This window comes from Ranitomeya imitator, chromosome 1 (assembly GCF_032444005.1).
Source record: "Ranitomeya imitator isolate aRanImi1 chromosome 1, aRanImi1.pri, whole genome shotgun sequence".
In the NCBI taxonomy this organism is placed as follows: Eukaryota; Metazoa; Chordata; class Amphibia; order Anura; family Dendrobatidae; genus Ranitomeya; species Ranitomeya imitator.
Window position 1 is genome coordinate 227,625,677 of NC_091282.1, and position 72,089 is coordinate 227,697,765.

A 72,089-nucleotide genomic window follows, 5' to 3' on the forward strand; every position below is an offset into this window, starting at 1 on the left:
TAATTCTGTCATATGTCCAGATGATGGAGAGCAACCTGAATGATGATAAGGTGAGGGGCTCTAAGGACTGTTGCTCGTCTCTCCTCTTTAAGAACCGACCCGGTTCTCATTATTACATGTGGATGTTTTATATAACTGTGATTGCTGCTATGTACATAAGGCTATATAATGTCTTAATTGTTCCTGTGTTATACCTGGCAATCTGCTAACCGTATATATTTCTAATGTGCCATTTATTGTATATGGTTATTTAGGGAAAGTGTAGTATTGTAGTTTGCCCACTAGATGGGTTACCTTAAAATGTCTGCATAGTCTCCTAATAGGAGGAGTCTGCTGTGGGTAAGCCAGGAACATTTCTTGATGTTAGTTAGTGAAGACAGGGAGCTGGTACAGCTGAGAGGGACCAGGGAGCCCCAGGCGTCCCGTGGGGCTTAAGAGGCCGAGACAGCACAGCAGATACCCAGCATCCTATGAAGAGTCCAGTGCCAGTGGGTCAGAGAGTTACAGAAAAAGAAGTGCAGCAGGATAAAGATGCAGGTCGCTCCAAAAATGTGGCAGCTATCTAAATGGATTGAAGCCCTTCTGTCTGAAGCAAAACAGACGAGGGAACACCTAAGAGTAGTCATGCTGGACAGAGAGGCCGATGCAGTACCGAACGGTTCGATATTACCCGGGGAAGCCCTGGAAGGAATAAGAGAAGACACAGGGAAAGTAAAAGATGTGAACAATGCTTGTGTTGATGCTGTAACTGATGTGGATGTGCTGCGATTGAAACCAAGTAAAGTTCTTCATTTACAGTTTGAATTAGACTCTGTCTTTTTGTGCTCAACAACACCAGCAGCCGAACTTCAGCAGCCCCGATGGGACCCTGATGGTGCAGAGGGTGTAGCAGAAGGTGTGCAAGAAAAGGGACATTGTTTATATGTGATGGGAGGCCAGGGCACGTTTATCCAGATATACTCAGCCACAACTACGGCCCTGGCTCTGCCCCTCACAATATCCCTCCAAAACAAATATTCATGCTGCTTCAGTGATGTTACTGTAGCTACAGAGGTTAGTTGAGATCAAAAATCAAATCTGTAAATATCCTGTGCCACCTCCAAGTGACAGTCCTACTATTAAATGGTTGTGCCACAATTACATCTTATCACCTATGCACAGGAATGCCAATAAGATGCTGACCACCCTGGGGCCCCTGCTACTGAGACTGCCATCAATTACATCAAGAATGGGAGGCCTAAGTATCTCAATAGAATGAAGCGTTTGTAGCATTTAAAGTGTAAATGCTGTGTTTTTTTCTGTTGCTTTTTATGTGAATGTTTTCTGCAGGTGTCCACACCAAAAAACACAATAAGGGCAGTCCCACACATCCAGATAATTCCGGTACCGGAAAAATCGATACCAGAATTATCCGTGTCCGTGTGCCCATGCGTTTCTGTGGCACATCAGTGTGGCACACGTGCGGCAAACGTGTGCTGCCCGTGGGCCGACTAGGTACCATAAGCACCGTGCAGGGGACAGCGCTAGAGATAAGCGCTGTCCCCTGCATCTGGTGCTGAAGCTGCCATTCATATCTTCTCTGCAGCAGCGTTTGCTGTAGAGAAGATATGAATAATCCTTTTTTTGTTTCTCGTGTTTAAAATAAAGATCCATGTCCCCACCCCCCTCCCAACCCCTGTGCGCCCGCCCGCTGTTATTAAAATACTCACCCGGCTCCCTCGCTGGCGCTGCTTCCTGTCCTGGCCGCACCTTCTACTGTATGAGCGGTCACGTGGGGCCGCCCAATACAGAAATGAAGATGCGGCTCCACCCCTACGGGAGGTGGAGCCGCATATTCATGACTGTAATGGGCGGCCCCACGTGACCGCTCATACAGTAGAAGGTGCGGCCAGGACAGGAAGCAGCGCCAGCCAGCGAGGGAGCCGGGTGAGTATTTTAATAACAGCGGGCAGGCACACAGGGGTTGGGAGGGGGGTGGGGACATGGATCTTTATTTTAAACACGAGAAACAAAAAAAAAGGATTATTCATATCTTCTCTACAGCAAACGCTGCTGCAGAGAAGATATGAATGGCGGCTTCAGCACCACGTGGGGGGGACAGCGCTTACTGTAGCGCTGTCTCCTGCACAGCACACGGACTGCACACGGACAACATCCGTGTGCTGTACGTGTTTTACACGGACCCATTGACTTTAATGGGTCCGTGTAATCTGTGCGCTCCCATGAACACTGACATGTCTCCATGTTTTCCAAACGGACACACGGTCCATGAAAACACGCTGACATGTGCAGAGACACATCGATTTCAATGTGTCTACGTGAGTCAGTGTCTCCGGTACGTGAGGAAACTGTCACCTCACGTACCGGAGCCACTGACGTGTGAAACCGGCCTCACAATGTTCTCTGATTATTGCGCTGTTGCTTTGTTTTTGATTTCTTGCTGTGTTTTCCCCTTTATTTGATGTTTTTGGAAAAGATTTCAAGTAATGTTTTTTAATGTATTTTTTCAGTAGAAACTTTAGTGCTGCACTTAAAATTGTAACCATTTTTACATGAGGTTTTTTTTACAAGACCAATAGAATCCTGAAGTGAAAAAATGTAACAAAAAAAACCCACACAATTCAACTGTGTCTTTAATCGCACAATGGGCATGAGTAATCATGAAATCAGCAGCACATTTTCTGCGCAAAAAAAAAATACTTTCAGATGTCAGTGTGTCAGGTATGTTACATAGTTACATAGTTATTAAGGTTGAAGGAAGACTTTAAGTCCATCTAGTTCAACCCATAACCTAGCATAACATGCCCTAACATGTTGATCCAGAGGAAGGCAAAAAAAACCATGTGGAAAAGAGTAAGCTCCACATTAGGGAAAAAAATTCCTTCCCGACTCCACATACGGCAATCAGACTAATTCTCTGGAGCAATGCCCTTTCAAGGAATCTAGTGTATATACCCTGTAACATTATACTTTTCCAGAAAGGTATCCAGTCCCCTCTTAAATTTAAGTAACGAATAGTGTTGAGCGATACCGTCCGATACTTGAAAGTATCGGTATCGGATAGTATCGGCCGATACCCGAAAAATATCGGATATCGCCGATACCGATATCCGATACCGATACAAGTCAATGGGACATCAAGTATCGGAAGGTATTCTCATGGTTTCCAGGGTCTGAAGGAGAGGAAACTCTCCTTCAGGCACTGGGATCCATAGGGATGTGTAAAATAAAGAATTAAAATAAAAAATATTGATATGCTCACCTCTCCGGCGGCCCCTGGACTTCACGCTGGTAACCGGCCGGCTTCTTTGTTAAAATGAGCGCCTTCAGGACCTGCGAATGACGTCCCGGCTTCTGATTGGTCGCGTGCCGCCCATGTGACCGGCACGCGACCAATCAGAAGCCGCAACGTCATTCGCAGGTCCTTAATTCCTAGAATTAGGAGTTTTGTGAATGAGAATGACATCCCGGCTTCTGATTGGTCGCGTGCCGGTCACATGGGCGGCACGCGACCAATCAGAAGCCGCGACGTCATTCGCAGGTCCTGAAGGAGCTCATTTTAAACAAGGAAGCCGGCCGGTTACCAGCGTGACGTCCAGGGGCCGCCGGAGAGGTGAGCATATCAATATTTTTTATTTTAATTCTTTATTTTACACATCCCTATTGATCCGATACCGATACCCGATACCACAAAAGTATCGGATCTCGGTATCGGAATTCCGATACCGCAAGTATCGGCCGATACCCGATACTTGCGGTATCGGAATGCTCAACACTAGTAACGAATCACTCATTACAACATCATACGGCAGAGAGTTCCTTAGTCTCACTGCTCTTACAGTAAAGAATCCGCGTCTGTTATTATGCCTAAACCTTCTTTCCCCCAGATGTAGAGGATGCCCCCTTGTCCCTGTCTCAGGTCTATGATTAAAAAGATCATCAGATAGGTCTTTGTACTGTCCCCTCATATACTTATACATTAAAATAAGATCACCCCTTAGTCTTCGTTTTTCCAAACTAAATAGCCCCAAGTGTAATAACCTATCTTGGTATTGCAGACCCCCCAGTCACCTAATAATGTGTTGTGAAAGTTTTCACACGTACCAGAGAAACTTACACACATAGACTCATTTAAGTAAATGAGTCTGTGCACCTGTAAGCGTGTTCCACATACCATGTGTCCATGGGCAAAACATGCTGACATGTCCATTTTTTAACAGGAGCATGGGCCACAAAACATCCTGCACACTTGTGCACTGATGACAAAGAATTGTTCCTTGTCTGGGCAGCTGCAAGCTGCTTTTTTTAGGCTGGTGGGGCCAATATCTATGGCCTCTTACCAGCCTGAGAATACCAGCCCCCAGCTGTCTGCTTTAACAAGGCAGGTTGTCAAAAATGGAGGGACCCCTGTTATGATACGGTGGTTTAGGAGCAAGATGGAGCGAGCTCTTGAAGGAAGTGGTAACTGTACTGACCGCAGTCCCTAAGCTCAACACAACACTAGAAGTAGCCGTGGGATGCTCCTAACCATCCCTAGGCACCCTGTCACTGCCTAAGAGCTAACTACCCCTAAAGATAGAAGCAGGAAAACTATCTTGCCTCAGAGAAAATCCCCAAAGGATAGATTAGCCCCCCACAAATAATGACTGTGAGTGGAGAGGGAAAAGACATACACAGAATGAAACCAGGATGAGCACAGGAGGCCAGTCTAGCTTGATAGATAGGACAGGATGGAATACTGTGCGGTCAGTATAAAACACTACAAAAATCCACGCAGAGTTTACCAAAAATCTCCACACCTGACTAAAGGTGTGGAGGGTAAATCTGCTTCCCAGAGCTTCCAGCAAGACAGAATTAATTCATACTGATAACGCTGGAGAAACATAGAAAGCACAGAACGGATAAGTCCACAATCTGTGAACAGAAAAGAGCAAGCAAGAACTTAGCTTTGCTGAACTGGTCAGGATAACAGGGAAATCCAAAGAGATGTGAATCCAACCAGGAACCATTTACTAGAGCCAGGCATAAATAGCCAAGCAGAAAAGACGATCAGTGGAAGCAGCTGCTGACAGCTAACTCCAAGGAGCAGCCATACCACTTGAAACCACAGGAGGGAGCCCAAGAGCAGAACTCACAAAAGTGCCACTTACAACCACCGGAGGGAGCCCAAGAGTGGAATTCACAACAGTACTCCCACCTTGAGGAGGGGGCACCGAACCCTCACCAGAGCCCCGAGGATGATCAGGACGAGCCAAGTGAAAAGCACGAACCAAATCGGTGGCATGGACATCGGAGGCAACAACCAAAGAATTATCCTCCTGGCCATAACCCTTCCACTTGAAAGATACTGAAGCCTCCGCCTCGAAAAACGAGAATCCAAAATCTTCTCAACCTCATATTCCAACTCTCCCTCAACCAACACCGGGGCAGGAGGGTCAACCGAGGGAACAACGGGCACCACATATCTCCGCAACAAAGATCTATGGAAAACATTATGAATGGCAAAAGAGGCTGGAAGAGCCAAACGAAAAGACACCGGATTAATAATTTCAGAAATTTTATAAGGACCAATAAACCGGGGCTTAAACTTAGGGGACAAAACCTTCATAGCAACATGACGAGAAGACAACCAAACCAAATCCCCCACACGAAGCCGGGGACCAACACACCGACGGCGGTTAGCAAAACCTTGAGCCCTTTCCTGAGACAACGTCAAATTGTCCACCACATGAGTCCAAATCTGCTGCAGCCTGTCCACCACAGAATCAACACCAGGACAATCAGAAGGCTCAACCTGCCCATAAGAAAAGCGAGGATGAAAATCAAAATTACAAAAGAAAGGTGAAACCAAAGTAGCCGAACTAGCCCGATTATTAAGGGCAAACTCGGCCAACGGCAAGAAAGACACCCAATCATCCTGATCAGCAGACACAAAGCATCTCAAATAGGTCTCCAAGGTCTGATTAGTTCGCTCAGTTTGGCTATTAGTCTGAGGATGAAATGCCGAAGAAAAAGACAAATCAATGCCCATCCTAGCACAAAAGGCCCGCCAAAATCTAGAGACAAACTGAGAACCTCTGTCAGACACAATATTCTCCGGAATGCCATGCAAACGAACCACATGCTGAAAAAACAATGGAACCAGATCTGAGGAGGAAGGCAACTTAGGCAAAGGTACCAGATTGACCATTTTAGAGAACCGGTCACAAACAACCCAGATAACAGACATCTTCTGGGATACAGGAAGATCTGAAATAAAATCCATGGAAATATGCGTCCAGGGCCTCTCAGGGACCGGCAAAGGCAAAAGCAACCCACTAGCGCGGGAACAGCAAGGCTTGGCTCGGGCGCAAGTCCCACTGGACTGCACAAAGGCACGGACATCGAGCGACAAGGAAGGCCACCAAAAGGACCTAGCAACCAAATCTCTGGTACCAAAAATCCCAGGATGACCAGCCAACACAGAACAACGAACCTCAGAAATCACCTTACTTGTCCATCTATCAGGAACAAACAGCTTCCCCACAGGACAGCGGTCAGGCCTATCAGCCTGAAATTCCCGAAGCACCTGCCGCAAATTAGGGGAGATGGCAGAAAGAATCACCCCTTCCTTCAGAATGCCAACCGGCTCAAGGACTCCAGGAGAATCAGGCGATAAACTCCTAGAGAGGGCATCAGCCTTAACATTCTTAGATCCCGGAAGATACGAGACCACAAAATCAAAACGGGAGAAAAACAGGGACCATCGAGTCTGTCTAGGATTCAGCTGCTTGGCCGACTTGAGGTAAATCAGATTCTTATGATCGGTCAGGACCACAACACGGTGCTTAGCTGTTATGATAAGGTAATTCAGTACCGCAATGGACATAGAGGTTAGAGCACATACAGTGACCTGACAATAACCCAAAAACATAGAACGAGCTCTGAGACGTGGGAACTCTGCTGACCGCAATCCCTAATCCTCTCCAACCACACTAGAGGCAGCCGTGGATTGCGCCTAACGCTCCCTATGCAACTCGGCACAGCCTGAGAAACTAGCTAGCCTGAAGATAGAAAATAAGCCTACCTTGCCTCAGAGAAATACCCCAAAGGAAAAGGCAGCCCCCACATATAATGACTGTGAGTTAAGATGAAAAGACAAACGTAGAGATGAAATAGATTTAGCAAAGTGAGGCCCGACTTTCTGAACAGAGCGAGGATAGGAAAGGTAACTTTGCGGTCAACACAAAACCCTACAAAAACCACGCAAAGGGGGCAAAAAGACCCTCCGTACCGAACTAACGGCACGGAGGTACACCCTCTGCGTCCCAGAGCTTCCAGCAAGCAGGAAAAAACAAATAGACAAGCTGGACAGAAAAAACAGCAAACAAAATAGCAAAGCGGAACTTAGCTATGCAGAGCAGCAGGCCACAGGAACGATCCAGGAGGAAACAGGTCCAATACTAGAACATTGACTGAAGGCCAGGATCAAAGCACTAGGTGGAGTTAAATAGAGCAGCACCTAACGACTTCACCACATCACCTGAGGAAGGAAACTCAGAAGCCGCAGTACCACTTTCCTCCACCAACGGAAGCTCACAGAGAGAATCAGCCAAAGTACCACTTGTGACCACAGGAGGGAGCTCTGCCACAGAATTCACAACAGTACCCCCCCTTGAGGAGGGGTCACCGAACCCTCACCAGAGCCCCCAGGACGACCAGGATGAGCCATATGAAAGGCACGAACAAGATCGGGAGCATGGACATCAGAGGCAAAGACCCAGGAATTATCTTCCTGAGCATAACCCTTCCACTTAACCAGATACTGGAGTTTCCGTCTTGAAACACGAGAATCCAAAATCTTCTCCACAATATACTCCAACTCCCCCTCCACCAAAACCGGGGCAGGAGGATCAACAGATGGAACCATAGGTGCCACGTATCTCCGCAACAATGACCTATGGAATGCGTTATGTATGGAAAAAGAATCTGGAAGGCTCAGACGAAAAGACACAGGATTAAGAACCTCAGAAATCCTATACGGACCAATGAAACGCGGTTTAAACTTAGGAGAGGAAACCTTCATAGGAATATGACGAGAAGATAACCAAACCAAATCCACAGCGTCTGCGATTAGCGAAACGTTGAGCCTTCTCCTGGGACAAGGTCAAATTGTCCACTACATGAGTCTAAATCTGCTGCAACCTGTCCACCACAGTATCCACACCAGGACAGTCCGAAGACTCAACCTGCCCTGAAGAGAAACGAGGATGGAACCCAGAGTTGCAGAAAAACGGTGAAACCAAGGTAGCCGAGCTGGCCCGATTATTAAGGGCGAACTCAGCCAAAGGCAAAAAGGACACCCAGTCATCCTGATCAGCAGAAACAAAGCATCTCAGATATGTTTCCAAGGTCTGATTGGTTCGTTCGGTCTGGCCATTAGTCTGAGGATGGAAAGCCGAGGAAAAAGACAAGTCAATGCCCATCCTACCACAAAAGGCTCACCAAAACCTCGAAACAAACTGGGAACCTCTGTCAGAAACGATATTCTCTGGAATGCCATGTAAACGAACCACATGCTGGAAGAACAATGGCACCAAATCAGAGGAGGAAGGTAATTTAGACAAGGGTACCAAATGGACCATCTTAGAGAAGCGATCACAGACCACCCAAATGACTGACATCTTTTGAGAGACGGGAAGATCTGAAATAAAATCCATAGAGATATGTGTCCAAGGCCTCTTCGGGACCGGCAAGGGCAAAAGCAATCCACTGGCACGAGAACAGCAGGGCTTAGCCCGAGCACAAATCCCACAGGACTGCACAAAAGTACGCACATCCCGCGACAGAGATGGCCACCAAAAGGATCTAGCCACTAACTCCCTGGTACCAAAGATTCCAGGATGACCAGCCAACACCGAACAATGAACCTCAGAGATAACTTTATTCGTCCACCTATCAGGAACAAACAGTTTCTCCGCTGGGCAACGATCAGGTTTATTAGCCTGAAATTTTTGCAGCACCTGCCGCAAATCAGGGGAGATGGCAGACACAATTACTCCCTCTTTGAGGATACCCGCCGGCTCAGATAAACCCGGAGAGTCGGGCACAAAACTCCTAGACAGAGCATCCGCCTTCACATTTTTAGAGCCCGGAAGGTACGAAATCACAAAGTCAAAACGGGCAAAAAACAGCGACCAACGAGCCTGTCTAGGATTCAACCGCTTGGCGGACTCGAGATAAGTCAAGTTCTTATGATCAGTCAAGACCACCACGCGATGCTTAGCTCCTTCAAGCCAATGACGCCACTCCTCGAATGCCCACTTCATGGCCAGCAACTCTCGATTGCCCACATCATAATTTCGCTCAGCAGGCGAAAACTTCCTGGAAAAGAAGGCGCATGGTTTCATCACCGAGCAATCAGAACTTCTCTGCGACAAAACAGCCCCTGCTCCAATCTCAGAAGCATCAACCTCGACCTGGAACGGAAGCGAAACATCTGGTTGACACAACACAGGGGCAGAAGAAAAACGACGCTTCAACTCTTGAAAAGCTTCCACAGCAGCAGAAGACCAATTGACCACATCAGCACCCTTCTTGGTCAAATCGGTCAATGGTTTAGCAATACTAGAAAAATTGCAGATGAAGCGACGATAAAAATTAGCAAAGCCCAGGAACTTTTGCAGACTTATCAGAGATGTCGGCTGAGTCCAATCATGGATGGCTTGGACCTTAACAGGGTCCATCTCGATAGTAGAAGGGGAAAAGATGAACCCCAAAAATGAAACCTTCTAAACACCAAAGAGACACTTTGATCCCTTCACAAACAAAGAATTAGCACGCAGGACCTGAAACACCGTTCTGACCTGCTTCACATGAGACTCCCAATCATCCGAGAAGATCAAAATGTCATCCAAGTACACAATCAGGAATTTATCCAGGTACTCTCGGAAGATGTCATGCATAAAGGACTGAAACACTGATGGAGCATTGGCAAGTCCGAATGGCATTACTAGATACTCAAAATGGCCCTTGGGCATATTAAATGCAGTTTTCCATTCATCGCCTCGCTTAATACGCACAAGATTATACGCACCACGAAGATCTATCTTGGTGAACCAACTAGCCCCCTTAATCCGAGCAAACAAATCAGATAACAACGGCAAGGGGTACTGAAATTTAACCGTGATCTTATTTAGAAGGCGGTAATCTATACAAGGTCTCAGTGAATCATCCTTCTTGGCTACAAAAAAGAACCCTGCTCCTAATGGCGACGATGACGGGCGAATATGCCCCTTCTCCAAGGACTCCTTCACATAACTCCGCATAGCGGCATGCTCAGGCACAGATAAATTAAACAGGCGACCTTTTGGGAATTTACTACCAGGAATCAAATCGATAGCACAATCACAATCCCTATGCGGAGGTAGGGTATCGGACTTGGGCTCATCAAATACATCCCGGTAATCAGACAAGAACTCTGGAACCTCAGAAGGGGTGGATGACGAAATAGTCAGAAATGGGACATCACCATGTACCCCCTGACAACCCCAGCTGGACACAGACATGGATTTCCAATCTAATACTGGATTATGGACTTGTAGCCATGGCAACCCCAACACGACCACATCATGCAGATTATGCAACACCAGAAAGCGAATAACCTCCTGATGTGCAGGAGCCATGCACATGGTCAGCTGGGTCCAGTATTGAGGCTTATTCTTGGCCAAAGGCGTAGCATCAATTCCTCTCAATGGAATAGGACACTGCAAGGGCTCCAAGAAAAACCCACAACGCCTAGCATGCTCCAAGTCCATCAAATTCAGGGCAGCGCCTGAATCCACAAAAGCCATGACAGAATACGATGACAAAGAGCAGATCAAGGTAACGGACAGAAGAAATTTTGACTATACCGTACCAATGGTGGCAGACCTAGCGAACGGCTTAGTGCGCTTAGGACAATCAGAGATAGCATGAGTGGAATCACCACAGTAGAAACACAGCCCATTCAGACGTCTGTGTTCTTGCCGTTCAACTCTGGTCAAAGTCCTATCGCACTGCATAGGCTCAGGTTTGAGCTCAGGTAATACCGCCAAATGGTGCACAGATTTACGCTCACGCAAGCGTCGACCGATCTGAATGGCCAAAGACATAGACTCATTCAGACCAGCAGGCATAGGAAATCCCACCATGACATCCTTAAGGGCTTCAGAGAGACCTTTTCTGAAAATAGCTGCGAGCGCACCTTCATTCCATTGAGTGAGTACGGACCACTTTCTAAATTTCTGACAATATACCTCTATCTCATCCTGACCCTGACACAGAGCCAGCAAATTTTTCTCTGCCTGATCCACTGAATTAGGTTCATCGTACAGCAATCCGAGCGCCAGGAAAAACGCATCGATATTACTTAATGCAGGATCTCCTGACGCAAGAGAAAATGCCCAGTCCTGAGGGTCGCCACGTAAAAAAGAAATAATGATCCTAACTTGTTGAACTGGGTCACCAGAGGAGCGAGGTTTCAAAGCCAGAAATAGTTTACAATTATTTTTGAAACTCAGAAATTTAGTTCTATCTCCAAAAAACAAATCAGGAATAGGAATTCTCGGTTCTAACATAGAATTCTGAACCACAAAGTCTTGAATATTTTGTACTCTTGCCGTGAGCTGATCCACACATGAAGACAGACCTTTAATGTCCATCGCTACACCTGTGTCCTGAACCACCCAAATGTCTAGGGGAAAAAAAAGGCAAAACACAGTGCAGAGAAAAAAAAATGGTCTCAGAACTTCTTTTTTCCCTCTATTGAGAATCATTAGTACTTTTCGCCTTCAGTACTGTTATGATAAGGTAATTCAGTACCGCAATGGACATAGAGGTCAGAGCACATACAGTGACCTGACAATAACGCAAAAACATAGAACGAGCTCTGAGACGTGGGAACTCTGCTGACCGCAATCCCTAATCCTCTCCAACCACACTAGAGGCAGCCGTGGATTGCGCCTAACGCTCCCTATGCAACTCGGCACAGCCTGAGAAACTAGCTAGCCTGAAGATAGAAAATAAGCCTACCTTGCCTCAGAGAAATACCCCAAAGGAAAAGGCAGCCCCCACATATAATGACTGTGAGTTAAGATGAAAAGACAAACGTAGAGATGAAATAGATTTAGCAAAGTGAGGCCCGACTTTCTGAACAGAGCGAGGATAGGAAAGGTAACTTTGCGGTCAACACAAAACCCTACAAAAACCACGCAAAGGGGGCAAAAAGACCCTCCGTACCGAACTAACGGCACGGAGGTACACCCTCTGCGTCCCAGAGCTTCCAGCAAGCAGGAAAAAACAAATAGACAAGCTGGACAGAAAAAACAGTAAACAAAATAGCAAAGCGGAACTTAGCTATGCAGAGCAGCAGGCCACAGGAACGATCCAGGAGGAAACAGGTCCAATACTAGAACATTGACTGAAGGCCAGGATCAAAGCACTAGGTGGATTTAAATAGAGCAGCACCTAACGACTTCACCACATCACCTGAGGAAGGAAACTCAGAAGCCGCAGTACCACTTTCCTCCACCAACGGAAGCTCACAGAGAGAATCAGCCAAAGTACCACTTGTGACCACAGGAGGGAGCTCTGCCACAGAATTCACAACACTTAGCTCCCTCAAGCCAATGTCACCACTCCTCAAACGCCCACTTCATAGCCAACAACTCCCGATTGCCGACATCATAATTGCATTCCGCAGGCGAAAACTTTCTGGAAAAAAAAGCACACGGTTTCATCAAAGAACCATCAGACTCCCTCTGAGACAAAACGGCCCCTGCCCCAATCTCAGAAGCGTCGACCTCAACCTGAAAAGGAAGAGAAACATCCGGCTGACGCAACACAGGGGCAGAAGTAAATCGGCGTTTAAGCTCCCGAAAGGCCTCAACAGCCGCAGAGGACCAATTCGTCACATCAGCGCCTTTCTTCGTCAAATCAGTAAGGGGCTTAACCACACTGGAAAAGTTGGCAATGAAACGGCGATAGAAATTAGCAAAGCCCAAAAATTTTTGAAGGCCCTTCACAGATGTGGGTTGAATCCAGTCATGAATAGCTTGGACCTTAACAGGATCCATTTCTATAGACGAGGGAGAAAAAATAAAACCCAAAAAAGAGACCTTCTGAACTCCGAATAGGCACTTAGACCCCTTCACAAACAAAGCATTATCACGAAGGATCTGGAACACCATCCTGACCTGCTTCACATGAGACTCCCAATCATCGGAAAAAATCAAAACATCATCCAAATATACGACCATGAATTTATCAAGATAATTGCGGAAAATATCATGCATGAAAGACCGGAACACAGATGGAGCATTAGAGAGCCCAAATGGCATCACAAGGTATTCAAAATGGCCTTCGGGCGTATTAAATGCAGTTTTCCATTCGTCACCCTGTTTAATACGAACAAGATTATATGCCCCTCGGAGGTCAATCTTAGTAAACCAACTAGCCCCCTTAATCTGAGCAAACAAATCAGTAAGCAAAGGCAAGGGGTATTGGAATTTGACCGAGATCTTATTAAGAAGACGATAATCAATGCAGAGTCTCAAGGAGCCATCCTTCTTAGCAACAAAAAAGAAACCCGCTCCCAATGGTGACGAAGAGGGCCGAATATGCCCCTTCTCCAAAGACTCCTTAACATAACTCCGCATGGCGGCATGCTCTGGCACAGACAGATTGAAAAGTCGGCCCTTAGGGAACTTGCAACCAGGAATCAAGTTAATAGCACAATCACAGTCCCTGTGCGGTGGAAGGGAACTGGACTTGGGCTCATCAAATACATCCTGGAAATCCGACAAAAACTCAGGGACCTCAGAAGAGGGGGAAGAGGAAATTGACATCAAAGGAACGTCACTATGTACCCCTTGACAACCCCAACTAGTCACAGACATAGTTTTTCAATCCAGCACCGGATTATGTTCCTGTAACCATGGAAAACCCAGTACAATAACATCATGCAGGTTTTGCAACACCAGAAAACGGCAATCTTCCTGATGTGCTGGAGCCATGTACATAGTCATCTGCGTCCAGTACTGAGGTTTATCCTTGGCCAAGGGTGTAGCATCAATACCCCTCAAAGGAATAGGGCTCTGCAAAGGCTGCAAGGAAAAACCACAGCGCCTGGCGAATTCCAAGTCCATTAAGTTCAGGGCAGCGCCTGAATCCACAAATGCCATGACAGAAAAGGACAACAATGAGCAAATCAGGGTCACAGATAAGAGAAATTTAGGCTGTATAGTACTAATGGTAACAGACCTAGCGACTCTCTTAGTACGCTTAGGGCAATCAGAGATAACATGAGCAGAATCACCACAGTAAAAACACAGCCTATTCTGACGTCTGAATTCCTGCCGTTCTGTTCTAGTAAAAATCCTATCACATTGCATAGGTTCAGGAGTCTGCTCAGAGGACACTGCCATATGGCGCACAGCTCTGCGCTCGCGCAGGCGCCGATCAATCTGAATGGCTAGAGACATAGATTCGCTCAAACCGGCAGGCATAGGAAAGCCCACCATAACATCTTTAAGGGCTTCAGAAAGACCTTTTCTGAAAATAGCAGCCAGAGCCTCCTCATTCCATTTAGTGAGCACAGACCATTTTCTAAATTTCTGGCAGTATAGTACTGCCGCCTCCTGACCTTGACACAAGGCCAACAGGGTTTTTTCTGCATGATCCACAGAATTAGGTTCGTCATACAATAATCCGAGCGCTTGAAAAAATGCGTCTACATTCAATAATGCCGGATCCCCTGTTTCAAGAGAAAAAGCCCAGTCTTGAGGGTCACCACGCAGCAAGGATATGATGATTTTTACTTGCTGAATGGGATCACCAGAAGAATGGGGTTTCAAAGCAAAAAACAATTTGCAGTTAGTTTTAAAGTTCAAAAACTTGGATCTGTCCCCAAAAAACAAATCAGGAGTAGGAATGCTAGCCTCTAAAGCCGGAGTCAGGGCAACATAATCTTGGATACTCTGTACTCTTGCAGCAAGTTGATCCACACGAGAAAACAAACCCTAAACATCCATACCAGAGCATATATCCTGAACCACCCAGATATCAAGAGGAAAAAAGAGACAAACCAGAGCACAGAAAAAAAATGGTTCAGAACTTTCTTTTCCTTCTTTTGAGATGCATTTAATTCATTTCTGGCCACTTGTACTGTTATGATACGGTGGTTTAGGAGCAACATGGAGCGAGCTCTTGAAGGAAGTGGTAACTGTACTGACCGCAGTCCCTAAGCTCAACACAACACTAGAAGTAGCTGTGAGATGCTCCTAACTCTCCCTAGGCACCTCGTCACCGCCTAAGAGCTAACTACCCCTAAAGATAGAAGCAGGAAAACTATCTTGCCTCAGAGAAAATCCCCAAAGGATAGATTAGCCCCCCACAAATAATGACTGTGAGTGGAGAGGGAAAAGACATACACAGAATGAAACCAGGATGAGCACAGGAGGCCAGTCTAGCTTGATAGATAGGACAGGATGGAATACTGTGCGGTCAGTATAAAACACTACAAAAATCCACGCAGAGTTTACTAAAAAATCTCCACACCTGACTAAAGGTGTGGAGGGTAAATCTGCTTCCTAGAGCTTCCAGCAAGACAGAATTAATTCATACTGATAATGCTGGACAAACATAGAAAGCACAGAACGGATAAGTCCACAATCTGTGAACAGAAAAGAGCAAGCAAGAACTTAGCTTTGCTGAACTGGTCAGGATAACAGGGAAATCCAAAGAGATGCGAATCCAACCAGGAACCATTTACAAGTGGCACTGGCTGAAGAAAGAGCCAGGCATAAATAGCCAAGCAGAAAAGACGATCAGTGGAAGCAGCTGCTGACAGCTAACTCCAAGGAGCAGCCATACCACTTGAAACCACAGGAGGGAGCCCAAGAGCAGAACTCACAAAAGTGCCACTTACAACCACCAGAGGGAGCCCAAGAGCGCAATTCACAACAGACCCCATGCCATTTGTCTTTAATTATTAATTTAAATAACTAAAAATACGGCATGGGGGCCCTCTATTATTGATAACTAGCCTTGCTAAAGCTGACAGTTGAGAGTTGCAGCCAGCAGCTATCAGTTTGCCCTGGCTGGTTAACAAAAATACAGGGGAACCCATGCCGTTTTTTAATTAATTAATTTATTCATAGCTGCTCTCACAGTAATTAGCGGCAGTAAGTGTAGGCTGTTGGGAGTAGTAGTCCCATCAGCCGCTGCCTGATCTCGCTGTTATCAGCTGAATACAATTGTTATCAATGTCCCCTGCTAACGCTGATCGCAGCTCCAGCAGGGGAGAATGATGAGCGCAATCTTCAGAACTCGGCACTGGGGAACAACGCGAACAGTACCATTGCTTCTCTGGCGCCCATCCATGTGGTCCTGATGTGGCACACGGGTGGCACACTGTTGCACACGTATATGCCACAAGTATAATGCACGTTGAAATCTCCAGTGCTGTTTTTTCCGATCCACGAAATATCAGGATTAGGGTAAAGAATTGTGCACTTCTGCCATTTTAATGCATTTTTAACTTTTTTTTGTGTGGCAGAAACAGCATTTTACAGTAACAGCAAAATGAATTACATTTCTAAAGCCTCATTCATGCAGCACTGTTATTTTCCATGCACTTTTTTTTAATTTTTTTTTTTACTAGTGCTGCATTTATTAAATGTCTTGTAAATTCTTTAAGCATTTTTACGGCATTTTGACCCCCATTGAAGGGTAAATGAGTCAGTAGCAAAAATAAAAAAACTGCATCAAGCACGCATCAAAAATGCGCAGAATTTACTTTGTGGTTCAAAAGAATTATAAGATTATTAAAATTAAGCCTTTTCTAAAGTATTCTTCATTTTTTTTAAGATTTATATTGCAAAATGTCGTCAATAGATTGTATAAAAATGAAGTTTTTTTGTAAATCAACCTCACATCTTGGTGTAATATATTTGCCACAGAAATGTAAACTGAGAACATGCGCAATATTAGATTTTAGTTACACTGCAATCTGTTTGCAGATGTAATTTCTCATCCATGCACAGACTGTGCTGGCAATGACTGACCCAGTTCTTACTACAGATTTTTTTACTCTGATCTAATTTGTATCTTAAATGATTATCTACTTGGAAGGCTGCTTATGACCTTAAGGTACCTTCACACTAACCAACTTTGTAACGATAACGACAGCGATCCGTGACGTTGCAGCGTCCTAAATAACGATATCGTTGTGTTTGACACGCAGCAGCGATCTGGATCCCGCTGTGATATCGTTGGTCGGGACTAGAGGTCCAGAACTTTATTTGGTCGTTAGGTCGGCTTGTATCGTCATGTTTGACATTAAAAGCAACGACGCTAGCAACGATCAAAGGGGGCGTAGCAGCGTCTCGTTCTAGCCAGGTAGGCGTTTAACATTACAAAAGGAGACACCCTCAGTCGCGATGGCAAGGGGGGTGGCAAAATTACAAATCGACCCGCCGTTACATTAGGTGACGTCATTTCTTTTCAATTTCAATTAAAAAGGAGACGCTACAACGTACATCACATAATAAAGGAGACGCCATACAATACTGACATTATAAAACGGGACGCCTTTTAATAGGATTTCATTGTAAGCAGATGCTATCGTGACATAACATAAACAAGTACATACCAAAACGAGACACCTTTTTATACATTACAAAACAGGGCTTTTCCAAAACATTTAATTAAATTAGAAAGGTGACGCTTTTCCTGACAAAAGGTGACGGCCTGGGAGGTGTCATGTACATTAAGGGGGCTCTACGATTATAAACCAATACATTACATTGATTAAAAAAGGCCTGCAAATGACTGGCTATGACACCGTCTTAATGTGAACGCTGATTGGCCACAGCGGGATCATCTGTAGCTGCGTTCCGAAATATAAACCGCGACTCTATACAGTCCTGCCTTTGGAATCACTTTTGCGTCCTCCGCTTACCTATTTTGTAATCCAGAACTTTGCAACGTCTTCGTTCTGTGTCCCTCAATAGTGCTATCCAGAACTCTGCAACGTCTTCGTTTTGAATCTTATAAGAGTATCAACTGTAAGTATAAGTTATATTTTTGTGCTGATTGTTTAATCCGCCGTGTAGCAATGTTAATTTATGGGTATTGTAGAGTGATGTATACGAGATCTCTGCAGAGATCCATTTGAGCTTGCAACTTTTTAAACAATTACGCTGTTGCGCTTGTTGGCAGCCATTTTCAGCGTTCAATTTCTTATTGCTATTTCTTTCTTTCAGATGTCTGCCAATGACAACGAATTTGTGCGGGCACTCATTGATATGTACCGCTCCCTGCCCTGCTTATGGAAAATAAAGTCTGCGGATTATAGCAACCGCAACATGAAGAGAGCTGCATACGAGAAGCTAGTGACCCTCCACAAAGAGCATCATCCCACAGAATCTGTGGATGAAACCATTGTGCGTAAGAAGATACAGGCTCTCCGCACAGTCTTCAAAAAGGAGCTGAACAAGGTTGAAAAGTCCAAGAAGTCTGGGGCCGGAGCCGACGACGTGTATGTGCCCAAGTTATGGTACTTTGACCTGCTGGCGTTCACACGGGACCAGGAAATCCCTCGCCCGGCCCAGACTGTGACAAGTCTTTGTGCGCCATCAGCTGAAGAGTCTCCTGACGAGCATGTAAGTACCCCCTAGCTTCCCTGCTTGTAGGATGCCGTGTGTCTTATATGTATGTGAGACTGCACGGTTTCCAATTATAATAATTCACATTTTTCATGTTTAATCCACCAGATAATACCAGTTTCCACTTCCTGTTCAGATGTCCAAACAGTCCTTCCCAACCTTAAAATGCTGTGTTATTTCAAAAGTCTACTATACATGTAAATTTTTTGTCTTCCGCACAATCGTGCAGTATAGCCGGCAAAAGTAGTTAAGCTCTGTAACCCCTGTGGTTTGCTACCTAGATAATAACTGTTCCTCATTGCTTCCCACGCACGGGCATAGAGGTGTTGGGGAGGTGGGGGCACTCTAGGGCTGATTTGTTTGTATGTTATTAACTTTTTATTTTTTTTCCTGTACTCGCAGGTGCCTCCTGAACAGCTCGATACACTGGAAGGGACCGATAGCGATACCCCTCATTCCTCCTCAAGCCCGTGTGTTGAGGAGCAGACGCGTCAAAAGCAGCCATCTCGCAAAACAAAGACAACTGCGGGTCAACCGGTGGATCTCCTGGCACTGGCCAACAAGATAATGAGCCAGCATGCCACAACCCGGCTCTCCGGATTTCCAACCTTCGTAGGGGAACGGTTAAGCAGTCTGGACCAGACCCAGCGAAGCAACGCGGAGAGATTGATACTTGAGGTGTTGAACGCGGCAGCCGCTGGCAAACTGAGTGACACTTCAATGATGACCATCGGCGACCGTCAGCCCAGTGGCCAGCTTTATTGGGGGCCCCAGCAGGAGCCCATGCACAGCACTCCTGTCCGCAGACCGGCCCCACCTCATTTGAGTTTCCGTACACCACCACCTTCTTTTGGTGACTATTTGCAAGGACCTTCTACGGCCACACAGCCGTACAGCGAGATGGACAACTACTATCAGCAGCTGTAGTGTTCTTGGACAGAAAGCAAAAGACTTCTGTTTCATAAGTACTTTATGCCTTCCCCTTTTTTTTTTTTTTTTTATTTGTTAACCTTTTGGTTAGTGAGCCACATTTTTCTTCACAAGTTACGGTTGTAAGATGTTAATAAACTTTACATGAAAAATTATATTTTGATTTATTGTTTACTGCGTCACATTATGTATGATTGAAAAAAAAAATATATATATATATAGCAGGGGTGTGACACATAGGGAGTGTGATGGGGAGAGGGATACACATGGAATGGCAGGGGTGAGACACATGGGGAGCGTGATGGGGAGAGGGATACACATGGAATGGCAGGGGTATATCACATGGGGAGTTTGATGGGGAGAGGGATACATAGGGAATGGCAGGGGTGAGACACATGGGGAGCGTGGTGGGGAGAGGGATACACATGGAATGGCAGGGGTATATCACATGGGGAGTTTGATGGGGAGAGGGATACATAGGGAATGGCAGGGGTGAGACACATGGGGAGCGTGGTGGGGAGAGGGATACACATATAATGGCAGGGGTATATCACATGGGGAGTTTGATGGGGAGAGGGATACATAGGGAATGGCAGGGGTGAGACACATGGGGAGCGTGGTGGGGAGAGGGATACACATGGAATGGCAGGGGTATATCACATGGGGAGTTTGATGGGGAGAGGGATACATAGGGAATGGCAGGGGTGAGACACATGGGGAGCGTGGTGGGGAGAGGGATACACATGGAATGGCAGGGGTATATCACATGGGGAGTTTGATGGGGAGAGGGATACATAGGGAATGGCAGGGGTGAGACACATGGGGAGCGTGGTGGGGAGAGGGATACACATGGAATGGCAGGGGTATATCACATGGGGAGTTTGATGGGGAGAGGGATACATAGGGAATGGCAGGGGTGAGACACATGGGGAGCGTGGTGGGGAGAGATATACATATGGAATGGCAGGGGTGTGACACATAGGGACGTGTGACGATACTGCGGACTCCCAAGATTCATATGTCTGGTACAGAACTAGAGTATGTTGTTTCGATAGATATATTTATTCTTATGTTTGATACAGAAGTTGAGTACTGTGAATAGATAGATATATCTTCATGTAGACATTGAAACAGAAAATGAATTTAATGGGTGTTCAACAAAATGGTACACGTGAGCAAAGAATGTATTGCATAATACATGATAAAAGTTATGACAAGTAATGACAACAGTTATGTTACTGTTGAAGATGCTGCCATGGGACCGCCCCAGGCCCATTGAAAAAGTTACAATACTTCTCCCTGCAGATTATCGCATCATCAGAGTTCCTTCCGGATCCCAGACTTTCCAAGTCAGAAACCCTGTGCTCGTCGAGACGCCATTCTCCCTGGGTTACATCTCCGTTTGCAGGGTCAACAGAGTCAACATAGTGTGGAGGGCTGTATGCAGTGCCATCACGGCGGTGGAGAAAGTTGTGCAGGACGCAACAGGCAAGCACCACAGAGTCAATAGACGTTAGTTTCATGTTTAGTGCACTGTGGAAAACCCGAAATCGGTTTGCCATAATTCCGAATGCATTCTCCACAACGCGGCGAGCTCTGGAAAGTCTGTAATTAAAAATGCGCCGCTCCGGTGTCAGAGTTTTCTGGGAGAATGGCTTCAGAAGGTTGGGATGCAGTGGGAACGCCTCATCTCCGACAAACACAAAGTTCAGGTTTTCAGTAGTGTCGCTGTTGGGCGGCAAGGCCAGTTTATGTTCTTTCAAGCGGTCACCAAAATCGGTGTGCTCCAAAACTCCGCCATCAGATACTCTACCATTGATCCCAACAGAAACACTTATAAATTCGTAGTTCGCATTAACGAGGGCCATGAGAATTACGCTGAAATAACCCTTGTAATTGTAAAAAAAAGATCCGGAGTGTGGTGGTTGGGTGATGCGGACATGTTTCCCATCCAAGGCCCCACCACAATTAGGGAACTGCCATTGCTGGTGAAATCCCTGGGAAATCTTTTTCCAATCATCCGTGGTCTCCGGGAAAGGCATGTAACTGCGGTGTAAAGCAGAGACAATTGCATTACATGTCTCTGGGATGATGACGGTGAGCAGGGATCGTGAAATAGCTGCACAGTAATGCAAGTCTTGCATAGACCTGCCAGTCGCAAGTGTTCTGATGCTGGGGAAGGGGTACAGTTTGTTTTAATTTGCACTTTAAGCCTAATTTATTAAGAAAAACATGACTCAGAAATACCTCCACCTATTCTTCCCCAAAGCTTACACTGTGCATTTATTCTTGTTGTGGTAATGATATAATTCCAGTAGTAACTGCACAGACGTTTCAAACTACATTTTGTGATGAGTTGGCCTTTTTTGTAGATCTCTTGTCTTACCCCCTCCCTTAGTGATTATTTTTATTATTAATGATGCGGAAATGCATGTTAAAATAAAAGCTGTTTATCTTATAACAATGCTTTAAGAAAAGATATTAATGTCACAATACTAGGATAGATTTACAATAAGTAATTAGAACACAACAATAAAAAGCTGGAGCAGAAGTAGCACAAGACATATGAATAAGAAACCGATTCCTTCAAGGTCAAATTAAGGACAGCTACGGGCAACATTGCAATGAGCCAGACAATAAAATAGGGAAATGCCAAAACTAGGGTTGAGCGACCTTGACCTTTTTAGAGTCGAGCCGTGTTTCGCGAAACCCGACTATCTTAGAAGTCGAGTCGAGTGGAATCGGCCGATTATCGCGAAAAGTCGGGTATCGCCCGAAACACGAAACCCAATGCAAGTCAATGGGGGAGCATAGTCGGCAGTGAGTGGAGGCCAGGAAAACACCTACACTGCCCATTTTAATGGCAAAAACATCCATTCTTGTTAAAGAAGCTTGTCAATCGTAATTTACCTTATAATAATTGGAAGGCATTTGAAATTGGGGGTCATTTGGCTAAAGTTGTGGGGGTAGGGCTGGTTCAAGTAATTAGTGGGCCCAGTAAATCTGGACCACGTCACGGCAGTGGAGCAGGGAGAGGTAAGTATTTCAACTTTGCAAGTGCTGTGATCCTGAGCAAGCAGGGGGGGCCCACTCGTTGGCATTGGCACTGGCACAGGGCCCCTCAAAGTACAGCGGTGTGTTTGCATGGCGGGGGCGCCTCCCACCGGCAGCAACACTTTTGCGTACTATGAGAGGCCCTGTGCCAGTGACGTCGCCAACTAGTATTCCTCCCCCCACCTGATGAAGGAACCTGCACTTTCATCTGCACCTTCCTCTTTGTCCCCGTGTAAGGTGGCATGGTATGCGGGAAGAGGAACATGACTTTCAGCAGGGTCACAATCTTGCTGTGTAGCATGCACGGGGAATTTTGCGTTATGGGTCAATGTACCAGCAGACTCATCTATCACTGGCTGGGCAATGGGCAGGATGAGGAGGAAACACAGATATAGGCCCAAAGAATAAAGTGGGCTAAATGCAGTTCAAAATTGGTAACACAGGACTAACCAGGGGGCATTGCAGTGGAGGACAACTGGAATGAGAGGCTGACACAGAGAGTAGGCCCAAATCAGTAAGTAGTCGACATGCAGTTCAAAATTGGCAACCGTAGTAAACAGGCGGCCCAGCTTTGTTCAGTTGAGGAGAACAGCAAGGAGTGGCAGACACCGATAGTAGGCCCCAACCCAATTAGTAGGCCAAATGCAGTCTAACATTAACAACTACTTAACGAGAGCCTGAAAATGGAATTTCAGAACAGGAAACCAGGAGAACAGCAAGGAGTGGCAGACACCGATAGTAGGCCCCAAACCAACTAGTACGCCAAATGCAGTTGTTCCATTTAACCACAATTTAATGAGAGCCTGAAGATAGAAGTTCAGGAAAGGCAACCTGGAGAACACCTTGGAGTGTAACACACCATCTCTCTACACCCCATACCCAATTTGTAGGCCTAATGCAGTGTAGTTTCCAACAACTACTAAACGAGAGCATGAAGATCGAAGCATTGGCGAGGAAACCTGGGGAACACCTTGGAGTGGAACACACCATCTCTCTACACCCCATACCCAATTTGTAGGCCTAATGCAGCGTAGTTTCCAAAAACTACTAAACGAGAGCCGGAAGATCGAAGCTTAGGAAAGGCAACCTGGAGAACACCTTGGAGTGGAACACACCATCTCTCTACACCCCATACCCAATTTGTAGGCCTAATGCAGTGTAGTTTCCAACAACTACTAAACGAGAGCATGAAGATCGAAGCCTTGGCGAGGAAACCTGGGGAACACCTTGGAGTGGAACACACCATCTCTCTACACCCCATACCCAATTTGTAGGCCTAATGCAGCGTAGTTTCCAACAACTACTAAACGAGAGCCGGAAGATCGAAGCTCAGGAAAGGCAACCTGGAGAACACCTTGGAGTGGAACACACCATCTCTCTACACCCCATACCCAATTTGTAGGCCTAATGCAGTGTAGTTTCCAAGAACTACTAAACGAGAGCCGGAAGATCGAAGCTCAGGAAAGGCAACCTGGAGAACACCTTGGAGTGGAACACACCATCTCTCTACACCCCATACCCAATTTGTAGGCCTAATGCAGCGTAGTTTCCAACAACTACTAAACGAGAGCCGGAAGATGGAAGCTCAGGAAAGGCAACCTGGAGAACACCTTGGAGTGGAACACACCATCTCTCTACACCCCATACCCAATTTGTAGGCCTAATGCAGTGTAGTTTCCAACAACTACTAAACGAGAGCATGAAGATCGAAGCATTGGCGAGGAAACCTGGGGAACACCTTGGAGTGGAACACACCATCTCTCTACACCCCATACCCAATTTGTAGGCCTAATGCAGCGTAGTTTCCAACAACTACTAAACGAGAGCCGGAAGATCGAAGCTCAGGAAAGGCAACCTGGAGAACACCTTGGAGTGGAACACACCATCTCTCTACACCCCATACCCAATTTGTAGGCCTAATGCAGTGTAGTTTCCAAGAACTACTAAACGAGAGTCGGAAGATCGAAGCTCAGGAAAGGCAACCTGGAGAACACCTTGGAGTGGAACACACCATCTCTCTACACCCCATACGCAATTTGTAGGCCTAATGCAGCGTAGTTTCCAACAACTACTAAACGAGAGCCGGAAGATCGAAGCTCAGGAAAGGCAACCTGGAGAACACCTTGGAGTGGAACACACCATCTCTCTACACCCCATACCCAATTTGTAGGCCTAATGCAGTGTAGTTTCCAACAACTACTAAACGAGAGCATGAAGATCGAAGCATTGGCGAGGAAACCTGGGGAACACCTTGGAGTGGAACACACCATCTCTCTACACCCCATACCCAATTTGTAGGCCTAATGCAGCGTAGTTTCCAACAACTACTAAACGAGAGCCGGAAGATCGAAGCTCAGGAAAGGCAACCTGGAGAACACCTTGGAGTGGAACACACCATCTCTCTACACCCCATACCCAATTTGTAGGCCTAATGCAGTGTAGTTTCCAAGAACTACTAAACGAGAGCCGGAAGATCGAAGCTCAGGAAAGGCAACCTGGAGAACACCTTGGAGTGGAACACACCATCTCTCTACACCCCATACCCAATTTGTAGGCCTAATGCAGTGTAGTTTCCAACAACTACTAAACGAGAGCATTAAGATCGAAGCAATGGCGAGGAAACCTGGGGCACACCTTGGAGTGGAACACACCATCTCTCTACACCCCATACCCAATTTGTAGGCCTAATGCAGTGTAGTTTCCAACAACTACTAAACGAGAGCATTAAGATCGAAGCAATGGCGAGGAAACCTGGGGCACACCTTGGGGAGGCAGACACCGTTAGTAGGCCCTACCAAAGTTGTACCCCCAATGCAGTTTTAAAATTCCTAGAGGCTGAAAACAAGACTATTGACGCTCAGCTTTTTTCAAAGGAACACAGCTGAATTGAGTGGCGCAGACAGACACAGGTAGTAGGACTTAACCCAAAAATGTGGCTCACTGCAGCTTAAAAAAGTTACAGGGGTACACAAGCAGCAGTGCTCTGGGCAGTGGAGGACAATTTAAATAGTGGACCGCAGACAGACTTTGTACGCCTACTATTAAAAAAAGGATGCTCTATGCAATTAAAAATAGGTTCCAGGGGTCCACGGGCAGCAGTGGTGTGGTCAGTGGAGGCCTAGTGGAAGGAGTGACCGCAGACAGGCATCGAAGGCCTAAAATAATAACACATGGCTGTAGGCAATTTTAAATTGGTTCCAGGGGTACACGGGCAGCAGTGGCCTGGTCAGTGTAGTAGTAGTAGAAAGAACAGACCGCAGACAGGCATCGAAGGCCTAAAACAAAAAAAATTGGGCTAGCTGTAGGCAATTTTAAATTGGTTCCAGGGGTACACGGGCAGCAGTGGTGTGGTCAGTGGAGGCATATTGTAAGGAGTGACCGCAGACAGGCATCGAAGGCCTAAAATAATAACACATGGCTGTAGGCAATTTTAAATTGGTTCCAGGGGTCCACGGGCAGCAGTGGTGTGGTCAGTGGAGGCCTAGTGGAAGGAGTGACCGCAGACAGGCATCGAAGGCCTAAAATAATAACACATGGCTGTAGGCAATTTTAAATTGGTTCCAGGGGTACACGGGCAGCAGTGGTGTGGTCAGTGGAGGCCTAGTGGAAGGAGTGACCGCAGACAGGCATCGAAGGCCTAAAATAAAAAAATTGGGCAGGCTGTAGGCAATTTTAAATTGGTTCCAGGGGTACACGGGCAGCAGTGGTGTGGTCAGTGGAGGCCTAGTGGAAGGAGTGACCGCAGACAGGCATCGAAGGCCTAAAATAATAACACATGGCTGTAGGCAATTTTAAATTGGTTCCAGGTGTACACGGGCAGCAGTGGAGTGGTCAGTGGAGGCCTAGTGGAAGGAGTGACCGCAGACAGGCATCGAAGGCCTAAAATAAAAAAATTGGGCAGGCTGTAGGCAATTTTAAATTGGTTCCAGGGGTACACGGCCAGCAGTGGTGTGGTCAGTGGAGGCCTAGTGGAAGGAGTGACCGCAGACAGGCATCGAAGGCCTAAAATAATAACACATGGCTGTAGGCAATTTTAAATTGGTTCCAGGGGTACACGGGCAGCAGTGGTGTGGTCAGTGGAGGCCTAGTGGAAGGAGTGACCGCAGACAGGCATCGAAGGCCTAAAATAATAACACATGGCTGTAGGCAATTTTAAATTGGTTCCAGGGGTACACGGGCAGCAGTGGTGTGGTCAGTGGAGGCCTAGTGGAAGGAGTGACCGCAGACAGGCATCGAAGGCCTAAAATAATAACACATGGCTGTAGGCAATTTTAAATTGGTTCCAGGGGTACACGGGCAGCAGTGGTGTGGTCAGTGAAGGCCTAGTGGAAGGAGTGACCGCAGACAGGCATCGAAGGCCTAAAATAAAAAAATTGGGCAGGCTGTAGGCAATTTTAAATTGGTTCCAGGGGTACACGGGCAGCAGTGGTGTGGTCAGTGGAGGCCTAGTGGAAGGAGTGACCGCAGACAGGCATCGAAGGCCTAAAATAAAAAAATTGGGCAGGCTGTAGGCAATTTTAAATTGGTTCCAGGGGTACACGGGCAGCAGTGGTGTGGTCAGTGGAGGCCTAGTGGAAGGAGTGACCGCAGACAGGCATCGAAGGCCTAAAATAATAACACATGGCTGTAGGCAATTTTAAATTGGTTCCAGGGGTACACGGGCAGCAGTGGTGTGGTCAGTGGAGGCCTAGTGGAAGGAGTGACCGCAGACAGGCATCGAAGGCCTAAAATAATAACACATGGCTGTAGGCAATTTTAAATTGGTTCCAGGGGTACACGGGCAGCAGTGGTGTGGTCAGTGGAGGCCTAGTGGAAGGAGTGACCGCAGACAGGCATCGAAGGCCTAAAATAATAACACATGGCTGTAGGCAATTTTAAATTGGTTCCAGGGGTACACGGGCAGCAGTGGTGTGGTCAGTGGAGGCATATTGTAAGGAGTGACCGCAGACAGGCATCGAAGGCCTAAAATAATAACACATGGCTGTAGGCAATTTTAAATTGGTTCCAGGGGTCCACGGGCAGCAGTGGTGTGGTCAGTGGAGGCCTAGTGGAAGGAGTGACCGCAGACAGGCATCGAAGGCCTAAAATAATAACACATGGCTGTAGGCAATTTTAAATTGGTTCCAGGGGTACACGGGCAGCAGTGGTGTGGTCAGTGGAGGCCTAGTGGAAGGAGTGACCGCAGACAGGCATCGAAGGCCTAAAATAAAAAAATTGGGCAGGCTGTAGGCAATTTTAAATTGGTTCCAGGGGTACACGGGTAGCAGTGGTGTGGTCAGTGGAGGCCTAGTGGAAGGAGTGACCGCAGACAGGCATCGAAGGCCTAAAATAATAACACATGGCTGTAGGCAATTTTAAATTGGTTCCAGGGGTACACGGGCAGCAGTGGTGTGGTCAGTGGAGGCCTAGTGGAAGGAGTGACCGCAGACAGGCATCGAAGGACTAAAATAAAAAAATTGGGCAGGCTGTAGGCAATTTTAAATTGGTTCCAGGGGTACACGGGCAGCAGTGGTGTGGTCAGTGGAGGCATATTGTAAGGAGTGACCGCAGACAGGCATCGAAGGCCTAAAATAATAACACATGGCTGTAGGCAATTTTAAATTGGTTCCAGGGGTCCACGGGCAGCAGTGGTGTGGTCAGTGGAGGCCTAGTGGAAGGAGTGACCGCAGACAGGCATCAAAGGCCTAAAATAATAACACATGGCTGTAGGCAATTTTAAATTGGTTCCAGGGGTCCACGGGCAGCAGTGGTGTGGTCAGTGGAGGCCTAGTGGAAGGAGTGACCGCAGACAGGCATCGAAGGACTAAAATAAAAAAATTGGGCAGGCTGTAGGCAATTTTAAATTGGTTCCAGGGGTACACGGGCAGCAGTGGTGTGGTCAGTGGAGGCCTAGTGGAAGGAGTGACCGCAGACAGGCATCGAAGGCCTAAAATAATAACACATGGCTGTAGGCAATTTTAAATTGGTTCCAGGGGTACACGGGCAGCAGTGGAGTGGTCAGTGGAGGCCTAGTGGAAGGAGTGACCGCAGACAGGCATCGAAGGCCTAAAATAAAAAAATTGGGCAGGCTGTAGGCAATTTTAAATTGGTTCCAGGGGTACACGGCCAGCAGTGGTGTGGTCAGTGGAGGCCTAGTGGAAGGAGTGACCGCAGACAGGCATCGAAGGCCTAAAATAATAACACATGGCTGTAGGCAATTTTAAATTGGTTCCAGGGGTACACGGGCAGCAGTGGTGTGGTCAGTGGAGGCCTAGTGGAAGGAGTGACCGCAGACAGGCATCGAAGGCCTAAAATAATAACACATGGCTGTAGGCAATTTTAAATTGGTTCCAGGGGTACACGGGCAGCAGTGGTGTGGTCAGTGGAGGCCTAGTGGAAGGAGTGACCGCAGACAGGCATCGAAGGCCTAAAATAATAACACATGGCTGTAGGCAATTTTAAATTGGTTCCAGGGGTACACGGGCAGCAGTGGTGTGGTCAGTGAAGGCCTAGTGGAAGGAGTGACCGCAGACAGGCATCGAAGGCCTAAAATAAAAAAATTGGGCAGGCTGTAGGCAATTTTAAATTGGTTCCAGGGGTCCACGGGCAGCAGTGGTGTGGTCAGTGGAGGCCTAGTGGAAGGAGTGACCGCAGACAGGCATCGAAGGCCTAAAATAAAAAAATTGGGCAGGCTGTAGGCAATTTTAAATTGGTTCCAGGGGTACACGGGCAGCAGTGGTGTGGTCAGTGGAGGCATATTGTAAGGAGTGACCGCAGACAGGCATCGAAGGCCTAAAATAATAACACATGGCTGTAGGCAATTTTAAATTGGTTCCAGGGGTCCACGGGCAGCAGTGGTGTGGTCAGTGGAGGCCTAGTGGAAGGAGTGACCGCAGACAGGCATCGAAGGCCTAAAATAATAACACATGGCTGTAGGCAATTTTAAATTGGTTCCAGGGGTACACGGGCAGCAGTGGTGTGGTCAGTGGAGGCCTAGTGGAAGGAGTGACCGCAGACAGGCATCGAAGGCCTAAAATAAAAAAATTGGGCAGGCTGTAGGCAATTTTAAATTGGTTCCAGGGGTACACGGGTAGCAGTGGTGTGGTCAGTGGAGGCCTAGTGGAAGGAGTGACCGCAGACAGGCATCGAAGGCCTAAAATAATAACACATGGCTGTAGGCAATTTTAAATTGGTTCCAGGGGTACACGGGCAGCAGTGGTGTGGTCAGTGGAGGCCTAGTGGAAGGAGTGACCGCAGACAGGCATCGAAGGACTAAAATAAAAAAATTGGGCAGGCTGTAGGCAATTTTAAATTGGTTCCAGGGGTACACGGGCAGCAGTGGTGTGGTCAGTGGAGGCATATTGTAAGGAGTGACCGCAGACAGGCATCGAAGGCCTAAAATAATAACACATGGCTGTAGGCAATTTTAAATTGGTTCCAGGGGTCCACGGGCAGCAGTGGTGTGGTCAGTGGAGGCCTAGTGGAAGGAGTGACCGCAGACAGGCATCAAAGGCCTAAAATAATAACACATGGCTGTAGGCAATTTTAAATTGGTTCCAGGGGTACACGGGCAGCAGTGGTGTGGTCAGTGGAGGCCTAGTGGAAGGAGTGACCGCAGACAGGCATCGAAGGCCTAAAATAAAAAAATTGGGCAGGCTGTAGGCAATTTTAAATTGGTTCCAGGGGTACACGGGCAGCAGTGGTGTGGTCAGTGGAGGCCTAGTGGAAGGAGTGACCGCAGACAGGCATCGAAGGCCTAAAATAAAAAAATTGGGCAGGCTGTAGGCAATTTTAAATTGGTTCTAGGGGTACACGGGCAGCAGTGGTGTGGTCAGTGGAGGCCTAGTGGAAGGAGTGACCGCAGACAGGCATCGAAGGCCTAAAATAATAACACATGGCTGTAGGCAATTTTAAATTGGTTCCAGGGGTACACGGGCAGCAGTGGTGTGGTCAGTGGAGGCCTAGTGGAAGGAGTGACCGCAGACAGGCATCGAAGGCCTAAAATAATAACACATGGCTGTAGGCAATTTTAAATTGGTTCCAGGGGTACACGGGCAGCAGTGGTGTGGTCAGTGGAGGCCTAGTGGAAGGAGTGACCGCAGACAGGCATCGAAGGCCTAAAATAACAACACATGGCTGTAGGCAATTTTAAATTGGTTCCAGGGGTACACGGGCAGCAGTGGTGTGGTCAGTGGAGGCCTAGTGGAAGGAGTGACCGCAGACAGGCTTCGAAGGCCTAACATAACAAAAATGTCAATACAATGGTATTGTCAGTGGCAGGCATTGAAGGATGTCAGCGCATAGACTAAACATTGGTGGAGCTGTGAGATAATTTTGCAAGTGGTAGAGCACTGTTTGAGCTGGGGGGGGAACTGTCTTGTGGCCGGCGGTACAGGCCCAGGGCCCCTCATATTACAACGGTGTGTCTGACGTTGGGTGCGCACCACCACCGCCAGAGACACTTTATTGTACTAGGAGGGACCCAGTGGCAGTGCCGTCGACCAAAAGCGGGCACACCCACCTCTTCAGACAAACAGCACTCTCACGGGTGCTGTCGCCAAGTGTCGATACCACGGCCCCGTGTGGGGAGTTTGGCCATTTAGTGAGGTGTAAACATGTCGTATGCTGGACAATCAGGTGCAGAAAATTACGAGATTGGAAAAGGCATTCAGAATAGTCCACAGGCAAGACCTTTTCATAGGAAAGCTAGGTGTCGGCCGGGCAAGGTGGGGCAAAAGATTTCGAAATCCAGTTGTGGTTCATTTTAATGAAGGTTAGATCATCTACATTTTGGGTAGCCAGACGAGTCCTTTTTTCTGTTAGTATTGAACCTGCAGCACTGAATACTCTTTCTGATAGGACACTAGCTGCCGGGCAAGCAAGCTCCTGCAATGCATATTCTGCCAATTCTGGCCAGGTGTCTAATTTTGATGCCCAGTAATCAAATGGGAATGACGGTTGAGGGAGAGCATCGATAAGGGATGAAAAATAGTTTGTAACCATACTGGACAAATGTTGTCTCCTGTCACTTTGAATTGATGCTGCAGTACCTGTCCTGTCTGCGGTCATAGCAAAATCACTCCACAACCTGGTCAGAAAACCCCTCTGGCCAACGCCACTTCTGATTTCTGCCCCTCTAACTCCTCTGGTCTGCTGGCCCCTGCAGCTCGTGTGAGAACGATCACGGGCGCTGTGTGCAGAAGCAAACGGTCAACAAGAGTTGATTGTTTGGTTGCTAATATTAGTTCCAAGTTCTCATGTGGCATTATATTTTGCAATTTACCTTTATAGCGAGGATCAAGGAGGCAGGCCAACCAGTAATCGTCATCGTTCATCATTTTAGTTATGCGTGTGTCCCTTTTGAGGATACGTAAGGCATAATCCGCCATGTGGGCCAAAGTTCCAGTTCTCAAATCTGCGGTTGTGCTTGGTTGAGGGGCAATTTCAGGCAAATCCACGTCACTTGTGTCCCTCCAAAAACCAGAACCCGGCCTTGCCGTGCCAACAATTTCCACTGGCCCCGGAAAAGCTTCCTCATTAAAAATATAATCATCCCCATCATCCTCCTCGTCCTCCTCCTCCTCTTCGCCCGCTAACTCGTCCTGTACACTGCCCTGGCCAGACAATGGCTGACTGTCATCAAGGCTTCCCTCTTCCTCAGCTGCAGACGCCTGATCCTTTATGTGCGTCAAACTTTGCATCAGCAGACGCATTAGGGGGATGCTCATGCTTATTATGGCGTTGTCTGCACTAACCAGCCGTGTGCATTCCTCAAAACACTGAAGGACTTGACACACGTCTTGAATCTTCGACCACTGCACACCTGAGAATTCCATGTCTGCCATCCTACTGCCTGCCCGTGTATGTGTATCCTCCCACAAAAACATAACAGCCCGCCTCTGTTCACACAGTCTCTGAAGCATGTGCAGTGTTGAGTTCCACCTTGTTGCAACGTCTATGATTAGGCGATGCTGGGGAAGGTTCAAAGAACGCTGATAGGTCTGCATACGGCTGGAGTGTACGGGCGAACGGCGGATATGTGAGCAAAGTCCACGCACTTTGAGGAGCAGGTCGGATAACCCCGGATAACTTTTCAGGAAGCACTGCACCACCAGGTTTAAGGTGTGAGCCATGCAAGGAATGTGTTTCAGTTGGGAAAGGGAGATGGCAGCCATGAAATTCCTTCCGTTATCACTCACTACCTTGCCTGCCTCAAGATCTACAGTGCCCAGCCACGACTGCGTTTCTTTCTGCAAGAACTCGGACAGAACTTCAGCAGTGTGTCTGTTGTCGCCCAAACACTTCATAGCCAATACAGCCTGCTGACGTTTGCCAGTAGCTGCCCCATAATGGGAGACCTGGTGTGCAACAGTGGCAGCTGCGGATGGAGTGGTTGTGCGACTGCGGTCTGTGGACGAGCTCTCGCTTCTGCAGGAGGACGAAGAGGAGGAGGAGGGGGTGCGAACGGCTACAGCCAACTGTTGCCTAGACCGTGGGCTAGGCAGAACTGTCCCAAACTTGCTGTCCCCTGTGGACCCTGCATCCACAACATTCACCCAGTGTGCCGTGATGGACACGTAACGTCCCTGGCCATGCCTACTGGTCCATGCATCTGTTGTCAGGTGCACCTTTGTGCTCACAGATTGCCTGAGTGCATGGACGATGTGCTCTTTAACATGCTGGTGGAGGGCTGGGATGGCTTTTCTGGAAAAAAAGTCGACTGGGTAGCTCGTAGCGTGGTACTGCGTAGTCCATCAGGGCTTTGAAAGCTTCGCTTTCAACTAACCGGTAGGGCATCATCTCTAACGAGATTAGTCTAGCTATGTGGGCGTTCAAACCCTGTGTACGCGGATGCGAGGCTAAGTACTTCCTTTTTCTAACCATAGTCTCATGTAGGGTGAGCTGGACTGGAGAGCTGGAGATCGTGGAACTAGCGGGGGTGCCGGTGGACATGGCAGACTGAGAGACGGTGGGAGATGGTATTGTTGCCGCCGGTGCCCTAGATGCAGTGTTTCCTACTACGAAACTGGTGATTCCCTGACCCTGACTGCTTTGGCCTGGCAAAGAAACCTGCACAGATACTGCAGGTGGTGCGGAAAATGGTGGCCCTACACTGCCGGAAGGGATGTTGCGTTGCTGACTAGCTTCATTGGCCGAGGGTGCTACAACCTTAAGGGACGTTTGGTAGTTAGTCCAGGCTTGCAAATGCATGGTGGTTAAATGTCTATTCATGCAACTTGTATTGAGACTTTTCAGATTCTGTCCTCTGCTTAAGGTAGTTGAACATTTTTGACAGATGACTTTGCGCTGATCAATTGGATGTTGTTTAAAAAAATGCCAGACTGCACTCTTTCTAGCATCGGATACCTTTTCAGGCATTGCAGACTGAGCTTTAACCGGATGGCCACGCTGTCCTCCAACAGGTTTTGGCTTTGCCACGCGTTTTGGGCAAGATACGGGCCCGGCAGATGGAACCTGTTGCGATGTTGATGCCTGCTGCGGCCCCTCCTCCTCCGCTTCAGAACTGCTGCCGCCTGCACCCTGTTCCCCCAATGGCTGCCAATCGGGGTCAAGAACTGGGTCATCTATTACCTCTTCTTGTAGCTCGTGTGCAACTTCGTCTGTGTCACCGTGTCGGTCGGTGGTATAGCGTTCGTGATGGGGCAACATAGTCTCATCAGGGTCTGATTCTTGATCATTACCCTGCGAGGGCAATGTTGTGGTCTGAGTCAAAGGACCAGCATAGTAGTCTGGCTGTGGCTGTGCATCAGTGCACTCCATGTCAGATTCAACTTGTAATGGGCATGGACTGTTAACTGCTTCACTTTCTAAGCCAGGGACGGTATGTGTAAAGAGCTCCATGGAGTAACCCGTTGTGTCGCCTGCTGCATTCTTCTCTGTTGTTGTTTTTGCTGAAGAGGACAAGGAAGCGACTTGTCCCTGACCGTGAACATCCACTAACGACGCGCTGCTTTGACATTTACCAGTTTCACGAGAGGAGGCAAAAGAGCTAGAGGCTGAGTCAGCAAGATAAGCCAAAACTTGCTCTTGCTGCTCCGGCTTTAAAAGCGGTTTTCCTACTCCCAGAAAAGGGAGCGTTCGAGGCCTTGTGTAGCCAGACGACGAACCTGGCTCCACAGCTCCAGACTTAGGTGCAATATTTTTTTTCCCACGACCAGCTGATGCTCCACCACTACCACTACCCTCATTACCAGCTGACAATGAACGCCCCCGGCCACGACCTCTTCCACCAGACTTCCTCATTGTTTTAAAAACGTAAACAAACTAACGGTATTTGTTGCTGTCACACAACTTACACGGTGAGCTATAACTTCAGTATGATTTAGCTACCCCTTTACAGGTGAGTGAGACTTTAGGAAAAAAAAATAATAGAATAAAATGATTTTTTCAGGAAGAATTTAGAAACCAAATAAAATAAAATGATTTTTTCAGGGAGAATTTAGAAAACAAATAAAACAAAAAAAGGCTTTCTATGGCCCACTGAGTGAGAGATGACGCACACAGGAGTCAGGAGTGGCACACAAGCCCAGAGGCCAATATTTATCTCCCACTGATTGATGTAGTGATTTTTTCAGGTAGATTTTGGAACCCAAATCAAGCTAAAAAAATAATAGGCTTTCTATGGCCCACAATTGGAGAGAGAGAGAGAGATGGCACACCCAGGAGTCAAGACTGGCACACAAGCAGAAAGGGCAATATTAACCCCTTTACCCCCAAGGGTGGTTTGCACGTTAATGACCAGGCCAATTTTTACAATTCTGACCACTGTCCCTTTATGAGGTTATAACTCCGAAACGCTTCAACGGATCCTGGTGATTCTGACACTGTTTTCTCGTGACATATTGTACTTCATGATAGTGGTAAAATTTCTTTGATAGTACCTGCGTTTATTTGTGAAAAAAACCGAAATTTGGCGAAAATTTTGAAAATTTCGCAATTTTCAAACTTTGAATTTTTATGCAATTAAATCACAGAGATATGTCACACAAAATACTTAATAAGTAACATTTCCCACATGTCTCCTTTACATCAGCATAATTTTGGAACCAATTTTTTTTTTTGTTAGGGAGTTATAAGGGTTAAAAGTTGACCAGCAATTTCTCATTTTTACAACACCATTTTTTTTTAGGGACCACGTCTCATTTGAAGCCATTTTGAGGGGTCTATATGATAGAAAATGCCCAAGTGTGACACCATTCTAAAAACTGCACACCTCAAGGTGCTCAAAACCACATTCAAGAAGTTTATTAACCCTTCAGGTGTTTAATAGGAATTTTTGGAATGTTTAAATAAAAATGAACATTTAACTTTTTTACACAAAAAATTTACTTCAGCTCCAATTTGTTTTATTTTACCAAGGGTAACAGGAGAAATTGGACCCAGAAAGTTGTTGTCCAATTTGTCCTGAGTACGCTGATACCCCATATGTGGCAGTAAACCACTGTTTGGGCGCATGGGAGAGCTCGGAAGGGAAGGAGCGCTATTTGACTTTTCAATGTAAAATTGACAGGAATTGAGATGGGACGCCATGTTGCGTTTGGAGAGCCACTGATGTGCCTAAACATTGAAACCCCCCACAAGTGACACCATTTTGGAAAGTAGACCCCCTAAGGAACTTATCTGGATGTGTGGTGAGCACTTTGACCCACCAAGTGCTTCACAGAAGTTTATAATGCAGAACCGTAAAAATAAAAAATCATATTTTTTCACAAAAATTATATTTTTGCCCCCAATTTTTTATTTTTCCAAGGGTAAGAGAAGAAATTGGACCTCAAAAGTTGTTGTCCAATTTGTCCTGAGTACGCTGATACCCCACATGTGGCAGTAAACCACTGTTTGGGCGCATGGGAGAGCTCGGAAGGGAAGGAGCGCAGTTTGACTTTTCAATGCAAAATTGACAGGAATTGAGATGGGACGCCATATTGCGTTTGGAGAGCCACTGATGTGCCTAAACATTGAAACCCCCCACAAGTGACACCATTTTGGAAAGTAGACCCCCTAAGGAACTTATCTGGATGTGTGGTGAGCACTTTGACCCACCAAGTGCTTCACAGAAGTTTATAATGCAGAACCGTAAAAATAAAAAATCATATTTTAAGTTGTTGTCCAATTTGTCCTGAGTACGCTGATACCCCATATGTGGGGGGGAACCACCGTTTGGGCGCATGGGAGGGCTCGGAAGGGAAGGAGCGCCATTTGGAATGCAGACTTAGATGGAATGGTCTGCAGGCGTCACATTGCATTTGCAGAGCCCCTAATGTACCTAAACAGTAGAAACCCCCCACAAGTGACACCATTTTGGAAAGTAGACCCCCTAAGGAACTCATCTTGATGTGTTGTGAGAGCTTTGAACCCCCAAGTATTTCACTACAGTTTATAACGCAGAGCCATGCAAATAAAAAATATTTTTTTTTCCACAAAAATTATATTTTAGCCCCCAGTTTTGTTTTTTTCCAAGGTTAGCAGGAGAAATTGGACCCTAAATGTTGTTGTCCAATTTGTCCTGAGTACGCTGATACCCGATATGTGGGGGGGAACCACCGTTTGGGCGCATGGGAGGGCTCGGAAGGGAAGGAGCATCATTTGGAATGCAGACTTAGATGGATTGGTCTGCAGGCGTCACATTGTGTTTGCAGAGCCCCTAATGTACCTAAACAGTAGAAACCCCCCACAAGTGACCCCATATTGGAAACTAGACCCCTCAATGAACTTATCTAGATGTGTTGTGAGAACTTTGAACCCCCAAGTGTTTCACTACAGTTTATAACGCAGAGCCGTGAAAATAAAAAATCTTTTTGTTTTCCCACAAAAATTATTTTTTAGCCCCCAGTTTTGTATTTTCCCAAGGGTAACAGGAGAAATTGGTCCACAAAAGTTGTTGTCCAATTTGTCCTGAGTACGCTGATACCCCATATGTTGGGGTAAACTCCTGTTTGGGCACACAGGAGAGCTCGGAAGGGAAGGAGCACTGTTTTACTTTTTCAACGCAGAATTGGCTGGAATTGAGATCGGACGCCATGTCGTGTTTGGAGAGCCCCTGATGTGTCGAAACAGTGGAAACCCCCCAATTATAACTGAAACCCTAATCTAAACACACCCCTAACCCTAATTCCAACGGTAACCCTAACCACACCTCTAACCCTGACACACCCCTAACCCTAATCCCAACCCTATTCCCAACTGTAAATGTAATCTAAACCCTAACCCTAACTTTAGCCCCAACCCTAACTGTAGCCCCAACCCTAACCCTAACCCTAGCCCTAACCCTAGCCCTAACCCTAGCCCTAACCCTAACCCTAGCCCTAACCCTAGCCCTAACCCTAGCCCTAACCCTAGCCCTAACCCTAGCCCTAACCCTAGCCCTAGCCCTAGCCCTAACCCTAGCCCTAACCCTAACCCTAGCCCTAACCCTAGCCCTAACCCTAGCCCTAACCCTAGCCCTAGCCCTAACCCTAGCCCTAACCCTAGCCCTAATGGGAAAATGGAAATAAATACATTTTTTTTTTATTTTTCCCTAACTAAGGGGGTGATGAAGGGGGGTTTGATTTACTTTTATAGCGAGTTTTTTAGCGGATTTTTATGATTGGAAGCCGTCACACACTGAAAGACCCTTTTTATTGCAAAAAATATTTTTTGCAATACCACATTTTGAGAGCTATAATTTTTCCATATTTTGGTCCACAGAGTCATGTGAGGTCTTGTTTTTTGCGGGACGAGTTGACGTTTTTATTGAAAACATTTTTGGGCACGTGACATTTTTTGATCGCTTTTTATTCCGATTTTTGTGAGGAAGAATGACCAAAAGCCAGCTATTCATGAATTTCTATTGGGGGAGGCGTTTATACCGTTCCGCGTTTGGTAAAATTGATAAATCAGTTTTATTCTTCGGGTCAGTACGATTACAGCGATACCTCATTTATATCATTTTTTTATGGTTTGGCGCTTTTATACGATAAAAACTATTTTACAGAAAAAATAATTATTTTTGCATCGCTTTATTCTCAGGACTATAACTTTTTTATTTTTTTGCTGATGATGCTGTATGGCGGCTCTTTTTTTGCGGGACAATATGACGCTTTCAGCGGTACCATGGGTATTTATATCTGTCTTTTTGATCGCGTGTTATTCCACTTTTTGTTCGGCGGTATGATAATAAAGCGTTGTTTTTTGCCTCTTTTTTTTTTTTTTCTTACGGTGTTTACTGAAGGGGTTAACTAGTGGGACAGTTTTATAGGTCGGGTCATTACGGACGCGGCGATACTAAATATGTGTACTTTTATTGGTTTTTTTTATTATTTAGATGAAGAAATGTATTTATGGGAATAATATTTATTTTTTTTTTTTCATTATTTTGGAATATTTTTTTTTATTTTTTTTACACATTTGGAAAATTTTTTTTTAACTTTTTTACTTTGTCCCAGGGGGGGACATCACAGATCAGTGATCTGACAGTTTGCACAGCACTCTGTCAGATCACTGATCTGACATGCAGCGCTGCAGGCTTCACAGTGCCTGCTCTGAGCAGGCTCTGTGAAGCCACCTCCCTCCCTGCAGGACCCGGATCCGCGGCCATCTTGGATCCGGGGCTGGAGGGAGCAGGGAGGGAGGTGAGACCCTCGCAGCAACGCGATCACATCGCGTTGCTCCGGGGGTCTCAGGTAAGCCCGCAGGGAGCCCCCTCCCTGCGCGGTGCTTCCCTGCACCGCCAGCACATCGCGATCATCTTTGATCGCGGTGTGCCAGGGGTTAATGTGCCGGGGGCGGTCCGTGACCGCTCCTGGCACATAGTGCCGGATGTCAGCTGCGATAAGCAGCTGACACCCGGCCGCGATCGGCCGCGCTCCCCCCGTGAGCGCGGCCGATCGGCTATGACGTACTATCCCGTCCAGGGTCAGATAAGCCCAGGGCACCTCGACGGGATAGTACGTCTAAGGTCACAGAGGGGTTAATCTCCCACTGATTTGTTTTTTTTGTTTTTTCAGGGAGACTTTAGGAAAAAAAAATAATAGAATAAAATGATTTTTTCAGGAAGAATTTAGAAACCAAATAAAATAAAATGATTTTTTCAGGGAGAATTTAGAAAACAAATAAAAAAAAAAAGGCTTTCTATTGCCCACTGAGTGAGAGATGACGCACACAGGAGTCAGGAGTGGCACACAAGCCCAGAGGCCAATATTTATCTCCCACTGATTGATTTATTGATTTTTTCAGGTAGAATTTAGAACCCAAATCAACCAAAAACATAAATAGGCTTTCTATGGCCCACTATTTGTGAGAGAGATGGCACGCCCAGGACTGGCACACAAGCCCAGAGGCCAATATTAATCTCCCATTTTTTTTTTTTTGTTCCAGGGAAAATTTATAAACCCAATAAAAAAAATAATAAATAGGCTTTCTATGGCCCACTATCTGAGAGAGAGAGATGGCACGCTTAGGACTGGCACACAAGCCCAAAGGCCAATATTAATCTCCCTTTTTTTTTTCAGGGAGAATTTATAAAACCAAAAAAAAATAAATAAATAGGCTTTCTATGGCCCACTATTTGTGAGAGAGATGGCATGCTCAGGACTGGCACACAAGCCCAGAGGTCAATATTAATCTCCCAATTTTTTTTTTCTTTGTTCCAGGGAAAATTTATAAACCCAATAAAAAAAATAATAAATAGGCTTTCTATGGCCCACTATCTGAGAGAGAGAGAGATGGCACGCTTAGGACTGGCACACAAGCCCAAAGGCCAATATTAATCTCCCACTGATTGATTTATTGATTTTTTCAGGTAGAATTTAGAACCCAAATAAAGCAAAAAAAAAAAAAAAAAAGGGCTTTCTATGGCCCACTAAGTGAGTGATGATGCACACAGGAGTCAGGAGTGGCACACAAGCCCTGAGGCCAATATTTTTCTCCCACTAATTGATGTAGTGATTTTTTCAGGTAGATTTTAGAACCCAAATCAAGCAAAAAAATAAATAGGCTTTCTATGGCCCACTATTTGTGAGAGAGATGGCACGCTCAGGACTGGCACACAAGCCCAGAGGCCAATATTAATCTCCCACTTTTTTTTTTTTTGTTCCAGGGAAAATTTATAAACCCAATAAAAAAAATAATAAATAGGCTTTCTATGGCCCACTATCTGAGAGAGAGAGATGGCACGCTTAGGACTGGCACACAAGCCCAAAGGCCAATATTAATCTCCCACTGATTGATTTATTGATTTTTTCAGGTAGAATTTAGAACCCAAATAAAGCAAAAAAAAAAAAAATGGGCTTTCTATGGCCCATTGAGTGAGTGATGATGCACACAGGAGTCAGGAGTGGCACACAAGCCCTGAGGCCAATATTTTTATCCCACTGATTGATGTAGTGATTTTTTCAGGTTGATTTTAGAACCCAAATCAAGCAAAAAAATAAATAGGCTTTCTATGGCCCACTGACTGAGAGATGGCACACACAGGAGTCAAGAGTGGCACACAAGCCCTGAGGCCAATATTTTTCTCCCACTGATTGATGTAGTGATTTTTTCAGGTAGATTTTATAACCCAAATCAAGCAAAAAAATAAATAGGCTTTCTATGGCCCACTGAGTGAGAGATGGCACACACAGGGATGGCACTCTAGCAGAAATGTCAATCTTAATCTCCCAAAAAAAAAAAAAAAAAAAAAAACAGGGAGTGTCCAACAATTACTATCTCCCTGCAGTAATCTCAGCCAGGTATGGCAGGCAGCAATAAGGAGTGGACTGATGCACAAATTAAATAAAAGTGTGGACAAACAAAAAAGATAGCTGTGCAGAAAGGAAGGAACAAGAGGATTTGTGCTTTGAAAAAAGCAGTTGGTTTGCACAGCGGCGTACACACAGCAATGCAGCTATCAGGGAGCCTTCTAGGGCAGCCCAATGAGCTACAGCGCTGAGGGGAAAAAAAAAAAATGTAGCTTCCACTGTCCCTGCACACCGAAGGTGGTTTTGGGCAGTGGAAATCGCTACAGCACAAGCGGTTTGGTGGTTAATGGACCCTGCCTAACGCTATCCCTGCTTCTGACGAAGCGGCAGCAACCTCTCCCTAAGCTCAGATCAGCAGCAGTAACATGGCGGTCGGCGGGATCGCCCCTTTATAGCCCCTGTGACGCCGCAGACAGCAAGCCAATCACTGCAATGCCCTTCTCTAAGATGGTGGGGACCAGGACCTATGTCATCACGCTGCCCACACTCTGCGTTTACCTTCATTGGCTGAGAAATGGCGCTTTTCGCGTCATTGAAACGCGACTTTGGCGCGAAAGTCGCGTACCGCATGGCCGACCCCGCACAGGGGTCGGATCGGGTTTCATGAAACCCGACTTTGCCAAAAGTCGGCGACTTTTGAAAATGAACGACCCGTTTCGCTCAACCCTAGCCAAAACTTCTAAAATAACGAGTGGAACATTGGTCATATTGGAGTAGCGCTTAGTAGAGATGGACAGAAATTATAATATGGCGGAAAATAGGACACGAAGAAGTGAGCATACAATGGAATAAAAAGAAAACATCAATAGGTAGTGACTAGTGATGGGCGAACCCCCTCGATGTTTGGGATCGGTGGGTTCGCCCGAGTTTTTTGTAAAGTTCGAGTTCGGGGCCGGAGATTAAATTAACTTGCATCCGAACCCTGAACTCGGACTTTACATATATGGGATGAAGGGGGGAAGCTGTAAAAAAAAGCAGAAAGTTAATAGTAAACCTTAGAAATATACTTACCTGTCCAGTGACGCGTCCTCCCGTCCTGCTGTCTCCCAGCCGTTCTGCTTCCTGGGCTGCTCATTAACTGCCGGCAGTATTCACTGCACTCGGCAGTCTTCAGCTTTTTCTGGCAGTGTTTGTGCGTTGACGTCACCGCATGAACACTTCCGGAAAAAACCAAAGACTTCTAAGTGCAGTGAATGCAGAAGGTAATGAGCGGCCCCAGAAGCAGATGCGGCCGGGAGACAGCAGGACGGAAGGACACGTCGCTGGACAGGTAAGTATAATCATAATGTTTATCATTATTTTCTGCTTTCGAATGGACCCCGAACTCTAACACAGGTTTCCATGGAAACCCGTGTTCGAGACCATGTGACCAAACACTATGTGTTATATGTTCGGTACGGTCCCGAACTTTACAGTTCGGGTTAGCCCATCCCTAGTAGTGACAAGAAAAAGAAATTCAAGCTATGAGAAAGGATAAGGATAAAGGAATGGATGCAAAGAGAAATTCTGGGAGAAGTGCATTAGCAAGACCCATGTGATCCACAAACTTTACTATGGAGTTTCAACATGGCAAAAACAATTGGAGCTTTTTTCTTATAGAAGTAGCGCAATCTTTAAAGTATGTAAAACAAGAGGGGATTATAGGGAGAGAAATGGGAAGTGCAGACTTCTGAGTGCAGTAGTTAGTTTCCCAAGGTGTGTACTCAGTGTGAATCCACTCACCTTTTTGGTGTCTTGATATACTGTGTATAGATCCAATCCATGGATCACTCCATTCCTCTTTCCAGTCAGTTTGCTGCAAAAGATCTGGGAACTGATGAGCGCACTGAACAGTGCTTTCATAGGCGATAACACTTTGTGAATGTTTTTCCCAGCAATATGCGCTCCTGAAGGATGATGATGGAACTCGATATTCTGATTCAAGGATGATTTTTATTTCAAACTAAAATACAACCGGTTTTGACTTCTTAGAGTCTTCCTCAGGTATAATGTCATGCATATAATCAGATCTATCTGAACCACCCAAATTGACATGCAGGGATATCTGCTATAAAGACGTGTCCTTTTTCGGTCAGTATTGAACCAGCAGCAACAGGCTATGCCGCCTGTTTAGTCCTGTTACCAATTTTGAACTGCATTTAGCCTACTTTATTATTGTGGACCTACATACTATGTCTGCCCAACTCATTACGGTTGTCCTCCACTGAACAAAGCTATGCCGCCTGCTTAGTCCTGTTACCAATTTTGAACTGCATTTAGCCTACTTTTATATTGTGGACCTACAAACTGTGTCTGCGCCACTCATTACAATTGTCCTCCACTGAACAAAGCTATGCGCCTGTTTAGTCCTGTTACCAATTTTGAACTACATTTAGCCTACTTTTTATTGTGGGCCTACAAACTGTGTCTTCGCCACTCATTACAGTTGTCCTCCACTGAACAAAGCTATGCCGGCTGTTCAGTCCTGTTACCAATTTTGAACTGCATTTAGCCTAATTTTGTATTTGGGCCTACTAACTGTGTCTGTGCCACTCATTACTGTTGTCCTCCACTGAACAAAGCTATGCCGCCTGTTTAGTCCTGTTACCAATTTTGAACTGCTTTTAGCCTACATTTTTATTTTGGGCCTACTAACTGTGTCTGCGCCACTCATTACAGTTGTCTTCCACTGAACAAAGCAATGCCGCCTGTTTAGTCCTGTTACCAATTTTGAACTGCTTTTAGCCTACTTTTTTATTTTGGGCCTACTAACTGTGTCAGCGCCATTCATTACAGTTGTCCTCCACTGAAAAAAGAATTGCCGCCTGTTTAGTCCTGTTACCAATTTTGAACTGCATTTAGCCTACTTTTGTATTTGGGCCTACTAACTGTCTGCGGCACTCATTACAGTTGTCCTCCACTGAACAAAGCAATGCCACCTGTTTAGTCCTGTTACCAATTTTGAACTGCTTTTAGCCAACTTTTTTATTTTGGGCCTACTAACTGTGTCTGCGCTACTCCTTACAGTTGTCCTCCACTGAACAAAGCTATGCCGCCTGTTTAGTCCTGTTACCAATTTTGAACTGCATTTAGCCTACTTTATTATTTGGGCCTATATCTGTGTTTCCTACTCATCCTGCCCATTGCCCAGCCACAGCTAGATGAGTCTGCTGGTACATTGTCCCAGACCACTACATTCCCCTTGCACTCTACACAGCCAGAATCTGACCCTGCTGAAAGTCAGGTTCCCCTTCCCGCATACTATACCACCTTACACGGGGACAAAGAGGAAGGTGCAGATGAAAGTGCAGGTTCCTTCATCAGGTGGGGGGGCATACTCGTTGGCGACATCACTGGCACAGGGCCCCTCATAGTACGCAAAAGTGTCTCTACCAGTGGGAAGCGCCACCCGCCGTTAAACACTATGAGGGGCCCTGTGCCAGTGCCAAGTGCCAACGAGTGGGCCCCCCGCTTGCTCAGGATCACAGCGCTTGCAAAATTGAAATACTTACCTCTCCCTGCTACACCGCCTTGACGTATTCTGCGTTTCCTGGGCCCACGAAAATCTTGAGCCAGCCCTACCCCCCCACAACTTTAGCCACATGACCCCCTGTTTTCAATGCCTAACTATTATTATAAAGTAAATTAAGATTGACAAGCTTAAGAAATAAGAATTTATGTTTTTGGCATTAAAATGGGCACTGTAGGTGTTTTCCTGTCCTCCACTCACTGCCGACTTTGATTCCCCATTGACTTGCATTGGGTTTTGTGTTTCGGTCGGCTCCCGACTTTTCAAAATAATCGGTCGATTTCACCCGACCCGACTTTTGACAAAGTCGGGTTTCGCGAAACCCGACTCGATCCTAAAAAAGTAAAAGTCGCTTAACTCTATCCACAATACAAAAGTAAATTTTGCAAGTTGCTCCCCCCAGAAAGGAACACACCCATGCTGCAGTATTAAAACATGCTTGAGGACAATCTTGACAGTTTTCCCCAAGACAGCAGTGAGGCACACCGTGTGCATTGCAGTGATAAGCTTCCATCCCTGGGAACGTTGAGTCGTCAACGCAAAAACATTAGCAGCTTAGCAGCGCTGGAGTCCTGGGTTCCAATCCCACCAAGGACAGCATCTGCAAAGATTTTGTATCTTCTCCCTGTGTTTGCGAGGGTTTCCTCCCAGTACTCATTTTTCTTTCCACACTCCAAAGACATACTGATAGGAAATTTAGATTGTGAGTCCCAATGGGGACAGTGCCACTAATGTCTATAAAGCGATGTGGAATTATTGGCGCTATGTTGGTAATTAAAAAATGAATAGCACTTTTTTGTGGTACCTGCTCAAAATTTGTGGAAATATTTGCTCTACAAGGTGGGTCTCCTTCATTTGTGTTACCTGAACTTGGCACAGCTCTCAGAGCACCAGGCCTACACCTGTCACTCATCCACCAGTTACTGATCAAACTTTAAGCAAGAAATACTGCTCTAAGCCCTATCCAGTGCTTAAATGTGGCATGATTTAAGGACCATGCTGTTAGCACTAAGAATTTATAGTGTGAAATGTGGACTCCTGGCTCGTTCACAATACCAGCACAATGCCACAATAGGGTATCACAGTGGCTCAGTGGTTAGCATTGCAGCCTTGCTGTGCTGGAGTCCTGGGTTCAAATCCCCTCCAAGGACAACATCTTCAAGGAATTTGTATGCTCTCCCCGTGTTTACTCCTGGTAATAAAAAAAACACCAAGGTTAGTCAACTCACCTGAGAGGGTATATATCAAAATAGAAACAAAACGGAAGCTTTGGGCCAATAAAAACACTGTATTTTATTAATAATACAATAAAAAATTCTAAAAAAGTCCAATAACAATCAATGGAGATACATGAGACAGAATATACTGTCTGCTAAGGGAAATACATACAAAACACCTATCATTAATCAAATGATCCCAAGTAATTGCAGGTGAGGCCCATGGACCATCTACTGATCTGCTTTCTCAGGTAAATACATTCCTACCTCTCCCTACCTCTCCCTATGCCTTGCACTTTAGCACTACATGCACTTTGCAGCCATTATATGGATGTATACAGTAACATCATTTAAGGATCTCTAGGGCCTATGTACTCCCTGTGTTAGGCGTTTCTGTCTGCCAACATACATTTTATTATTATATGTTTATCCCACTGTATCCTTTGCTAACGCTGTGGCATGTGGCATGCGATTGCTTTTATTAGTCTTTAGACATATTATCTTCAGCCCACATATCTTTCCATTATGACATATCTATGGTCTTACTGCATATACAGCTGTTTATTATTTATGCCTCATTGATTGCTGCTGGGCCTCACCTGCAATTACTTGGGATCATTTGATTAATGATAGGTGTTTTGTATGTATTTCCCTTAGCAGACAGTATATTCTGTCTCATGTATCTCCACTGATTGTTATTGGACTTTAATAGAATTTTTTATTGTATTATTAATAAAATTCAGTGTTTTTATTGGCACAAAGCTTCCGTTTTGTTTCTATTTTGATATTTGCTCTAATTTGGAAGTGCCTCAGATATAGGCCATTGTTTTGGGTATCACCTGAGAGGGTGTTGAGCAAGGAGTTCCTCACACAAATGAAGCAAGAGCAGCTGCATCATGAACATCAGAAAGGAAGAATGAATTCAGCAAGAAAACTTGTAAATATATTTAAAACTTAGCTCTTAATTAAGCCATATAAAAATATCAAATTAAGAGCCAGTAGACTATTAGACAGTACTAAAAAGAGACCTACGCTTTTTGATGAAGTGTCTTAATCATGGTCGTTTAAGACCCTTGGTCGAAATGTATAGGTCTGTGAACTACTTTTTTGTACTATCTAATAGTCTACTGGTTCTTAAATGGAGCTTTTTATATGGCTTAATTAAAGGCTAAGTTTTAAAAATATTTACAAGTTTCTTCACTGAATTCCTCCTTCCTTTCTGATGTTCATGCTTTACTCCTGGTACTCCGGTTTCCTCAGACACTCCAAAGACATGCTGATAGGGAATATAGATTGTGAGCCCCATTGATGTGAGTGATGATAATGATGATAATGTATGTAAAGAGCTGCGGAATAAGATAGCGCTATTTAAACATAGGATAATAAATGATTCATTCCAGCCCAAAACAATTAAACAATAAAATGTGGCATGCTTTATATAGCATGGTAGTAACAGAAAAAAAATAGATTTTTCACTGAGGACGAGCCTTGGATACAGCAGAATCTGAGCACAAAAGAATTATAACCTCAGATGTGGCCAAATTTTTGGAATATAAAAATGAACAGAATAAATGTAAATTTTATCATGTGTACCCTTGTATGGAAAACAATATGTGCACCAAAGAACAAAAATAAGAATTGTAGCCTGCTTTTGGTAGCACGATAGTAAGAAAACCAATTTTTATTTTATCATGTGTACCCATGTGTGGAGAACAATATCAGCACCCAGAAATTTAAAACTGACATCTAGCTTGCTGAATAACATTACTAACAGAAAAAAGTATTTTTTAACTGTGGATGAGGCCTGTATACAATAAATAATATGCTGAAAACAATTTCAAACTCAGATCTAGCCTGCTGTTTCACGTTTGTAATAGAAATAAATTGTTGTTTTTTAATCTGCATGAGCTCTGCAAACAGCTAAATTTCACCGCCACTAAATAACAATGTGATATATGATGGGCTATATCACGTTTAGCAACAATTTTTTTTTATGTACATGAGTTCAGCAGACAGCATAATTTCACTGCCACAAAATTACAACATGGATATGATGTGCTGAATCACTTTAGCAGCAGCCCAAAAATATTTTTTTACTGTGCAATAGGTCTACGCACAGAACAATTTCACCACCACAAAATTACAATATGGGATATGCCGAGCTGTATCTTGTTTAGTAACAGAAAAAAAAATGTTTTTTAATCTGCATGAACTATGCAGACAGTTGAATTTCACCATCACTAAATGACAAGGTGATATATGGTGTGATTAATCACGTTAGCAACTGCCAAAACAATTTTTTTTCACTGTTCAACAGCTCTACACACAGAGCAATTTCACCATCACAAAATTACAATGTGGGATATGATGGGCTGTATCACGTTTAGCAACAGAAAAAAAATGTTTTTTTAATGTGCATGAGCTCTGCAGACAGCTTAATTTCACCACTTCAAAATTACAATTTGGGATATGTTGGGCTGTATCGCATTTAGCAACAGATTTTCTTTTTTAATCTGCATGAGCTATGCAGACAGTTGAATCTCACCGCGACTAAATAACAAGGTGAGATATGACATGCTGAATCACTGTAGCAACTGCCCACACAAATATTTTTTCCTGGCCAACAGCTCAAATCACAGAACAATGTCACCACCACTAAATAACAAGGTGACATAAGCCTTCCTGTATCACATTGAGCAATTGAAAAAATAAGATTTAGAAAGCAAAATAGAAATAGTGCATAACACACTTCTATGAAATGCGCCCTGCTGTCCTTGTCTGTGGACTTCAGTAATGGCACAAAAAAAAATCTGCTGGAAAAAAAAATCTGCTGGAAGGTCGATTTCACAGCAACACATACCACTAGCTATCTAAACTTAGAAACAACCGCCTAGCTAACAAGCTAAAATCTATGAGCAAACAGTCCCAGCATCAGTAGCAGCCTCTCTATGCTGTTATGTTGTCAAAATGGAGCTTAAACAAGATATCCACTCTTTATATGGAGAGGGACATGTGATTTCAACAGCCAGTGACACAAGGCTGCTGATTGGCTAGCCATAATGTGCACACGTAAAGTTAGAAAAAAACGTTTACAAGCATGCTGCTACTCTGAGCTCTCCTCACCCCCTACCCTCATCAAACACATGCCCCACGCTCATCATACACCACCATTATCATAGCCAAAGTGCTCAAAATACTTTAGTGATAACACCAATATTTTCCCCGCACTTTTTATCAAATGTTTCAGATTTTTTCCGATTTTATAAAATTTTGCTTGTGTTTCTGATCATGAATCCAAATGTGCCATATTCGTGCAGATTTTGTGTTTGGTGATTGTTTTTCAAACAAATTCACTCATCACTAATCATGGCTCATTTTAGGGTAGTAAGAGAATCTGAGGAGGGTGCTGATGTCAGTCAGAATAGCAGAGAGGGAAGGGCAGATTATTAAATTAAATAGTAAGACATATAGAGTGAAATTCAATTAGTTTCTGTTAAATATTAATTATTAATTGAATTATTCTTATTCTTAATTCTGTACTGAACACATTGTCTTTCGTTGACATTACAAAAGCTATTCCTGTATACATAGCTCTATACACCATATAGAGAGAACACGTGCTCTATGGGACATAACCGAGACTGACAGAAGGGTGGGGCTGTCACCTCCTGCCTGCTCCTTCATTCTCCATGGACTTCAGATGACACACAGAGGAAATGAACAATTGGCAGCCATGACGACTAGAGTTGAGCGACTTTTACTTTTTTCGGATCGAGTCGGGTTTCGCGAAACCCGACTTTGTCAAAAGTCGGGTCGGGTGAAATCGGCCGAATATTGCGAAAAGTCGGGGGCCGACAGAAACACGAAACCCAATGCAAGTCAATGGGGAATCAAAGTCGGCAGTGAGTGGAGGACAGGAAAACACCTACAGTGCCCATTTTAATGCCAAAAACATCAATTTTTATTACTTATGCTTGTCAATCTTAATTTACTTTATAATAATAGTTAGGCATTGAAAACTGGGGGTCATTTGGCTAAAGTTGAGGGGGTAGGGCTTGTTCACGATTTTCATCTGCACCTTTCTCTTTGTCCCCGTGTAAGGTGGATTAGTATGCGGGAAGGGGAACCTGACTTTCAGCAGGGTCAGATTCTGGCTGTGTAGAGTGCAAGGGGAATGTAGTTGTCTAGGTCAATGTACCAGCAGACTCATCTGGCAATGGGCAGGATGGGCTGGCTGGGCAATGGGCAGGAGGAGGAGGAAACACAGATATAGGCCCAAATAATAAAGTAGGCTAAATGCAGTTCAGAGTTGGTAACAGGACTAAACAGGCGGCATTGCTTTGTTCAGTGGAGGACAACTGTAATGAGTGGCAGACACAGTTAGTAGGCCCAAATAATAAAGTAGGCTAAATGCAGTTCAAAATTGGTAACAGGACTAAACAGGCGGCATTGCTTTGTTCAGTGGAGGACAACTGTAATGAGTGGCAGACACAGTTAGTAGGCCCAAATACTAAAGTAGGCTAAATGCAGTTCAAAATTGGTAACAGGACTAAACGGGTGTCATTGCTTTGTTCAGTGGAGGACAACTGTAATGAGTGGCAGACACAGTTAGTAGGCCCAAATACTAAAGTAGGCTAAATGCAGTTCAAAATTGGTAACAGGACTAAACAGGCGGCATAGCTTTGTTCAGTGGAGGACAACTGTAATGAGTGGCAGACACTAGAGTTGAGCGAAACGGGTCGTTCATTTTCAAAAGTCGCCGGCTTTTGGCAAAGTCGGGTTTCATGAAACCCGATCCGACCCCTGTGCGGGGTCGGCCATGCGGTACGCGACTTTCGCGCCAAAGTCGCGTTTCAATGACGCGAAAAGCGCCATTTCTCAGCCAATGAAGGTAAACGCAGAGTGTGGGCAGCGTGATGACATAGGTCCTGGTCCCCACCATCTTAGAGAAGGGCATTGCAGTGATTGGCTTGCTGTCCGCGGCGTCACAGGGGCTATAAAGGGGCGTTCTCGCCGACCGCCATGTTACTGCTGCTGATCTGAGCTTAGGGAGAGGTTGCTGCCGCTTCGTCAGAAGCAGGGATAGCGTTAGGCAGGGTCCATTAACCACCAAACCGCTTGTGCTGTAGCGATTTCCACAGCCCAACACCACCTTCGGTGTGCAGGGACAGTGGAAGCTACATTTTTTTTTTTCCTCAGCGCTGTAGCTCATTGGGCTGCCCTAGAAGGCTCCCTGATAGCTGCATTGCTGTGTGTACGCCGCTGTGCAAACCAACTGCTTTTTTCAAAGCACAAATCCTCTTGTTCCTTCCTTTCTGCACAGCTATCTTGTTTGTTTGTCCACACTTTTTATTTAATTTGTGCATCAGTCCACTCCTTATTGCTGCCTGCCATACCTGGCTGAGATTACTGCAGGGAGATAGTAATTGAAGGACAGTTCCTTTTTTTTTTTTTTTGTGGGAGATTAAGATTGGCATTTCTGCTAGAGTGCCATCCCTGTTTGTGTCATCTCTCACTCAGTGGGCCATAGAAAGCCTATTTATTTTTTTGCTTGATTTGGGTTCTAAAATCTACCTGAAAAAATCACTACATCAATCAGTGGGAGAAAAATATTGGCCTCAGGGCTTGTGTGCCACTCCTTACTCCTGTGTGTGCCATCTCTCACTCAGTGGGCCATAGAAAGCCTATTTATTTTTTTTGCTTGATTTGGGTTCCAAAATCTACCTGAAAAAATCACAACATCAATCAGTGGGAGAAAAATATTGGCCTCAGGGCTTGTGTGCCACTCCTGACTCCTGTGTGTGCCATCTCTCACTCAGTGGGCCATAGAAAGCCTATTAATTTTTTTGCTTGATTTGGGTTCTAAATTCTACCTGAAAAAATCAATAAATCAATCAGTGGGAGATTAATATTGGCCTTTGGGCTTGTGTGCCAGTCCTAAGCGTGCCATCTCTCTCTCTCAGATAGTGGGCCATAGAAAGCCTATTTATTATTTTTTTTATTGGGTTTATAAATTTTCCCTGGAACAAAAAAAAAAAAGTGGGAGATTAATATTGGCCTCTGGGCTTGTGTGCCAGTCCTGAGCGTGCCATCTCTCTCACAAATAGTGGGCCATAGAAAGCCTATTTATTTTTTTGGTTGATTTGGGTTCTAAATTCTACCTGAAAAAATCAATAAATCAATCAGTGGGAGATTAATATTGGCCTTTGGGCTTGTGTGCCAGTCCTAAGCGTGCCATCTCTCTCTCTCAGATAGTGGGCCATAGAAAGCCTATTTATTATTTTTTTTATTGGGTTTATAAATTTTCCCTGGAAAAAAAAAAAAAGTGGGAGATTAATATTGGCCTCTGGGCTTGTGTGCCAGTCCTGAGCGTGCCATCTCTCTCACAAATAGTGGGCCATAGAAAGCCTATTTATTTTTTTGGTTGATTTGGGTTCTAAATTCTACCTGAAAAAATCAATAAATCAATCAGTGGGAGATAAATATTGGCCTCTGGGCTTGTGTGCCACTCCTGACTCCTGTGTGCGTCCTCTCTCACTCAGTGGGCCCTACAAAGCCTATTTTTTTTTATTTGTTTTCTAAATTCTCCCTGAAACAATCATTTTATTTTGTTTTGTTTCTAAATTCTTCCTGAAAAATTCATTTTTTTGTATTTTTTTTTTCTAAAATCTCCCTGAAAAAAAAAAAAAAAATCAAATCAGTGGGAGATTAATATTGCACTTTCTGCTTGTGTGCCAGTCTTGACTCCTGGGTGTGCCATCTCTCTCTCTCTCTCCAATTGTGGGCCATAGAAAGCCTATTTTTTTTTTTCTTGATTTGGGTTCCAAAATCTACCTGAAAAAATCACTAAATCAATCAGTGGGAGATAAATATTGGCCTCTGGGCTTGTGTGCCACTCCTGACTCCTGTGTGCGTCCTCTCTCACTCAGTGGGCCCTAGAAAGCCTATTGTTTGTTTTATTTGTTTTCTAAATTCTCCCTGAAAAAATCATTTTATTTTATTTGGTTTCTAAATTATTCCTGAAAAAAATCATTTTTTTTGTATTTTTTTTTTTCTAAAGTCTCCCTGAAAAAAAAGAAAAAAAATCAAATCAGTGGGAGATTAATATTGCCCTTTCTGCTTGTGTGCCAGTCTTGACTCCTGGGTGTGCCATCTCTCTCTCTCCAGTTGTGGGCCATAGAAAGCCTATTAATTTTTTTGCTTGATTTGGGTTCCAAAATCTACCTGAAAAAATCACTAAATCAATCAGTGGGAGATAAATATTGGCCTCTGGGCTTGTGTGCCACTCCTGATTCCTGTGTGCGTCCTCTCTCACTCAGTGGGCCATAGAAAGCCTATTTTTTTTTTATTTGTTTTCTAAATTCTCCCTGAAACAATCATTTCATTTTATTTGGTTTCTAAATTCTTCCTTAAAAAATCATTTTTTTTTATTATTTTTTTTTTTCTAAAGTCTCCCTTTTAAAAAAACAAAAGCAAATCAGTGGGAGATTAATATTTACATTTGCGCTTCAGTGACAGTCCTGCGTGTGTGGCATCTCTCTCATTTGTTGCCACCAACAACAGAGTGTGTAACATTGTGCCTGATTTTCGTTGTGGTCTCACCCACCTGTAAAGGGGTAGCTAAATCATACTGAAGTTATATCTCACCGTGTAAGTTGTGTGACAGCAACAAATACCGTTAGTTTGGTAACGTTTTTAAAACAATGAGGAAGTCTGGTGGAAGAGGTCGTGGCCGGGGGCGTTCATTGTCAGCTGGTAATGAGGGTAGTGGTAGTGGTGGAGCATCAGGTGGTCGTGGGAAAAAAATATTGCACCTAAGTCTGGAGCTGTGGAGCCAGGTTCGTCGTCTGGCTACACAAGGCCTCGAATGCTCCCTTTTCTGGGAGTAGGAAAACCGCTTTTAAAGCCGGAGCAGCAAGAGCAAGTTTTGGCTTATCTTGCTGACTCAGCCTCTAGCTCCTTTGCCTCCTCTCGTGAAACTGGTAAAAGTAAAAGCAGCGCGTCGTTAGTGGATGTTCACGGTCAGGGACAAGTCGCTTCCTTGTCCTCTTCAGCAAAAACAACAACAGAGAAGAATGCAGCAGGCGACACAACGGGTTACTCCATGGAGCTCTTTACACATACCGTCCCTGGCTTAGAAAGTGAAGCAGTTAACAGTCCATGCCCATTACAAGTTGAATCTGACATGGAGTGCACTGATGCACAGCCAGACTACTATGCTGGTCCTTTGACTCAGACCACAACATTGCCCTCGCAGGGTGCTGATCAAGAATCAGACCCTGATGAGACTATGTTGCCCCATCACGAACGCTATACCACCGACCGACATGGTGACACAGACGAAGTTGCACACGAGCTACAAGAAGAGGTAATAGATGACCCAGTTCTTGACCCCGATTGGCAGCCATTGGGGGAACAGGGTGCAGGCGGCAGCAGTTCTGAGGCGGAGGAGGAGGGGCCGCAGCAGGCATCAACATCGCAACAGGTTCCATCTGCCGGGCCCGTATCTTGCCCAAAACGCGTGGCAAAGTCAAAACCTGTTGGAGGACAGCGTGGCCATCCGGTTAAAGCTCAGTCTGCAATGCCTGAAAAGGTATCCGATGCTAGAAAGAGTGCAGTCTGGCATTTTTTTAAACAACATCCAATTGATCAGCGCAAAGTCATCTGTCAAAAATGTTCAACTACCTTAAGCAGAGGGCAGAATCTGAAAAGTCTCAATACAAGTTGCATGCATAGACATTTAACCACCATGCATTTGCAAGCTTGGACTAACTACCAAACGTCCCTTTAGGTCGTAGCACCCTCGGCCAATGAAGCTAGTCATCAACGCAACATCCCTTCCGGCAGTGTAGGGCCACCATTTTCTGCACCACCTGCAGTATCTGTGCAGGTTTCTTTGCCAGGCCAAAGCAGTCAGGGTCAGGGAATCACCAGTTTCGTAGTAGGAAACACTGCATCTAGGGCACCGGCGGCAACAATACCATCTCCCACCGTTTCTCAGTCTGCCATGTCCACCGGCACCCCCGCTAGTTCCACGATCTCCAGCTCTCCAGTCCAGCTCACCCTACATGAGACTATGGTTAGAAAAAGGAAGTACTTAGCCTTGCATCCGCGTACACAGGGTTTGAACGCCCACATAGCTAGACTAATCTCGTTAGAGATGATGCCCTACCGGTTAGTTGAAAGCGAAGCTTTCAAAGCCCTGATGGACTACGCTGTACCACGCTACGAGTTACCCAGTCGACACTTTTTTTCCAGAAAAGCCATCCCAGCCCTCCACCAGCATGTTAAAGAGCGCATCGTCCATGCACTCAGGCAATCTGTGAGCACAAAGGTGCACCTGACAACAGATGCATGGACCAGTAGGCATGGCCAGGGACGTTACGTGTCCATCACGGCACACTGGGTAAATGTGGTGGATGCAGGGTCCACAGGGGACAGCAAGTTTGGGACAGTTCTGCCTAGCCCACGGTCTAGGAAACAGTTGGCTGTAGCCGTTCGCACCCCCTCCTCCTCGTCCTCCTGCAGCAGCGAGACCTCGTCCACAGACCGCAGTCGCACAACCACTCCATCCGCAGCTGCCACTGTTGCACACCAGGTCTCCCATTATGGGGCAGCTACTGGCAAACGTCAGCAGGCTGTATTGGCTATGAAGTGTTTGGGCGACAACAGACACACCGCTGAAGTTCTGTCCGAGTTCTTGCAGAAAGAAACGCAGTCGTGGCTGGGCACTGTAGATCTTGAGGCAGGCAAGGTAGTGAGTGATAACGGAAGGAATTTCATGGCTGCCATCTCCCTTTCCCAACTGAAACACATTCCTTGCCTGGCTCACACCTTAAACCTGGTGGTGCAGTGCTTCCTGAAAAGTTATCCGGGGTTATCCGACCTGCTCCTCAAAGTGCGTGGACTTTGCTCACATATCCGCCGTTCGCCCGTACACTCCAGCCGTATGCAGACCTATCAGCGTTCTTTGAACCTTCCCCAGCATCGCCTAATCATAGACGTTGCAACAAGGTGGAACTCAACACTGCACATGCTTCAGAGACTGTGTGAACAGAGGCGGGCTGTTATGTTTTTGTGGGAGGATACACATACACGGGCAGGCAGTAGGATGGCAGACATGGAGTTGTCAGGTGTGCAGTGGTCGAAGATTCAAGACATGTGTCAAGTCCTTCAGTGTTTTGAGGAATGCACACGGCTGGTTAGTGCAGACAACGCCATAATAAGCATGAGCATCCCCCTAATGCGTCTGCTGATGCAAAGTTTGACGCACATAAAGCATCAGGCGTCTGCAGCTGAGGAAGAGGAAAGCCTTGATGACAGTCAGCCATTGTCTGGCCAGGGCAGTGTACAGGACGAGGTAGCGGGCGAAGAGGAGGAGGAGGACGAGGAGGATGATGGGGATGATTATATTTTTAATGAGGAAGCTTTTCCGGGGCCAGTGGAAATTGTTGGCGCGGCAAGGCCGGGTTCTGGTTTTTGGAGGGACACAAGTGACGTGGATTTGCCTGAAACTGCCCCTCAACCAAGCACAACCACAGATTTGAGAACTGGAACTTTGGGCCACATGGCGGATTATGCCTTACGTATCCTCAAAAGGGACACACGCATTACTAAAATGATGAACGATGACGATTACTGGTTGGCCTGCCTCCTTGATCCTCGCTATAAAGGCAAATTGCAAAATATAATGCCACATGAGAACTTGGAACTAATATTAGCAACCAAACAATCAACTCTTGTTGACCGTTTGCTTCTGGCATTCCCTGCACACAGCGCCCGTGATCGTTCTCACACGAGCTGCAGGGGCCAGCAGACCAGAGGAGTTAGAGGGGCAGAAATCAGAAGTGGCGTTGGCCAGAGGGGTTTTCTGACCAGGTTGTGGAGTGATTTTGCTATGACCGCAGACAGGACAGGTACTGCAGCATCAATTCAAAGTGACAGGAGACAACATTTGTCCAGTATGGTTACTAACTATTTTTCATCCCTTATCGACGTTCTCCCTCAACCGTCATTCCCATTTGATTACTGGGCATCAAAATTAGACACCTGGCCAGAATTGGCAGAATATGCATTGCAGGAGCTTGCTTGCCCGGCAGCTAGTGTCCTATCAGAAAGAGTATTCAGTGCTGCAGGTTCAATACTAACAGAAAAAAGGACTCGTCTGGCTACCCAAAATGTAGATGATCTAACCTTCATTAAAATGAACCACAACTGGATTTCGAAATCTTTTGCCCCACCTTGCCCGGCTGACACCTAGCTTTCCTATTTAAAGGTCTTGCCTGTGGACTATTCTGAACGACTTTTCCAATCTCGTAATTTGCAGCACCTGATTGTCCAGCATCCGACATGTTAACACCTCCCTAAATGGCCAAAGTCCCCACACGGGGCCGTGATATCGCCACTTGGCGCCAGCACCCGTGAGAGTACTGTTTGTCTGAGGAGGTGGGTGTGCCCGCTTTTGGTCGACGGCACTGCCACAAGGTCCCTCATAGTACAATAAAGTGTCTCTGGCGGTGGTGGTGCGCACCCAACGTCAGACACACCGTTGTAATATGAGGGGCCCTGGGCCTGTACCGCCGGCCACAAGACAGTCCCCCCCAGCTCAAACAGTGCTCTACCACTTGCAAAACTTTCTCTCACAGCTCCACCAATGTTTAGTCTATGTGCTGACATCCTTCAATGCCTGGCACTGTCAATACCATTGTATTGACATTTTTCTTGTGTTAGGCCTTCGAAGCCTGTCTGCGGTCACTCCTTCCACTAGGCCTCCACTGACCTGTCTACTGCTGCCCGTGTTCCCCTGGAACCAATTTTAAATTGCCTACAGCCCAATTTTTGTTATGTTAGGCCTTCGAAGCCTGTCTGCGGCCCATTCTTTCCACTACTACTACACTGACCAGGCCACTGCTGCCCGTGTTCCCCTGGAACCAATTTTAAATTGCCTACAGCCAGCCCAATTTATTATGTTAGGCCTTCGAAGCCTGTCTGCGGTCCCTCCTTCCACTAGGCCTCCACTGACCTGTCTACTGCTGCCCGTGTTCCCCTGGAACCAATTTTAAATTGCCTACAGCCAGCCCAATTTATTATGTTAGGGCTTCGAAGCCTGTCTGCGGTCCCTCCTTCCACTAGGCCTCCACTGACCTGTCTACTGCTGCCCGTGTTCCCCTGGAACCAATTTTAAATTGCCTACAGCCCAATTTTTGTTATGTTAGGCCTTCGAAGCCTGTCTGCGGCCCGTTCTTTCCACTACTACTACACAGACCAGGCCACTGCTGGCCGTGTTCCCCTGGAACAAATTTTAAATTGCCTACAGCCAGCCCAATTTATTATGTTAGGCCTTCGAAGCATGTCTGCGGTCCCTCCTTCCACTAGGCCTCCACTGACCTGTCTACTGCTGCCCGTGTACCCCTTGAACCAACATCAGAAAATATAAAAATAAGTATTTTGCTTATAAAAAAGAAAATACTGGAGAGATATCAAATGCAGACATTTTAACATTAAAAACAAACACATACAACAAAAATCTGGTACAGTACTAAAAATGGCCACCAGCTACAATAACTTTCTCCTGCAAGTAGTTAACTGAAAGTTTTTTTCAATTTAAAACACAGATATGGCATCCACCGAGTGTTGTCCTGTCGCGTCTTCTTTATATTATTGCCAAGAAGATGCAAAACAATGAAAATAATAAAATCATTATTTACCAAAAAAATAGAGTAAGTCAAAACCACATTGCAAATAAACATTCATTACAAATAAAGAAGCAGGGCGCGTCCGAGGGTGAGTATATACCTAATAAGAATATAATCACCCTCGGACGCGCCCTGCTTCTTTCCGACAGCCTTCCTTCCTAAGAATCAGCCCTTCCGTGGTGTAGAGAGAGGGTGTGTTACACTCCAAGGTGTTCCCCAGGTTGCCTTTCCTGAGCTTCGATCATCATGCTCTCGTTTAGTAGTTGACGGAAAGTAGGCTGCATTAGGCCTACAAATTGGGTATGGGGTGGAGAGAGATGGTGTGTTACACTCCAAGGTGTTCCCCAGGTTTCCTTGCCATTGCTTCGGTCTTCCGACTCTCGTTTAGTAGTTGTAGAAAACTACACTGCATTAGGCCTACAAAATGGGTATCGGGTGGAGAGAGATGGTGTGTTACTCTCCAAGGTGTTCCCCAGGTTTCCTTGCCATTGCTTCGGTCTTCCGACTCTCGTTTAGTAGTTGTACAAAACTACACTGCATTAGGCCTACAAAATGGGTATCGGGTGGAGAGAGATGGTGTGTTACACTCCAAGGTGTTCCCCAGGTTTCCTTGCCATTGCTTCGGTCTTCCGACTCTCGTTTAGTAGTTGTAGAAAACTACACTGCATTAGGCCTACAAAATGGGTATCGGGTGGAGAGAGATGGTGTGTTACACTCCAAGGTGTTCCCCAGGTTTCCTTGCCATTGCTTCGGTCTTCAGACTCTCGTTTAGTAGTTGTAGAAAACTACACTGCATAAGGCCTACAAAATGGGTATCGGATGGAGAGAGATGGTGTGTTACACTCCATGGTGTTCTCCAGGTTGCCTTTCCAGAGCTTCGATCTTAATGCTCTCGTTTAGTAGTTGTTGGAAACTACACTGCATTAGGCCTCCAAATTGGCTATGGGGTGGAGAGAGATGGTGTGTTACACTCCAAGGTGTTCTCCAGGTTTCCTCGCCCTTGCTTCGATCTTCCGACTCTCGTTTAGTAGTTGTAGAAAACTACACTGCATTAGGCCTACAAAATGGGTATCGGGTGCAGAGAGATGGTGTGTTACACTCCAAGGTGTTCCCCAGGTTTCCTTGCCATTGCTTCGGTCTTCCGACTCTCGTTTAGTAGTTGTAGAAAACTACACTGCATTAGGCCTACAAAATGGGTATCGGGTGGAGAGAGATGGTGTGTTCCACTCCAAGGTGTTCCCCAGGTTTCCTTGCCATTGCTTCGGTCTTGCGACTCTCGTTCAGTAGTTGTAGAAAACTACACTGCATTAGGCCTACAAAATGGGTATCGGGTGGAGAGAGATGGTGTGTTACACTCCAAGGTGTTCCCCAGGTTTCCTTGCCATTGCTTCGGTCTTCAGACTCTCGTTTAGTAGTTGTAGAAAACTACACTGCATTAGGCCTACAAAATGGGTATCGGGTGGAGAGAGATGGTGTGTTACACTCCAAGGTGTTCCCCAGGTTTCCTTGCCATTGCTTCGGTCTTCCGACTCTCGTTTAGTAGTTGTAGAAAACTACACTGCATTAGGCCTACAAAATGGGTATCGGGTGGAGAGAGATGGTGTGTTACACTCCAAGGTGTTCTCCAGGTTGCCTTTCCAGAGCTTCGATCTTAATGCTCTCGTTTAGTAGTTGTTGGAAACTACACTGCATTAGGCCTCCAAATTGGCTATGGGGTGGAGAGAGATGGTGTGTTACACTCCAAGGTGTTCTCCAGGTTTCCTCGCCATTGCTTCGATCTTCCGACTCTCGTTTAGTAGTTGTAGAAAACTACACTGCATTAGGCCTACAAAATGGGTATCGGGTGGAGAGAGATGGTGTGTTACACTCCAAGGTGTTCCCCAGGTTTCCTTGCCATAGCTTCGGTCTTCCGACTCTCGTTTAGTAGTTGTAGAAAACTACACTGCATTAGGCCTACAAAATGGGTATGGGGTGGAGAGAGATGGTGTGTTCCACTCCAAGGTGTTCTCCAGGTTGCCTTTCCTGAGCTTCTATCTTCAGGCTCTCGTTAAATTGTGGTTAAATGGAACAACTGCATTTGGCGTACTAGTTGGTTTGGGGCCTACTAACAGTGTCTGCCGCTCCTTGCTGTTCTCCTGGTTTCCTGTCCTGAAATTCCGTTTTCAGGCGCTCGTTAAGTAGTTGTTAATGTTAGACTGCATTTGGCCTACTAGTTGGGTTGGGGCCTACTATCGGTGTCTGCCACTCCTTGCTGTTCTCCTCCACTGAAGAAAGCTGTGCCGCCTGTTTACTACGGTTGCCAATTTTGAACTGCATTTCGACTACTTACTGATTTGGGCCTACTCTCTGTGTCAGCCTCTCATTCCAGTTGTCGTCCACTGCAATGCCCCCTGGTTATTCCTGTGTTACCAATTTTGAACTGCATTTACCCAACTTTATTCTTTGGGCCTATATCTGTGTTTCCTCCTCATCCTGCCCATTGCCCAGCCAGTGATAGATGAGTCTGCTGGTACATTGACCCATAACGCAACATTCCCCGTGCATGCTACACAACAACATTGTGACCCTGCTGAAAGTCAGGTTGCTCTTCCCGCATACCATACCACCTTACACGGGGACAAAGAGGAAGGTGCAGATGAAAGTGCAGGTTCCTTCATCAGGTGGGGGGAGGAATACTAGTTGGCGACGTCACTGGCACAGGGCCTCTCATAGTACGCAAAAGTGTTGCTGCCGGTGGGAGGCGCCCCCGCCGTGCAAACACACCGCTGTACTTTGAGGGGCCCTGTGCCAGTGCCAATGCCTACGAGTGGGCCCCCCCTGCTTGCTCAGGTTCACAGCACTTGCAAAGTTGAAATACTTACCTCTCCCTGCTCCACTGCCGTGACGTGGTCCAGATTTCCTGGGCCCACTAATTACTTGAACCAGCCCTACCCACCACAACTTTAGCCAAATGACCCCCAATTTCAAATGCCTTCCAATTATTATAAGGTAAATTACGCTTGACAAGCTTCATTAAGAAGAATGGATGGTTTTGACATTAAAATGGGCACTCTAGGTGTTTTCCTGGCCCCCACTCACTGCCGACTATGCTGCCCCATTGACTTGCATTGGGTTTCGTGTTTCGGTCGATCCCGACTTTACGTCAAAATCGGCCGATTTCACTCGACCCGACTTTTGAGATAGTCGGGTTTCGCGAAACCCGGCTCGACTCTAAAAAGGTCAAGGTCACTCAACTCTAGCAGACACAGTTAGTAGGCCCAAATAATAAAGTAGGCTAAATGCAGTTCAAAATTGGTAACAAGACTAAACAGGCGGCATAACTTTGTTCAGTGGAGGACAATTGTAATGAATGGTGCAGACACAGTTAGTAGGCCCAAAATAAAAAAGTAGGCTAAATGCAGTTCAAAATTGGAAACAGGACTAAACAGGCGACATAGCTTTGTTCAGTGGAGGGCAACTGTAATGAGTGGCGCAGACACACTTTGTAGGCCCACAATAAAAAAAGTAGGCTAAATGCAGTTCAAAATTGGTAACAGGACTAAACAGGCGGCATTGCTTTGTTCAGTGGAGGACAACTGTAATGAGTGGCTGACACAGTTAGTAGGTGCAAATACTAAAGTAGGCTAAATGCAGTTCAAAATTGGTAACAGGACTAAACGGGCAGCATTGCTTTGTTCAGTGGAGGACAACTGTAATGAGTGGCAGACACAGTTAGTAGGCCTAAATAATAAAGTAGGCTAAATGCAGTTCAAAAATGGTAACAGGACTAAACAGCATAGCTAGGTACAAGGGTAAGCTCCTCTGCTGAGTAGCAGACAGTGGTAGTAGGTGCAAAGTTTAAACTGGTCTAAATGGAGGCCAGGGCCCCTGTATATTTTAACTATCATCTATCATTTCAACAAATTTGTATTGGCAGTGCCATTGAAGGATTTAACAGCACAGACTTAACAGTGGTGGAGCAGGAAGAGGTAAGTATAGCAAGTGGTAGAGCACTGTTTGAGCTGGGGGGAACACTCTCTCGTGGGCGGTGGTACTGGCACAGGGCCCCTCATATTACGACGGTGTGTCTGACATTGGTTGTGCACCACCACCGTCAGAGACACTTCATTGTACTATGAGGGACTCAGTGCCAGTGCTTTCGTCCAAGAGTGGGCACACCCACCTGTCCAGGCAAACGGCACTTGCATGGGTGCTTGCGCGAGGTGGTGACCACGGCCCTGTGGAGGGAGTGAGCCCATTTAGGGAGGTATAAAAATGGCTTATGGTGAACATTCAGCAGCTGCAAATGGAGGAATTGGAGAAGTCAGTAAGAGGAGGCCAAAAGCAAAACATTTTTCCGGCAAGCTACGTGTCAGCAGGGGAAGGTTGGGCGAAATAATTTGAAATCCATGATTGATTCATTTTAATGAAGATTAGATCATCAACATTCTGGGCAGCCAGACGTGTCCTTTTTTCGGTCAGTATTGAACCAGCAGCACTGAAGACTCTTTCTGATAGCACACTAGAAGCAGGGCAAGCGAGCTCCTGTAATGCATATTCTGCCAATTCTGGCCAGGTGTCTATTTTAGATGCCCAGTAATCAAAGGGGAATGACCTGTGAGGGAGAACATCGATAAGGGAGGAAAAGTAGTTCGTAACCATACTGGACAAATGCTGTCTCCTGTCACTTTGAATCGATGCAGCAGTACCTGTCGTGTCAGCGGTCATTGCGAAATCACTCCACAAACTGGTCATAAAACCCCTCTGTCCAACGCCACTTTGGATTTGTGCACCTCTAACACCTCTGCCATGTTGCCCCCTACGGCTCGTGTGAGAACCATCACCGCCGCTGTGTGCTGGGAATGCCTGAACCAAACGGTCTACAAGAGTTGCTTGTTTGGTAGCCAATATTTGCTCAAGGTTCTCATGTGGCATGATATTTTGTAATTTTCCTTTATATCGTGGATCCAGGAGGCAGGCCAATCAGTAATCGTCATCGGTCATGATTTTGATAATGCAGGGTGTTATGGACCTGGTGGTTAGGAGCACCCGGCACCTGATAGTTAAACTCACACAGGACAAGCTCTGGGATGTGGGAGCTCTGCTGACCGCAGGCCCTAATCCTATCACAACAACTAGAAATAGCCGTGGAGCGTTCCTGACACTCCCTAGATGCCTCTTCACAGCCTAAGAGCTAGCTAGCCCTAGAGATAGAAAATAAAGCCTACCTTGTCTCAGAGAAATTCCCCAAAGGAAAAGGCAGCCCCCCACATATATTGACTGTGAGGAAAGATGAAAGTCACAAACGCAGAAATGAAACAAGTTGCAGCAAAGGGAGGCCAGACTTACTAAACAGACAGAGGATAGGAAAGGTATCTTTGCGGTCAGCACAAAAAACTACAAAAGACCACGCAGAGTGTGCAAAAAGACCTCCGCACCGACTAACGGTGCGGAGATGCCACTCTGCATCCCAGAGCTTCCAGCTAGCAAGACAAAATCATGATAACCAGCTGGACAAGGAAACAATGAACAAATAATAACTATCAGGAACTTAGCTTCTGCTGGAGAAGACAGGTCACCAGAAAGATCCAAGAGCGAACTGAACCAATGCAGGAACATTGACAGCTGGCATGGAGTAACGATCTGAGTGGAGTTAAATAGAGCAGCCAACCAAAGGATAAACCACGTCACCTGTGTAAGGAACCTCAGAAGCAGCAGCTTCACTCAAAGACACCAGAGGGAGTCCATGGACAGAACTCGCCGAAGTACCATTCACGACCACAGGAGGGAGTTCGACAACAGAATTCACAACAGCAGGGGTCCCTTTTTATGATACGCAAGGCATACTCAGCCATGTGGGCCAATGTTCCATGTGTCAATTCACTGCCTGTGCTGGGTTGAGGAGCACTTTCTTGCAAATCAACATCAGTTGTGTCCCGCAAAAACCCTGTACCTGACCTTGCAATGCCACCAGTTTGCATTGCCCCCTGAGAAGCATCCTCCTCCCATTAATGTTCATCCCCATCATCTTTCTCCTCCTCCTCTTCGTCCACCACCTCGTCCAGGAGAGTTCCCTGAGCAGACAATGGCTGACTGTCAACAAGGCTTCCCTCCTCCTCGGCTGCAGATGCCAGCTCCTTAATGTGTGTCAAACTTTGCATCAGCAGACGCATTACTGGGATGCTCATGCTTATGATGGCGTCGTCTGCACTTACCAGCCGTGTGCATTCCTGAAAAGACTGAAGGACTTGACAGAGGTCTTGGAGCTTTGACCACTGCACACCAGACAACTCCATGTCTGCCATCCAACTGCTTGCCCGTGTATGTGTATCCTCCCACAAATTAATTACAGCACGCCTCTGTTCGCACAGCCTCTGAACCATGTGTAGTGTGGAGTTCCACCTTGTTGCAACGTCAATTATTAGGCAGTGCTGGGGAAGATTCAGCGATCGCTGATGGTTCAGCATACGGCTGGAGTGTACGGGCGATCGGCGGATGTGCGAGCAAAGTCTTCGCACCTTCAGGAGCAGGACTGGTAACTCCGGATAATTTTTGAGGAAGCACTGCACCACCAAGTTCAAGGTGTGAGCCAGGCAAGGTATGTGTTTCAGTTCTGAAAGGGCTATGGCAGCCGTAAAATTCCTTCCGTTATCACTGACTACCTTGCCTGCCTCAAGATGTACACTGCCCAGCCATGACTGAGTTTGTTGCTGCAAGTACTCGGCCCGTACCTCCGCGGTGTGTCTGTTGTCGCTCAAACACTTTATTTGTAACACAGCCTGCTGACGCTTACCACTAGCTGTTTGATAATGGGACACCTTGTGTGCAACACTGGCAGCTGCAGATGGAGTGGTCGTGCGACTGCGCTCTGTGGATGAGCTTTCACTTCTGGAGGAGGAGGAGGAGGGGGGGCGAACGCCTACAGCCAACTGTTTCCTAAATCGTGGGCTAGACAGAACTGTCCCACTATGTCTGTCCCCTTTGGACCCTGCATCCACCACATTAACCCAGTACGCCGTGATGGACATGTAACGTCACTGGCCATGCCTACTGGTCCATGCATCTGTTGTGAGGTGCACCTTTCTACTGACTGATTGCCTCAGTGCATGGACAAGGCGGTCTTTGACATGCTGCTGGAGGGCTGGGATGGCTTTTCTCGCAAAGAAGTGCCGACTGGGTAGGTCATAGCGTGGTACTGCGTAGGCCATCAGGTCTTTGAAAGCTTCGCTTTCAACCAACCGGTAGGGCATCATCTCTAACGAGATTAGTATAGAAATGTGGGCATTCAAACCCTGTGTACGCGGATGAGAGGATGAGTACTTTCTTTTCCTAACAAGAGTCTCTTGAAGGGTGAGCTGGACTGGAGAGCTGCATATGGTGGAACTAGCGGTGGTGGTGGTGGACATGGCGGATTGAGAGAGGGTTGGTGATGGTATTCTTGATGTTGGCCTACATACAGTGTTTCCTACCAATAACCTTGTGATTTCCTGAGTGCTTTGGCCTTGTGACGATACCTCCACATTTGCTGCTGGTGGTGTTCTAACCGGTGGCCTTACAGTGAGGGAAGCAATGTAGCATTGCTGACTACCTTCATTCTGAGCAGCTGCACCAATGGTACGGGACATTCGGTAGTTAGTCCAGGCTTGCAAGTGCATGCTGGTTAAATGTCTAAGCATGCGCGTTGTATTTGAATTTTGAAGATTCTTCCCTCTGCTAAAGGTCTTTGAGCATTTCTTACAGATAACTTTTGACTGATCATGCGGATCTTGGTTAAAAAATTGCCACACTACACTCTTCCTACTATGGAATACCTTTTCAGGCATTGCACGATGTGCTACTTTCACCGGATGGCCACGCTGTCCTAAAACTGTTTTTATTTTTGACAAATGTTTTTTGGCCTGATACGGGCCTGCCAGATGACAGCTGTTGCGATGTGGATGGCTGCCTCGGATCATCCTCCTCTGCTTCTGAGCTACTGGCAGTGGCACCCTCTTCCCCCATGGCTGCCAATCTGGGTCAACAACTGGGTCATCTATCACCTCCTCTTCAATGTCATGTGCACATTCCTATGTGTAACCGTGTAAGGTGCTATAGCGTTCGGGACGGGGCACCATAGTCTCAGCAGGGTCAGATTATGGCTCAGTACACTGCGAGGGCAATGTAGTGATCAGAATCAATGGAACAGCATAATCATCTAGCTAAGGCTGTGCATCAGTGCACTCCATGTCCGATTCATCTTGTAATGGGCAGTTAACAATTTCCCGTTCTAACCCAGGCACGGTATGTGTAAAGAGCTCCATGGAGTAACCTGTAGTGTCGCCTGATGTATCCTTCACTTTTGGTTTGGGTGAAGAACACAAGGAAACGTCTTGTTCCTGACCGGGAGCATCCACTGATGACCTTCTGCTTTTATATTTGGAACTTTCTGAAGAGGAGGCGAAAGAGCTAGAGGCTGAGTCAGCAAGGAAAGCCAAAACTTTTTCCTGCTGCTCCGGCTTTAAAAGCTGTTTTCCTACTCCCAGATAAGGGAGCCTTCGAGGCCTTGTGTAGCCAGATGATGACGCTGGCTCAACACCTCCAGCCTTAGTTGCTATTGTGCTTTTGCCACTACCACCAGATGCACCACCACCACCACCATCAGTACCAGCTGGCAACCACTGCCCACAGGCTCTTCCACCAGACTTCCTCATTTTTTGGAAAATCTAACCAAAATAACAACCGTTATATGGTACTGTAAAACAAGGTAGAAGGTGTATATAAACTTGTTGAGAATTTAAATCTCCTTTTTTGGGGGGGATACTGAACCAAAACAACATAAGTGACAGAAAGTGGCTGGCTGATATACGACAAACTAACAGGACTGCAGTATATCCACTTTGTGAGAATTTGAATCTCACTTTTTGGGGGGGAGACTGAACCAAAACTCAGGCCCAGTGTATTTAACAATGCAATCTAAGTGGCAGAAAGTGGCTGGCTGACATACGGACTGTAGTACAATTTCAATCTCCCTACAATGATCTCAGGAAAAGTATGGCAGCAATAAAAAGGACTGCTGCACACAAAAGTGTGGACAAATAACAAGATAACTGTGCAGAAAGGAGCAACAGGATTTTTGCTTTTAAAAAAGGAGTTGGTTTGCACAGCAGCGTGCAAACAGCAATGCAGCTATCAGGGAGCCTTATAAGGCAGCCTAATAAGCTACAGAGCTGATGCACAAAAATATAGCCTCCACTGTCCCTGCAAACAAATGGTGGTGTTGGACAGTGGAAATCGCTACAGCACCAGCAGTTTGGGGGTTAATCTTCCTTCCCTAACTATATCCCTTCTTGTGATGAAGCTGCAGCAACCTCTCCTATGCTAAGATCAGCAGAGGTAAGATAGCGGTCGGCGTGCACGCCCCTTTATAGCCCCTGTGACGCCGCAGAAAGCAAGCCAATCACTGTCATGCCCTTCTCTAAGATGGGATCGAGACCTATGTCATCACGCTGCCCACACTCTGCGTCCTCCTTCATTGGCTGAAAAATGGCACTGAAAGCGTAATACGAAATGCGACTTTTGTGCGCAGATTGCCGACCTCATGGCCGATCGCACATTAGGATCGGGTCGGGTTTCATGAAACCCGACTTTGGCGAAAGTTAGCGATTTTTGAATCTGCCTGATCTGTTTCGCTCAACCCTAATGACGATTTCTACTCCATGACAGGGACAGACACCTTTTACCATCTCAGGAAAAATGAGGCAACAAATGGACAATCTGTTCGTAACTATTTCACCTATTTTATGTTTTGCTGAAATATGGTTTTTCTGTGGACAATCCAATATGCCACTACATTTTTTATGAAAATATCATGACATTTTTTCTTTAAGAGAAAAGCATCTAGTAAAGAGTCCTGATTAAATAAATGTGCGAAATAAGCATATTTAACAGTTTCAGACAACCACTTTATGAGGCAGCACTGCCCCAAGAACTGGATATCTTAACCCCTTAACGACGACCGATACGCCTTTTAACGGCGGTAATCAAAGGTACTTAAACCACAGCGCCGTTAATTAACAGTGCTGTGGAAAAAGTGTATTTCGTCCCCCAGAGTCGGAGTTTCTCCAGAGTCTCGGGGGTAGCCGAGACCACAGAGAACATGATTTGGGTCGGTTTTTGCCGACCCTGGGGTTGCGATCACTTTTCTTAATCGTATATCAGTGACTGCAAAAAAAAAGTCCGATATGCCATTTAATTTCTCTCTCCTCTGATGTGATTGCACATCAGAAGAGAGAGAAATAAGGTCCCCGATCCCCCCAGTACCTCCCGGTGTCCCTGGGTCCTCTTGTTTCCCCCCACGTAAAAAAATAGTGAGTGCATGCACAGTGCGTCTGCCGAGATCTGCCGGGTGGCACCCGGCAACAATAGATTTTTCCTATTGGTTCATTTTGATCAACCCCCCTTTATCACCTCCTTAATTAGGGAACAATAATGAAATAAAAAATATATATTTATTTTCATTTTTTCATGAGGGTTAGAGTTGGGCCAAAGTGAGTTGGTCTAAAGTTAGGGTTAGGATTGGGGCTAAAGTTATGGTTAGGGATGGGGCTAAAGTTAGGGTTAGGGTTGGGGCTAAATTTAGGGTTAGGGCAGGGGATAGAGTTAGAGTTAGGGTTGGGGCTATAAATGGGGTTAGGGTTTGGATTACATTTACGGTTGGGATTAGCGTTAAGGTTAGGGTTGGGATTAAGGTTAGGAGTGTGTCAGGGTTAGGTTTGTGGTTAGGGTTATGGTAAGGGGTGTGTTGGGGTTAAGGTTGTGGTTAGGGTTGGGATTAGGGTTAGGGGTGTGGTTAGGGTTATGGTTAGGGTTGGGATTAGGGTTAGGGGTGTATTGGGGTTAGGGTTGGAGTTAGAATTGGGGAGTTTCCACTGTTTAGGCACATCAGGGGCTCTGCAAATGTGACATGATGACCGCAGACCATTCCATCAAAGTCTGCATTCCAAAATGGCACTCCTTCCGAGCTCTGCCAAACGCCAAAACATTGGTTCCCTCCACATTTGGCATATCAGCGTACTTAGTACAAATTGCACAACAACTTTTGGGGTCCAATTTCTCCAGATACCCTTGGAAAAATAAAAAATTGCGGGCTAAAAGATAATTTTTGTGGGAAAAAAATTGATTTTTTATTTTCATGGCTCTACATTATAAACTTTAGTGAAACAATTGGGGGTTCAAAGTGCTCCCCACACATCTAGATAAATTCCTTGGGTGGTTTAGTTTGCAAATGGGGTCACTTGTGCGGGGTTTCCACTGTTTAAGCATATCGGAGCTTCTCCAAATGTGACATGGTGTCTGATCTCAATTCCAGCCAATTCTACATTTAAAAAGTCAAACGGCGCTCCTTCCCTTCCGACCTCTGCTATGCTCCCAAACACTGGTTCCCCCTCACATATTGGGTGTCAGCATACTCAGGACAAAATTGATCAACAACTTTGGGGGTCCAATTTCTCCGGATACCCTTCGGAAAATAAAAAATTGCGGGCTAAAAGATCATTTTTGTGAAAAAAAAGATTTTTTACTTTCATGGCTCTACGTTATAAACTCCTGTGAAGAACTTGGGGGTTTAAAGTGCTCACCACACAACTAGATAAGTTCCTTGGGGGGCTCTAGTTTCCAAAATGGTGTCACTTTTGGGCATTTTCACTGTTTAGGCACATCAGGAGCTCTCCAAACGGGACATGGTATCGGATCTCATTTCCAGCCAATTCTGCATTGAAAAAGTTAAACGTCACTTCTTCCCTTCCGAGCTCTGCCGTGCGCCCAAACAATTGTTTGGCAATCTAATTTCTCCTGTTATCCTTAGGAAAATAAAAATTTGGGGGTGAAAAATCATTTTTGTGGAAAAAATATGATTTTTTTTATTTTCAAGGCTCTACGTTATTAACTTCTGTGAAGCACTTGGGGGTTCAAAGTGCTCACCACACATCTAAATAAGTTCCTTGGGGGGTCTAGTTTCCAAAATGGTGTCACTTGTTGGGGGTTTCCACTGTTTAAGCACATCAGGGGCTCTGCAAACCCGACATGGCATCTGATCTCAATTCCAGCCAATTCTGCATTAAAAAAGTCAAACAATGCTCCTTCCCTTGTGAGCTCTGGCGTGTGCCCAAACAGTGGTTTACCCCCACATATGGGGTATCAGCGTATTCAGGAGAAATTTCACAACAAATTTTGTGGTTCATTTTCTCTTTTTACATTTTTGAAAATAAAAAAATCTGGTTCTGAAATAAAATGTTTGTGAAAAAAAGTTAAATGTTCATTTTTTTCCTTCCACATTGCTTCAGTTTCTGTGAAGCATGTAAAGGGTTAACTAACTTCTTGAATGTGGTTTTGAGCACCTTGACGGGTGCAGTTTTTAGAATGTTGTCGCGTTTGGATATTTTCTGTCATGTAGAGCCCTCAAAGTGACTTCAAATGTGATGTGGTCCCTAAAAAAAGGTGTTGTAAAAATGAGAAATTGCTGGTCAAATTTTAACCCTTATAACTTCCTAACCAAAAAAAAAAATTTCCGAAGTTGTGCTGATGTAAAGTAGACATGTGGGAAATGTTATTTATTACATTTTTTTGTGACATATCTCTCTGATTTAAGGGCATAAAAATTCAAAGTTTGAAAATTGCTAAATTTTCAAGATTTTTTCCATATTTCCATTTTTTTCATAAATAAATGCAAGTCATATTGAAGAAACTTTACCACTACCATGAAGGACAATATGTTGCTAAAAAACATTCTCAGAATCAGCGGGATCCGTTAAAGCGTTCCAGAGTTATAACCTTATAAAGAGACAGTGGTCAGAATTATAAAAATTGGCCTGTTCGTTAAGTACAAAATTGGCTCTGTCACTAAGGGGTTAATTGAAGATTCTAGTGCCAAGTTGCTCATAGAAACCAAATGTTACAGAACCCCCAGCACCAAGAATATGTTATGCTATATATATATTCTGTATAATAGTTTCCATGTGAAATGCATCAGTCCACAGGCTGCGCCCCTGGACAAGATATTCTCTTTCTGACCTCCCCCACCTTTGTAATTCCCACAGTAAATACCAGCAGGCTCCGGCCCCCTGCGGCTATTGTAATGTATATCTGGCCTGTTTTTTTCTATTGGCCTGCCCTGTGTATCTGTGTTATATATTCTGTGTGTTGTAAATAAAGTGTGTTCTTTTAGACTGGAAATACCTGGAATAGCAGTCAGCTTTTATATGCTCCCATGTAATCAAGAAATTCTAGCCAGCGTCCTTCATTCAGAGTCCAGCAGAAGCGGAGTAGAC

At 45.7% G+C, this 72,089-nt stretch overlaps 1 protein-coding gene across 1 annotated transcript; it reads left to right on the plus strand.

Annotated features, from left to right (window-relative positions):
• Positions 1-531: 531 nt before the first annotated feature.
• LOC138661651 (uncharacterized) lies at positions 532-19,696 on the plus strand. The gene is made up of 4 exons (XM_069746526.1): positions 532-1,053; positions 1,330-1,383; positions 18,285-18,683; positions 19,089-19,696. Exons 1-4 carry the CDS (start codon positions 532-534, stop codon positions 19,611-19,613), a joined length of 1,500 nt encoding a protein of 499 aa, XP_069602627.1. The 3' UTR covers positions 19,614-19,696.
• The last annotated feature ends 52,393 nt before the right edge of the window (positions 19,697-72,089 follow it).

What these genes read in the sequence shown, in the direction of transcription:
- LOC138661651 (XM_069746526.1), top strand. Translation starts at nt 532, where the DNA reads ATGCAGGTCGCTCCAAAAATGTGGCAGCTATCTAAATGGATTGAAGCC. An exon ending in ATGTTACTGTAGCTACAGAG is followed by an intron (nt 1,054 to 1,329) that starts GTTAGTTGAGAT and finishes TGTTTTCTGCAG; the next exon opens with GTGTCCACACCAAAAAACAC. An exon ending in AAGAGTCTCCTGACGAGCAT is followed by an intron (nt 18,684 to 19,088) that starts GTAAGTACCCCC and finishes CTGTACTCGCAG; the next exon opens with GTGCCTCCTGAACAGCTCGA.